Source organism: Lathyrus oleraceus, chromosome 3, assembly GCF_024323335.1.
Source record: "Lathyrus oleraceus cultivar Zhongwan6 chromosome 3, CAAS_Psat_ZW6_1.0, whole genome shotgun sequence".
Lineage (NCBI taxonomy): Eukaryota > Viridiplantae > Streptophyta > Magnoliopsida > Fabales > Fabaceae > Lathyrus > Lathyrus oleraceus.
The window spans coordinates 501,915,387-501,987,475 of record NC_066581.1 but is presented as its reverse complement, the minus strand read 5'-3'; the positions used below and the strand labels follow the sequence as shown (position 1 = coordinate 501,987,475).

Genomic DNA, 72,089 nt, shown 5'->3' with positions numbered 1-72,089 from the left:
ACTACCATTCAGGAATTTACCTGTCCGAAGGTAGCACCTGAGCAAGGGAAGTAGCCGTATACCAGACTACCATTCAGGAATGTACCTGTCCGAAGGTAGCACCTGAGCAAGGGAGTAGCCGTATACTAGACTACCATTCAGGAATGTACCTGTCCGAAGGTAGCACCTGAGAAAGGGAGTAGCCGTATACCAGACTACCATTCAGGAATGTACCTGTCCGAAGGTAGCACCTGAGAAAGGGAGTAGCCGTATACCAGACTACCATTCAGGAATGTACCTGTCCGAAGGTAGCACCTGAGAAAGGGAGTAGTCGTATCCTAGACTACCATTCAGGAATGTACCTGTCCGAAGGTAGCACCTGAGAAAGGGAGTAGCCGTATACTAGACTACCATTCAGGAATGTACCTGTCCGAAGGTAGCACCTGAGAAAGGGAGTAGCCGTATACTAGACTACCATTCAGGAATGTACCTGTCCGAAGGTAGCACCTGAGAAAGGGAGTAGCCGTATACCAGACTACCATTCAGGAATGTACCTGTCCGAAGGTAGCACCTGAGAAAGGGAGTAGCCGTATACTAGACTACCATTCAGGAATGTACCTGTCCGAAGGTAGCACCTGAGAAAGGGAGTAGCCGTATACTAGACTACCATTCAGGAATGTACCTGTCCGAAGGTAGCACCTGAGAAAGGGAGTAGCCGTATACCAGACTACCATTCAGGAATGTACCTGTCCGAAGGTAGCACCTGAGCAAGGGAGTAGCCGTATACCAGACCACCATTCAGGAATGTACCTGTCCGAAGGTAGCACCTGAGCAAGGGAGTAGCCGTATACCAGACCACCATTCAGGAATGTACCTGTCCGAAGGTAGCACCTGAGCAAGGGAGTAGCCGTATACTAGACTACCATTCAGAAATGTACCTGTCCGAAGGTAGCATCTGAGTAAGGGAGTAGCCGTATACCAGACTACCATTCAGGAATGTACCTGTCCGAAGGTAGCACCTGAGCAAGGGAAGTAGCCGTATACCAGACTACCATTCAGGAATGTACCTGTCCGAAGGTAGCACCTGAGCAAGGGATGAGGGTCTAACTTGGTCGTACATTAGACTGTATCTGGGCAGAATCCGAGGACTTGACGGTCTAACTTGGTCGTACATTAGACTGTATTTGATGACTGGAAGGTCTAACTTGGTCGTACATTAGACTGTATTTGCAGAATCTGACTTGAAGGTCTAACTTGGTCGTACATTAGACTGTATTTGCAGAATCTGACTTGAAGGTCTAACTTGGTCGTACATTAGACTGTATTTGCAGAATCTGACTTGAAGGTCTAACTTGGTCGTACATTAGACTGTATTTGCAGAATCTGACTTGAAGGTCTAACTTGGTCGTACATTAGACTGTATTTGAGTGGTATTTGAAGATTTGAAGGTCTAACTTGGTCGTACATTAGACTGTATCTGAGTTATTGAAGGTCAGAATGGATCGTACGCTAGATCGTATCTGAGTTGAAGGAGTCATGTGTTGAGATGAATCAGGATGGACCGTATGCTAGGCAGTACCTGAGAAGTGAAGGTCCAACTGGGTCGTACATTAGACCGTGTTGGGATAGTTGAAGATCAGAATGGATCGTCCGTTAGATCGTATCTGAGTGGAAGGAGTCATATGTTGGGCTGAATCAGAAAGAACCGTACGGTAGGCCATATCTGATAGTATTTGTGTATGCTGTATTTGCAACGAATATTTGGGATGGGCTTATAGATGCCATCGTTAGGAGGATGTCAGAATGAATGTTGACATGGAGTATATCTGAAAGATGTATCTGAAGAAGAAAGTAGTCGTACGCTAGACTACACCTCGGAATATACCATACGCTAGGCAGTATCTGAGGGATATAGTTAAATCTTGAATGTAATTGATAAGGATGTCCGTCTGAATGGACCTTTGTTTTGACTATGTCAGGAGGATAATTGACCTGAAAAATAAAGTTAGCTTCATGCCATGTCATGATGCATGAGATGCAGATGTTGTATGCTGTGAAATGATGTAATGAGTGAATTATGCGTCTGGAATGAATGAGAGCATTGTATACATGTATATGTTATGAAATGATGTAATGTATATGATGCGGAACGAAAATTGTATGTAGGTATGTGATGTGAAATGATGTAATGAATGCACTATGTGTCTGAAACGTTCTTCCAGGGAACACTACTGGGGAAATAAATCTCAGTCTTCTGGTCGGAGATATTTGTATTGATGACCCTTCCTTAGCTAGGGGTATTTGACCTTTATCTGATGGCAGAGATATTCAACAGAGCCTGGCTGGGGTAGAAGAGATGACCAGTATGTCTGGTGATGCCGACCTCTGCTGGGCAATAGTTGGTTCTTGTTGGGGAATAGAATTAGCAACGGATTCATTGGGAAGCATGATTAGACCTTCTCCTCGATCCTGAAGTCGTGTAGTAATTGCTATTACTATTCTAGGCATGTATTTTTGGTAAACATTGATCATATTCAAATGCATATATCAATTCAAGTTAAATCAATGGACGTTTATGCAAACAAAATAGAGAAAGTAAAACAAAAGCATTTTTTTTTTGAAACAGAATTGTATTGATTTAGAAAGAGGGCCTATAAACAGGCAATTTGTGTACAAGGAGACAGAAATCCTAGTAAGAGGAAATCGTCAAGAAACGAAGACAAAGCTATGCAGAAAAAGTCCTGTTGATTTTAATTCCACTACTGTCATTATGTCTTCAAGCCTCTCATCTCCTGCTGTCGGATGAAAGTGATTGGCTTGTTCAGTCCCTTGAACTTGGTTGGAGCAGACAGAGAACGGGGCATAGTCATACGCTTTAATCCCTAATTTTTGCCTGGACCGCCTTTTCAGGTTTTCAGTCCACCAGGATACCCATTTTTGCCCAAGCCGCCTTTTCAGGTTTTCGACTTGCCGGGTGTACGTCTTTATATGTTTATCCCTAATTTTTGCCCGAACCCTTTTGGTTCGCCGGGATGCCCTTACTTTTGCCTAGGTACGTCGACCTAGCGGGTCTCTTTTATGCGTAGTATTTTTTAACTATGTCAGCGTTCACAGGATGCGGGAACTCTTCGCCATCCATTGTAGCAAGCATCATGGCTCCACCAGAGAACACCTTCTTAACTACAAATGGCCCTTCGTGTGTGGGAGTCCATTTGCCTCTGGGATCACCTTGTGGTAGAGTGATACGCTTGATCACCAAGTCGCCAACTTGATACACTTGTCTCTTGACTCTTTTGTTAAATGATTGGGTCATGCGCTTCTGGTATATCTGCCCGTGACAAACAGCCGCAAGTCTCTTCTCATCAATCAAGTTTATTTGGTCGAGCCGAGTCTGAATCCATTCATCCTCATCTAAGCCTGCATCTTTCGCAATTCTTAGAGAGGGAATCTGAACTTCCACTGGTAAAACGGCTTCCATTCCATAGACTAAAGAGAAAGGGGTTGCCCCTGTCGAAGTGCGGTAACCATGAAGAGCAAAAGGTAACATCTCCTGCCGGTCTTTGTATGTTACTGTTATATTCTTGATATTGTTAGCAGCCTCCACGGCGCCGTTCGTCTTTGGCCGGTACGGAGAAGAGTTATGGTGCTTTATTTTGAACTGCGTGTAGAGTTCAGTTTAGTACCATTATCAGTGATAACTCTCTCGGGAGACAGCAGGTTTCTCAAGTAGATATTTGATAGAATCCATCTTAGAAATCAATAAAGTGGTATGATTCAACATATACTGTCTTAGTCGGCGAGCAGCCTGGGCCAAAGCGCAGCAAGCTTTCTCGAGCTGTGAGTATCTTGTTTCACAGTCGGTACCTTTTGCTAAGGCAGTATATGGCATGCTCTTTTCGACCAGACTCGTCATGTTGCCCCAACACACACCTCATTGAATTTTCTAACACGGTCAAATACATAGTTAGAGGTCTTCCTTCAACTGGTAGCATCAGAATTGGAGGTTCTTGGAGATATTTCCTGATTTTGTTATTCATCATTCCATACCATCTCTTGATTTTTCCTTTTTAGTAATTTGAAGATGGGTTTGCAGGTAGCAGTCAAGTGTGGAACGAATCGGGCAATGTAATTCGAGTGCCCCAAGAAACTTCTGACTTCTCTCTTGTTTATTTCAGTACCCAGATTTACAATTTCAATTGATTCCTCATGCGGCTGTATAGTCTTTTGTAGTACCAGTCTGGCAAGTTCTCTAGGGACTTCACAATCTTCCTCACTTCCATCCTCGGCTTGGTAGATCGGATTTTTAAAGTCATAATGAACAGTAGCAGAGTCATTACCAACAGGATCCAGAGTGGATATGGATCGGCAAATTGTTACGTGAGTGTGTGCAAGAAAACATAGCTTGTTTGAAAAATGACAGGAAAGATAAAGAGCGCAATATTTGAATGCAAAAAGTCCATTGATTTATTGAATATGAATATGCTTATGAAAATGACAAACCCTTAAAATTAGCTATTATGCCCCGGGTATAGACATAATGCTTTTGAAATACTAAAATAGCAATAACAATTACTCTCGACTAAAGGAAATCGGGATAGTGTCTTCAGCCTTCCAATTGTCGAGTCCGTCACCAATTGTTGGGGAAAATCCAGCTATCCAAGTCGTAATCGTCATCAGTATCTTCCACAGCATTGACAGTCTCATCTTGATTAGGCAGAGGGGCAGTGATGACATTAGGAGTCTCAGGCGGATCAAATTCGAATTCTCCGGCGTCGATCATATCCTGAATTTTGTTCTTCAACGACCAACAATTGTTTGTATCATGCCCGGGGCTATCGGAGTGATATGCACACCTGGCATTGGGATTATAACGAGGAGAAGTAGTGTTGGGTTTTGCAGGAGGATCTCAGAGGGTAATTATATTTGCTTTTAGCATACCCTGCAGTGCCTGTGCTAAAGTCATATTGATCTTCGTAAACTGCCTTCTTCCCGGGTTAGTGTGCCTCACAGATTTCTTGTCTTTTTTCTTCTCGAGCAAGAGAGCCTTCAGTTCCTTCTGCCCCCTGGATAAGTTCAAGATTATCTTCTGGAGTTGAGCATTCTGAGCCTGGAGGTCTTTGACAATTTGTTCGAGGTCCATTTTTCTGTTTGGAGGAAAACCGTGAGAACATTGATCCCTTTAGAGTACCTGTTATGCTATGTTATGCTATGCAATGCATGAAATGTTTTCAAGGACTTTTGGACCTTAACTTTGCATAAACTACCAAAAAAGGAAACTTTTTTTTTTTTGTTTTTTTTTGTTTTTTTATTTTTATTTTTTTATTTTTATACAAAACAGAGCAAACTTAAATCCCTAAGTCCTTGAAATGGTTAGTACAATGTTATGATGTCATGATGTTATGCAAGCACAAGCATGTCACACAACAATTATTCCTAGGTTTTAAGGCTTGCATGAGTTCCATAGGTAAGTACCCTCCCCACTGAAGTTTGGTTGGTTCAACCTGTCCTAGAATAGTAACCGGGTTCTAGAAGGATCTCAGATCATCGACCTTTCTTTAAGTCCACTTCAGTGCAACGCCAAGTGGTTGACCGAAGCTTCCCTAAAGTCCAATCTCAAAGAGTGTAGTATCGAGTATCAACCAACCTCAGTCGGAACCGAAGCCAGTTATCTCACTACTTTCTAATGGCTAGGATGAGTCAATTAGGGTTCTAAAGGTCTGGTTAATGCTTTGATGACACCACGCGGAAGCCAAATTTTTCCTCAAGTAACATGAGGAACATCAAGACAACCAAAGTGTCACATTAACCGTAGCCATCATTTTAACCATTCCAGTATACGCCGGATAGTCGCGATGATCTATTGCTACTTACCTAGGGTACACTAGATCCGGGTGTAGGATCTTTCACTCAAACAATCCCTTAAACGAAGGAACAATTTAAAACATAAATGATTTTTTTTTTTAAGATGGACCTCTCTTTAATACTCCCCAGCAGAGTCGCCAGTTCTGTCATACGGTGAACTGGACTTTATTGGATTTTTAATCGCAATGTCGCGGTTAGCAAGAGTCGCCACCGACTTTTCTTTTATCCCATAAGGAAAGGCGGAAAAGAACAGGAAAGACCTTAATTTAGATTCTTAGGTTCGGGAGGTACTTTATACAAAGGGAAGGGGTAAGCACCCTTTGTATCCATGGTTATCCATGGGCTCTTAATTGCTCAATCATTTATGTTTTTTTAGTTTGAAAAAGGTGGTTGAAAAGTGTATAAAAAGGTTTTGCAAAATGAGAATTTAACTTTGTAATGATTCTTGCATGAATGTGTACAAAGTGGTTATCTCGTTTTAATTTAGAAAATAGTTTAGAAAAATATAACTCGGCAATGATCCTAGTGCGGATGTATGCTAAGTGGTGATTTTCCAAAAAGATGTTTGAAAGGTGTGAGGTGAAAAGTATATTTTTTGGTTATGAATGAGCAATTAAGGTTATACCTGTCCGAGGTCTTTCCGGGCGTTTCCTATCCTTATGAGGGTAAAACTGTCCTTACTATTGAGAAGTAAGTAGTTTTATCCTTGGGATGTAGAAGGGTCATCGTAGGGTCATTGATAGGTCATTGAAGGCAACAGTAGTGAGGATACCTTAGCATTCGAAGGGACGATCATCATTTAACCGTAGGCTACACCGAAGGGTCATCGAGGGACAAAATCGTATTTTCGAAGGCAACATCCGAGGGACTATGATGATTTAACCGAAGGGTCTTTGCTAAGGATATCCCCATATTCGCGGGACATGACCGTATTACGTAATCGTGGGGTAATAAAGAGAGGTCCGATATCATTTATTTAAAGTCCGGATTTTAACAATTAATTAAATAGCCGTAATCAGTTAGGTAATTAGGTCCACAGGAAATCAATGAAATCAATACATTAAAAATCAAGCTTGGTGATTCAAGATGAATCTCCATATTAAACTTAGGTCATCCAAAAGCCATCTCCTCAAGAATGTCCACACCTAAAGCGGCATGCCTAGCCGGTTATTTCTTTGGAAGTATGCTAGCCTTTACATCATGCAACACACGGATTAGAGCATTGAGGCAAAATACAATTGGAAATTGCCCCATAAAATAAATATAACAGTCAGAAATTTAAGCCAAATAATGCAGAATCATCATCAGGTAAACATGAAATGGGCAGCAAAAAGGCAAAGCAGCCCCTGGTCCGGTCGCCTCTGCTTCGCCTAGCGAAGGCTCAGCGAAGGCTCGCTGCGGGCTCGCCTAGCGATGAGCTAGCGAGCGGCCACGGGTTTGAAATTTGAGAACATTATGACCTCAACCTGCAGCATGGCTTATGGCATCCAACACATAATTATATGGTTCAGTTTCACAATATTCAAGCACATTTAAATTCTCATGCAAAACTTCAAATACGTTTATGAATTCAATTATAATATCATCCACAAGTTAAGAACATGAAGCGGTACCACATGCCAAATGAGAACACAAAGCGATATCACATGCAACTTAAGAGCCTAAAGAGGTACCACATGCAAAATAAGAACATAAAGTGATAATCACATGCAGATTAAGAACCTAAAACGGTACCACATGCAAAATAAGAACATAAAGCGATATCACATGCAAATTAAGAAAATAACGCGATAATAGTGATGCAAACCTGTTTGCAATCGAATTGCAACCTTGAATTGGCGAGCCGGATTGAGTTGGGCGGCGGTAGCTTCGGAGCGGGTGAGCGGCCTTCAGGGTTTCCGCCTTCAGAACTCTTTGGATCAGCAGGGTTTCGGTGCTAGGGTTTCCGTCCTTTTCCGTCCGTCTTCGTCCGTCTGTGTGTCTGTGTGTGTCCTTTTTCGTGGCAGAGGAGCTGGTATTTATAGTGGTAGTGGTGGTGACCTAATGGGCTTAAAATGAGGTCCAAAACTTCCAATTTTCGCGAGCTTCGCTAGGCGAAGGAATTGCTCGCCTAGCGAGCAAACTAGGTCTGGGCTTTTTCCTGGGTCCAACTCTTCGCTGGGCGAGTGGCATGAGGCAATGTTCGCTAGGCGAAGGAGCTGCTCGCCTAGCGAGCCAGTTATTTTGGGCCGCCTGTGGATTGGGCCTGTTGTGAGTGGGCTTTTGTCCATTTGATATCAGTGCCTTGCAGATCAAGTCAGAGGGTCTTGAGAAATGCTTTGTAGTATCAATGGGCAAATTTTGGGGTATGACAGGGCCTATTAATTAAATTAGAGGTATCATGTTTTAGGCACGAATAAAATACTAGTATATAAGAGGTGAGGAGAGTGAGAATTAGGATTCATTTGATCATTTGACGGCAATAGAGAAAGAGAAAAGGAAGAGTAAGGAGAAGAGCGAAAGAATAAGAGAGGAGCTAGGGTTTCCAAAAAATTGAAGAGGTAAGGGGGGAATCCTTATTATTATGGGTTAGTATGATTGGGTCAATGGGTAGAAGTATGTTTAGATTAAAATCCCTAATTTTGTATGGTTGTTTGAAATTGTTAGGTTTTGATTAGTATTCTTGATTTATGGTGATTTGATTGTGTTAAACTGCAAATTAACGTTATATACTTAGAGTATTGTATGAGTTATAATTTTCTGAACGTTTTCCTTTTTACGGAATCGAAATCGGAGGTCCGAAAGTCCTCCAACGATGAAAAACGCAGAAAATTCTGCATTCTGTTTTGTGTTAACGCAGGAATAACATTCTGTTTTTGCGTTAACCAAAGGCGTTAACCGGTTAACACTCTTGAAAATCTGTTAGGAATTGCATTCTGTTATGCGTTAACCGGTTAACCAAAGGCGTTAACCGGTTAACACTGTTGAAATCTGCCAGGAAGTGTATTCTGTTTTGCGTTAACCGATTAACCAAAAGCGTTAACCGGTTAACACTGTTTGAAAAGTGAAAAATTGAGATTTTAAATGTTGTATTCGTTTTGGAATGAAATCTAAGTGTGCGTATTTGATAATTAGCCTATATTTGTGAATGATAGATTGTTATGAATGTGTATATGTATCATTGGTGGATAATTCATAGAGTTGAATTATGGTGATATGTGAAATATTAAGATGGTAGAGATGATCTTAATTACATATGTGTTGGTATTTGTACATTCATTCATGGCATGGTCGGCTTCATGGTGGAAGCGGTGAAACTGTGGGTTCACATAGACGTTGATCCTTAATTGGAAATAGGCGTAGCATACGTTGATCCTTAATTGGAAATAGGCGTAGTAGTGGCTTGGATTCTAGATATTGAATCGGAAAGTGGTGAAACTGTGGGTTCATATAGACGTTGATCCTTAATTGGAAATAGGCGTAGCATACGTTGATCCTTAATTGGAAATAGGCGTAGTAGTGGCTTGGATTCTAGATATTGAATCGGAAAGCGGTGAAACGGTGGGTTCACATAGACGTTGATCCTTAATTGGAAATAGGTGTAGCATACGTTGATCCTTAATTGGAAATAGGCGTAGTAGTGGCTTGGATTCTAGATATTGAATCGGAAAGCGGTGAAACTGTGGGTTCACATAGACGTTGATCCTTAATTGGAAATAGGCGTAGCATACGTTGATTTTTAATTGGAAATAGGCGTAGTAGTGGCTTTGATCTTGTCTGGATCGGAAGCGTGGCTTGGGTTATTTTCCGCTGCGAACGCATATTCGTGAATATTCATGAGAACTGAAATGGGTTATTTTAAATGACCAGGTGTATTGTATATTGATGATGAATGATGTTGGTTTTCGAAAGCTTCTAGTTTTTGAAAACGTCGATGTGACGCCCTTTTGTTTATATGCGTGCTCATTTACTCTGATTATATGTTAAGTATTTTGGGGTAGAAAAGGGGTGTTACATTATGCATGTATATGCTTGATTTGTATATGATTAATGCTGACAAACAGACATATCTAACACAAACAAGTTCGAGAATCACGAGCAAACACTCGGCAAATATCTCAACAAGAAGGGCGACGCCTATTAGAGAACTCAGCTTGGGAACAACCCGAGAAGGATGAAAATAAATCATCGGGGATATCAAACCCTATCCCAAAGCTACACTCACTGAGGATACAAAGAAGATGTATTCAGGAGCAGCGAAGGAAGAGAATCAGACAGAGAACCCAACTCCAATGGGGATCATCTCTGGAACAAGGGAAGACTTTAGCCACAACTGGGAATAAGCAAAGTCAAAGCTTCCAACTGCAGGAGATAACACTCCGCACAAGAGAAATCTTCCAGGAGCAAACAATCCTGACAAAAGGAAATACGCAAAAGAATCTATCGGGGAGTTTCCATCAACTCTCTCGGGAACAGGTGGTTAATAAGATCTGCCAGAGAAGAAACTCTACTAGGGAAGCTTATCAAGGGATGATGTAAAACTCTATGGGGAACAACCACCAACTAGATGTACACCAATCAAAACACTCCATTCTATCTGCTGGAGAGGAAACTCTGCAAAGGGAAAAATAGCATTTTACTCCAACGGGGAAGGAAAGAGACATCTTCACCACCAGCTCTCAATGCTAGAATAAATCTTCAGGCTCGGAGGAGATACAAACATCACACTCTGATCTGGAAACCCTACTGGGGGCAAGCTGCAAATGCTCTTGAAGAAACCACCCTGGCTAGAGAAACTGGAAATGGATCTATCCTCAATAAGCGACATACCGGGGATACTTCTTTTCAAAATGAAATGTGAAATAAACCCTTCATCAACTGGAGACTTCACTGGGGAAACAATCATCACATGCTTACCCCCCCCCCCCTGGAGATTCCTACTCAGGCTGGGGAAAGACAATCTTCCTCATGAGTACACAGTCAGGATAATAAGAAAAGGAATATTCTCCACTTAAAGCATATCAACTTTTATCAATCTATAAGGGATTTTAGGTCAGCCCACACAAGGGATGACAACCATATGATTAATAAAACACAAATGCTAGCACCAGACTATCTAGGAAGCTGATGATGTATCATTCTTTCTGCGCTCACTGGGGAGACAATTGAAAGCTGATGAAGAGGATATAAAAATGCCAGAAAATGAAAAAATGTCTTACCCTTTGATGATCATACTATCCTTGGGAAAGCACTGAGAACATCCCACTTATCCTTTCAGTCATTGTGAATGTTCACTTTGTTTAAAACAATTTATTTATGAAAACTTTATTTGTTTAAAACAATGATATTTATCAATTAAAACATGCAAACATTTGTTAAATAGAAACAAATAAGAGTGCAAAGAATTGGTTGAAGGCTCAAATTTATTTAAGAGAATGGTAGTCCGCAAATGGCGAGACTCCATGGATCTTTACAAATTTGAAGCTGGTGATATACATCGAAAAGGGCTACACTGAACATAATGATCGTTTCTCCACCAACTTTGAATCCACTGTATTCAAAACTTCAGTTGACGATGACTGAGCGAGAATCTTTGACGGATGACAGTTGTAGAACAAAGTCTTGTCAGAATGCAGTTACTTGCCAAATCCCTAATTTTTGCATAGATTTCCCCAGGGTGAGGTACTCAATCTAGCGGGATATATATATATTCATTATTTTTTCATGTCTCTAACTTTTTCCTGGATCGCCCTTTCGGGTTTTCAATCCACCGAGACGCTCATTTTTGCCTAAGCCACCCTTTCGGGTTTTCAACTTAGCGAGCTATTCTGTTTTTATTTTTAGGCGAAGTATTTCTTGACTACATCTGAATTCACAGGACGAGTGAAATCCTCCCCATCCGTAGTTGTGAGCAATAGAGCACCGCCTAAAAAGGCTCTCTTAACAACGTATGAACCTTCATAGTTTAGAGTCCATTTTCCCCTGGAATCGGGCGCAAAAGACAAGACTTTCTTGAGCACGAGGTCACATTCTCGGAACACACGGGGCTTGACCTTCTTATCAAAGGCTTTCTTCATCCTCTGTTGATACAACTGACCATGGCACATGATAGTTAATCTCTTTTCTTCAATCAAATTCAGCTGGTCATAACGACTCTGAACCCATTCAGCCTCAGTCAACTTGGCTTCCATCAAGACTCTCATTGATGGGATCTCGACCTCCACGGGGAGCACTGCCTCCATGCCATATACAAGGGAGAAAGGGGTTGCCCCTGTTGAAGTGTGGACGGATGTACGATAGCCATGCAAAGCAAATGGCAGCATCTCATGCCAATCTTTGTACGTAACAACCATCTTCTGAATAATCTTCTTGATGTTCTTGTTAGCAGCTTCAACAACCCCATTCATCTTGGGTCTATAAGGAGAAGAATTATGATATGTGATCTTGAACTCGCTACACAGCTCTTTCATGATCTTATTGTTCAAGTTAGATCCATTATCAGTAATGATCTTGTCTGGCACACCATATTGGCATATGAGTTGATTCTTGATAAAACTCACAACCACCTGCCTGGTCACATTTGCATACGATGTTGCTTCAACCCACTTGGTGAAGTAATCAATGGCTACGAGAATAAAACGGTGATCGTTCGATGCCTTCGGTTCAATCATGCCAATCATGTCAATTCCCCACATGGAGAAAGACCATGGTGAGGAAATAACATTCAAAAGTGTCGGGGGAACATGAATCTTATCCGCATAAATCTGACACTTGTGGCATTTCTTTACGTACTTGTAGCAGTCAGACTCCATTGTCAGTCAATAGTAGCCTACTCTCAACATCTTTTTCGCCATGGCATATCCATTGAAATGAGTACCAAATGAACCCTCATGGATTTCAGTCATCAACAGGTCTGCTTCGTGTCTATCCACGCATCTGAGCAGAACCATGTCAAAATTCCTCTTGTAAAGCACATCACCATTAAGGTAGAAACTGCCAGATAGTCTCCTCAAAGTCTTCTTATCCTTAACAGATGCCCCAGGCGGGTAAGTCTGACTTTGGAGAAAACACTTGATATCATAATACCACGGCTTATCATCTTTCACCTCCTCAACTGCAAACACGTGAGCTGGTCTATCCAAGTGCATCACGGTAATATTTGGGACTTCATTCCAATAATTGACAGCAATCATTAAAGCAAGCGTAGCGAGAGCATCCGCCATCCGATTCTCCTCTCGAGGAATATGATGAAAGTCAACTTTAGTAAAGAAAGTTGAAATCCTCCTCGCATAATCTCTATATGGGATGAGGCCAGGATGATTCGTCTCCCATTCACCCTTAATCTGATTAACAGCAAGGGCCAAATCGCCATAAACATCAAGATGTTTGATCCTAAGTGTAGCACCTCCCATTGTACATACATTTTCATCATTAGGTCATTAACATAACATGGTCCATTGCATAGCATTGCATAGCCATTTGCCCAAGTGCAAGCCATTTAGAAGAATTAGGTCAAACTGGTCAGGAGAATCAGTCAAACAAGCAAACATGTGCCATTGTCACTGGGACAAAGCCCTAGGGTTGATTTATCAAGTTCATATGGTCTAAGGATCATTTTGAAGTGGTTTGGCCCAATATTGGATGATCAAAGCTCATCAGTCAAGCTGAATTTCAGCTGAAACCATAGAAAGTCAACTGTGGTCAACTGTGGTCAACTGTGCCTGATTTTATGGATTGGAAGGTGTGAGATGGTTTGAAAGGCTTCATTCATGTCCATACAAGTCTCATTTGACATACCAAAGACCAAGGTTGAAGAATTGGAGGTCAGACAAGAAGTTTCCTAAAATGGCAGGTGACCTGTAATTTCAGCTGCCCAAAATGGAAAGTTTTTCTCCCCAAAATTACTTCATCATACAAGCTTCAAATGGAATTTTGTACAACATGAAAGTTGAAGATCTTGACTTCACCATTCCAAAAAGTCCAAGAACTTGAATTTCCCATGTGTGGTTAGCAAGATATGGTCCAGTCATTTTCCAAAAATGTCCAAATTCAAAGTGGCATAACTTTCACATGGAATGGCCAAATTGGATGGTTTTTCTTTGAGCAAACCACATTTGATATGTACTTTCATAATCCATCATCACATTTTGCCAAAAGCCTTCACATAAAAAGGTCAATTTTCAAGTGCACTAATTAAAAACCAAGGGCAAAATGGTCCAACTTGCAAAGTACATAGAATTTTGACATGGGACCAATTCCAATAGCTTCCAAATGAGATTTGTGACTTGTTCAAATTGAAAAATCACTGTTACATTGGTTCTAGTCATCCAAGGGAAAATAGGCCAAAATGCACTACAAGCTACATTTTGCTAATTACCATTTTTTGCTAATCATGATTAAAGCTGGGATTAAGAGCACATATAAAAGCTTAATTCTAACAGAAACTCAGGGTCCATAATCACTTTTTCAGATTCATCACAAAAAAATTCTAGAATTCTCTCACTTTCTCCATTTTCACATCTTCACTTTTTCATCAATTTTCCAAGATTTCATCATTGCTTTTGCCTTGTTTTCCATTGATTCTTCATGTGCAGGTGGTATTGAATTTCTGTCGAAGCATTTGGAGGTGTAAATCGAGCAAAAACTCCGGCTGCTACAAGCTTCATCTTCCATGGCAGCTGCGAAAATCCATTGGTTCGTGCACCTTTGAGCTAAGAGTTCATCACCATACACCTTCTTGAGCTTACTACATCATCTGTTTCATCGAATCGGAGCAAAATACGCAAGGATTTCACACTGTGCTTCAAGAAGGTGAGTTTTTCGAATCTTCCAATTCTTGCAATTGCCATATGGATTCAGTAGATCTTTGAACGTAGAACGTATTGGTGCTTGAATCGTCTAATTTCATCCACTAATTATCAAGATATTTGAGATCAAAGTTTATGCGTCAAAACTTCTTTCGATTGGATCTTCGTGTACATTGATCTTTATACATTTTCGTTGCCATAACTGTGATCTACGTTGTGAGACGGAGAGAACGGTATAAAGCTCGTGTCGTTTAGTGAAGAAAATCTCGTAACCGCATCCGGCAATGATGAACATGTTGAAGCTCGCGAAGAACAGCTTAAGTTCCTGTGAATTTTCGCATTTCAATCTTACTGATGCACGTTTCCGCTTAAATTCTTGTTTGGTGCGGACTTCAACCAGTAAAGCGCTGACAACACATTAAAATGCTACAGTGCGATTTGGCTTGGCAGCGGGAATTACGTTACTGCCATTCGCTATTAATTAATTCATTTAATCCTTAAATAATTATTTCACATAATTAACAAATCTTATAAAAATCATAGAAAATCCAATTTTAGTCCAAATTTAGTGGGAGTTTTTTTGTTAGATTCATAATTTTGTCTAGAATTTTATAGGCATGTGTCGCATCGCGCGAAAAACCGGCGGGAAAAGAAAGAACAACAGAGCCGCCACCGTGCGTTATTTATCCCAAAAGAGGGAAAGGAAACGCTCAGAGTAAACCTGGGAAAGAACATGGTCTCGCGACCAAAGAGAATGGGTTCGGGAGTCGGTTATGCGAAGGGAAGGTATTAGCACCCCTACGCATCCGTAGTACTCTACGGGATCCACGCACACTAGAAAGGAAATTGGTTGCTAAACACTGCTCAAATATTCACACACACTGGCTGAAAGAAACGAAAGAGACTGACTGAAACTAAACTCGGCAGGATGTCGCATCCTGGGCCTACTTAGTCTATCAGGCAATAGACATCAGAGTCGAAGTAGTTCGGACTGGGGAAACGACACATGCTCGCTAGGATATCGCATCCTATGCATACGTATCTTCTCGGACGAGAGAAGAATCAGAGCATTCGTAGCTCGGCTGACACGCACACAAACAAACAAGACACAGGCAAACGTGGAGCCCGACTGCCAATCACTGGACTTATGTCAGCATCCGAACCTAAACACACACAAAGAGGCAAACGTGGAGCCCAAATGCCAATCACTGGACTTACATTGACATCCGAACCTAAACAACACAACAGATAGATAGGGAGTCGGGGACTCAGCCTATAATTGTCAAACGCACACAAACAGACAGCAAATGCTAAGGAGTACGGGGACTCGAGCCTAGCAAAGGTCAGACAACACACACAAAAAGAAAAAGGGCGCCCGGAGAGATCAGCTCAATCTCCTGCCTACATACTTCATCTGGTATGAAGATCAGGGCGATGTAGTTCCCCTACAGAGGGATAAAGGACTAGCCTAACCAGATAACAGAGGGAGACACAACTAGGGAGACTACGACTCGAGCCTAGATGTTGTCATGCAAAATCAACCCTAAGTTATGGTTTCTAGCTAAATGGCACGAGGGCCAACCTATCCTAAGTATGGCTCACACAGGAAGCAAGCCACACACACACTTAACTCGCACAGGAAGCGAGCCAAGCAAAACCTAACTTGCACAGGAAGCAAGTCTAAACTAATCCTAACTTGCACAGGAAGCAAGTCAAACTATCCTAACTTGCACAGGAAGCAAGTCAAACTATCCTAACTTGCACAGGAAGCAAGTCAAACTATCCTAACTTGCACAGGAAGCAAGTCAAACTATCCTACAAGCACAGATAGCACACGCTATACACAAACAAGTGGCTCAAACAAGGGTTAGGTTTTAGTCAAGGGGTCATATCAACCTCAACAAACAAACCTCTGGAACTGGGTGAATGTTGCTCTTAACCTTGCCATTGAGGGGCTAAGGTGAAGCAGATGAAAGGATGAAGTGAGGATGAGACCTCACAGCTCTTATCCCTGGCCTGGGAGAGCTCAAGACAAGAATGTGTGGGTTCAGAAAGTGGGAACCCTTCTACACATTTAAGACTGACTCAACTGTACAGTTGTACAAGATCTTGGGTTTGTATCTGCAATGCATCAACTCAGTGGTGTGAGCAAAGCAGATGACACACTGAATAGTGGGGGATAGATTGCATATCCCTACCTTCCACCAACTGCCTCTTCACTTAGGAGGTCTTTGACTCTATGCAAGGACAAAATTAAACAATCACAAACATTGCCTCTTAAGGAGGGCTTCAGACAGTTGCCTGGCCAAGTAACAGACCAGGTCTTCCAGACTACATGAAGTAAAAGAGACATACCTCAATGCAACTTGCTTATACAAGCAAAGCAAAGCAAAAAGTTCACATGGAACTAAGCAACTAAAGCACCTGAAACAGTCAAGCAGATGTTAGTATGCAACTTCAAACGAAACAAACAGAAACAGACAACAACTGTCCATTAGAGGCACATGGATGTGCAATGCACAAGGCTTAGGGCATGTGAGCCAAGCCACCTACAAAACAAAGATGTTAGACAACAATATTTAACCAAGCCCAGTCAAAAGGATTGGTCTCAATGGCCATTTGATGGTCAACCTGAAAACACAAACTCAAGGGTGAGTAGCAGGACCACTAGGGCAAGCCTAGGGTCAAAAGTGAAAGAAAAAGTCAAGGCAGCAAGGAAAAGTAAACTCAAAGTCAAAGTCAACCAATTAGAAAGCAATTACAATTGGACCCACATTTATATCATGCATCATGGTCATTTCATAAGCCAAAGAAGTCAAAATATGGCAAAGAAAGCATACAACAGGTCAACAGCAAGACTTCATTCAAAAGTCAACTCAAGCAATCTCAAAAATCATGAAATAAATCACACTCAATCCTAACATCTAACATGGTAGACATGTAAAATTTCATGGCATTTGGATGAGAGGAAGGCAGTCAACTAAAATCATGAAGTCAGACCAAATTTAAGTAAGCACAATGAAAGTCAACAAGCATGGGTCAACTTCAAAAAATCATATCAAATTGAAAACAGAAGAGAAATGAATGAGATTAACACCAATGCAAATCTTGAGATGTCTAGTTATCACATATCAAATTTCATGTCCATCTAATAAAGTATGAGAATTTCACAAATGAAATGGGAACATGTGTCACACAAAGTCAACATTTGACTAGGCAGGGAAGAAAAATCTCAAACAAATGGAGAATAGCTCAAATAAATCCAAGAAAATTCACATGTAAACTAGACATACAAGAGTAGGCTCATGCAAAATTTGGGGTCATTTGGATGTAAGGAAGCATGGTAATGAAAATCATGAAGTTGGACATCAATGGTGTGACACAAGTTGTCACACCCTAATTCAAAAAATCATATCTCACAAACCACAAATGATAAATCCACAAACTTTATACCAAAATTACCATGAATGTGTCTAGTTTAAGCACAAAAAATTTGGGAGCCATTGGATACATTCTCATCATTTCACAATTGGTTTGGCAAAGTGTACAAAATTTGGTCACATGTCACAAACCCTAAGGCCATTTAAAAACCACCCACCCAAAAATTCTGGAAAAATAATGATAAAAAAGTAGAGATCATGATGAACACAACACAAAAAATCCCATTGAATTTGGATTAAAATTGAAGCTTTTATGAATTTTGGAAGATTGGTAATTAAAATGTGAAATTAATTGAATTAACATTTGAGAAAATGGCATTTTGGTAATTTCCTGATTCACTTAACTAAACGCAGCCGTTTTTGGCCCAGAATGAAATGTTTTCATTGGCCAGTGGGGAATGACACAGTACACGTGAGGAAAGAAGAAAAATTCTGGGAAAATACACATTGGAATCTAGGGTTCATGTTCATCCATCCCCAAATTCGAATTTCTCAATTTTCTCCCAAAAAATCAAAATTGATTACACCCAAATGACCAGCAAACAATGACAAGCACGAATCTAACCATGGTTTTCACTAAGACCTCTCACAATTCAAGATTCAAACACAATAAATAAATGTCATCAAACTTCCAAATGGCATAGCTTCATGAATAAGCATTCATTTCAAAAAGTAAACATATCATGATAACCAGCATAGAAAGGCCTTCACTAAGCATGTATCAATTTGAAAAATCATGGAGCTCGAAGACTTACCAATTTGGAGGGACAGTGGTGATTCAGTTGGTTTTTTAATGACTTTGACTCCAAACAGGTACACTTTAAGCTTTCCAATGATGGATGATGGTGATGGTATAGCTCAAGACATCTTGGAAATGCTTAGATCATGGACTGTCATGGCTGTATGCTTCTTTAGGACAGTGCTGAGAAAGGTGTCTTCAGGTGTGGAAAGGTGATTCCAAAGGGTCCACAATGATGCTTGGATGATGTTTAGGCAAGGCAAGGTTTAGCCTCTTTGGAGTCTCTTGACTGTTGTTTGAGAAATAGCCAAAAGTGGTTTTTTAGGAATGAGATGAGTCAATGCTTTTTACTGTGTGTGATAGTGGTTAGTCGTGCCTGAAGAAATGTTGTCTCAATCAAAGCAAAGTTTTTTGGTTCCTTTTGTGAGTTTGGACTGGTTTTTTGAAAGTGCAAGATATGAAATTTTTAGTGAATGTATGAGCAAGGGTTGGTCTTTGATTGTGGTGGATGTTACTGCAGTTTTGACTGTGACATCCCAAGCCAGGCTTTTGTTCTTTGTGTGTTTAGAAGTGGTGAGAAGCAATGGCAAGTTTAAGTTCTTTGTTGGCTAGCAGGGTTCTTTAGCACAAAATGCAAAGCTCAGGTTTTTGTTCATTGGAGGTTTGGGAATGATTTTGGTTCATGCTTGTTGTGGTTAGAGGCTGCTGCAGGTTTGGGAAACTTTTTTATGCCAACTGACAAGGTGAGGTTTTGAGGATATGAACCAATGGCTTTTTGCTGCTACTACTGTTCTCCCCATGGCAGAAAAATTCATGAATTCTGCTGCAGCATGGTGGTAGTAGTTTTTTAGAGGAATGTCAAGAGTGTTTGGTCTTTTTTCTTGCTGCAGGATGTATAGTGTGATGACAAAAAATAGGAATGCAAGTAAGGTGAGTTTTGGGAGGGTGTATGAGGTTTGGTTCTTCTGTTTGGACAGGTGATGCTAAGTGCCAAGGGTGTGTGCCAATGCTGTGTGTGTATGACAGAAAATGGTGCAAATGGCAAGGTTTGGTGCTGCTTGAGTTTGGATAGGCAAGGTTCAAATGCCAGTAGCAAGGTCAGTTGAGAGGACCAATGCCTATGTTGTCCTGTGTTTTATGCTGCTGCAGGTTTTGTTTAATGGGAGTTTTGACAGGTTTTTCTTGGCAAATGCAAGTGGCCAAGTTATGACACACAAGGCAAGGCAAAAGTTGAAAATGAGGGAGTGAGTGAAGGTTGTTTTGGTGTGCTGCTAGGGTTTTTAAGGTGTGGCAGAAAAATACCAAGCAAGGCAAGGTTTTAGTTGGAAGCTTTTGTTTATGGCAGAAGAAGCAAGGTGAGGGCAAGTTGGTTGGGGTGGACAAGTTTTTTTTTGCAGAAAAATGCACAAGCAAGGTGAGGTTTGAGAATTAGTGAAAGTGTTGTTAAATGGTTCTTTTTCTATTGGATGTTTGGAATGATTTTGTAGATGCAAGTGAGAGGGATTTGTTTTAGGATGAAAGAAACATGCTTCTACTGTTGGATGGATGCTTTTGGTTTTAAGCTTTGATAGCAAATTTGAAAATGCAAGAAAGTGGATTTGAATGAATGAAGCTCCATTGGTTTTTTTTCTGCTATGCTGCTGCTATATGTTTTTCTGCTGTTTTGTTGTTAGTTCTGCAATGTGTTTTGTTCCTTTGAGCTTTACAGGTTTTTTTGAGATGCACTGCAGGGATGTCTCTAGAATATGAGAACCATTTTTCTAAGTGCTGTTGGTTTTGTGATGACAGGGAGAAAAAATGATGGAAATGGTGAGGGAAAAAAAATGCTGTCCAGCCAAACTTAGTTTTGTTATGTTTTGACAGCAAAAACAGCAAGGCGAGTGCAAGGTTTCTTGAAGATGTCAAGTTGGTTGTGGTTGGAATGAATGAGATTGGTTTTGGTTTTTTGGTTAGGTTGTTGCTCATGACAGCAAGAGGGCAAGGTGTGTGCAGGTTTTCTGAAATCAAAATCAAAATGAAATGCTGTTGTTGGTTTTATGACAGGGTTCCCAGGCTTTGTTCTCTTGGACAGAAGAAATGGGAATGCAAGGCAAAGGCAGTTAGCAGTTTTTTTGAGGAATGACCAAGGATCCTCTTCCACAAAGTGAAGTTTTTCTTTTGTGTTATGCAGTCAAAGAAATCAAGAATGACAGAAAGTTTTCCATAAAATCTGCTATGTCATATGGTACAAGCATGGTTCATGGTTTTGGTTGTTGAAACAATGTCCTTTTTGCCAATGTTCAAGTAAGCTAGTAAGGCCATATGTACTTGCTGGTGTATGGCTGCACAATGAGGCTCACCATGACAGAAAAAATGGTCAAGAATGCTGCATAATGATGCTGGTACAAAGCATGGTGATGGAAAGCAAGGACAAGCATGGTGCAATGGTACTTTTCTTGTAATTCAAGCAACCAAACAAGATTCACATGTTCTGCATAATTTGGCTTTGCAAACACACTTAAAATGATATTTATGAGCTGTTCCAATTGGCCAAATGTTGAAAAAAAGCTTGAGTCAAAAAGTCAACTCTTGGTCAAACTTTGAATTTAAATGAAAAAGGTCCAAAAATGCCATTTTGATTGGTAAGGTTTTAGGTCATGAAATTTATATTTTTGGAAAGAGGATGAAAAATGTGGTTTGTAGGAAAAAACCCCACCAAATTTGGCCAAACGGTTTGGGAGATATGGCCCTCTGAAGTTCAAGATTTTCTGAAATCGATTCGATCATAACTTGCCAACCACACATGGGAATTGAGAGTTCTAGGACTTTTTGGAAATGGGAGAACAAGATCTTCAACTTTCATGTTGGGCAAAAATTCATTTGAGGCTTGTATCAAAATGTAAGTTTGAGGATCAAGACTTTCCATTTATGGCAGTTTTCAGTTACAGGCCCAGTTTCCGTTTTGGGAAATTTTTGATCTGGCTTCAAATTCTTCCATGATGGTGTTTGGCATGATATATGATGACTATTTGGACATGAATGAACTCTCACAAACCAATTCCAATCATCCAATCACTGATTAAACAGACAGTTGACCAACAGTTGACTTTTAGGTTTTTTGTCTGATTATGCATTGACTGATGAATTCCAAACCCTGATTCCTTGAGAACTTGACTTCAAATGATGTCCCAAGTTGTTTGAACTCTTGATTATTGACCATGGTGCCTAAATTCCACAAGAATGACCACCAACCATTGCCTTGACTGGCAGTTGACTTTTTCAGGTTTTTTGACTGTCTGTGCATGAACTGATGACCTCTGAGCCTTCAACCCTTGACATGAACTCTTCAACTAGACCTCCAAGTCATGTGAACTTGTTGGACAAACCCCAAGGCCTTGATTCAATGAGAAATTCCTTTGCTTGCTTGGTTGACTGATCAGGAGATTAGTTTGACCTAATTCTGATTGCTTGCACTTGAGGCAACTGAGGGACAATGCAAATGCTATGCAATGGATCATGATGTGCTATGACCTAATATGAAAATGTATGTACAATGATAGGTGCAAATTTGAGGTGCTACAGCATGGTAGTCCAAGTTGTGCTTGGTGAATTTTTGGACTTGCCTATTGATCTTTGACATGTGTATATTTTTTGTATGTTTTGCCATTTAATTCACAAAATACTCATACCTTATCCAAATTGAATGAAATTTCACATGCTAATTCTTGAGTCCTTGCTGGTTATTTTGATGTATAGTTTGTGAATTTTGGATCTCTGGTTTGGTAGATATGATGTGTGCAAGTTGAGTGTGACAATGTGTGTCACACTAGGTTAGGTCAACTTCATGATTTTCTTTGATATGCCTCTGCTTTTCCAATTGACCTCAAATTTTGCATGTGATCTCCTCTGTATGTCTAGTTTTGCCATGAATTTTTGTAGGAATTGTTGAGCCATTTCCTATTTGATTGAGATTTTTGCTTGCTGTTTAGACATTTTAGGGTTTTGCTCGAGTGATTGACTTCTATGCCTTGTGAAATGCTCATACCATATCATATGAATGTGAAATTTGATGGAGTGATTCATAACATGTTCATTGTTACTTTGGCTTTGGTCCCATTCATTTCTTAATTGTTCTCACTGTTTTGCATTGGATTTAAGTTGATGCTCATTTTGCAACCATGTGTTGGTTTGTTTGGATTTCTGCTGACTTTATGATTTTCATTGACCTACTTCCTCTTGTCCAAATGGCATGAAAATTGACATGTAGCTCATTGAATGTGTCCTGTTTAGAATAGAATTTTTGTGGAATTTATTGAGCCGTTTAGATATTTGTTTGAGTGAGATCATTCTGTTTGCTCATATATGATTCACATTTGCCTAGCTTGACTTAAATTGTGCATGAAATAAATTTAGTGCATAGTTTAGATGTGAGACCAATTGGATTCTCTTTGTAATTGACTTATCTTGATTTTGGTCATGTTTCACTTGCTGTTTTGACTTTTTCGCTTCCTTTTGACCCTAGGCTTGTCCTAGTGGTCTTGTATCTCATGTTTGAACGTGATTTTCAGGTTAAGAAGCAAAATACCTTAAGGAGGTGGATTCACATTTGATTGAGTTGTCTCATTTGATCTTGTAGACTAACTTGTGTTGTTTTGTAGGGTGCTTGGCTCCTTTGAGTTGACTTGCACTTTGGTGCATTGGATTATGTTTGTCTGTGTATAGCTAATTGTGAACCATTTGTTGTTTAGTACTGTAATTGGTATACTGATGATATTTGATTGATTTCAGGTACATTAGTTGCTAGTATTGCTTTGCTTTGCTTGATAAGCAATTTGCACTGAGGTATAACATTCTTGTCTCCATGTAGTCTGGAAGACCTGGCCTGTTACTTGGCCAGGCACCTGTCTGAAGTCCTCCTTAAGAGGCAATGTTTGTGATTATTTACTTTTGTCCCCAAGCAGGTAAAGACCTCAATGAGGCAATTGGCGGATATAAGAGATATGCAATCTATCTCCCGCTATTCTGTTGAGTCGTCCCTCTGCTCACACCACTGTGTTGATGCATTGGGACACAAACCCAAGATCTTGTACAATGTACAGTTGTGTCAGAGTCTTGAGTGTAGAAGGGTTCCCACATTCTGAACCCACGCTCCTTTGTCTGAAGCTCTCCCTGACCAGGGATAAGAGCTGTGAAGTCCTATCTTCACTCACCTTTCATCAGCTTCACCTTAGCCCCTCAATGGCAAGGTTAAGAGCTAACCATACCTCTGTACAGATGACTTGCTCTTGCAGTCTTACCCTTTGATTGAGCCCCATTTGTGTGCATATAGTGTGTGCTACTTGTGAATGCTTGATTTACTGCTTGTGTTGAATAGGATAGGCTTGCTTCCTGTGCAAGTTAGCTAGAAACCTTGACTTAGGGACAATCTTTGCATGATAACAGCTAGGCTCGAGTCGTAGTCTCCCTAGTTGTGTTTCCCTCTGTCATCTGGTTAGGCTAGTCCTGTGTCCCTCCGTAGGGGAACTACGTCGCCCTGATCCTCATACCAGATGAGGTACGTAGGCAGGAGACGAGCAGATCTCTCCGGGCGCCTGTGTCTTTGTTTCGTGTTGTTGTGTGCTTGGAAGCTGATGTAAGTCCATCGAGTGGCGTTCGGGTTCCAGTGTGCGTGTGTTTGGTTCGGATGCTGATGTAAGTCCAGTGATTGGCATTCAGGCTCCACGTTTGCCTTTTTGTGTGTGTTTTGGTTTGGATGCTGATATAAGTCCAGTGATTGGCATTCAGGCTCCACGTTTGCCTTTGCCTGTGTTTGTTTGTGTGCGTGTTAGCCGAGCTACGAATGCTCTGATTCTCCTTCGTCCAAAGGAGATACGTATGCATAGGATGCGACATCCTAGCGAGCATGTGTCGGTTCCCCAGTCCGAACTACTTTGACTCTGATGTCTATGCCTGATAGACTAAGTAGGCCCAGGACGCGAGGTCCTGCCGAGTCAGTCTTGTCTGTTTTCTTGTGTCTCTTTCAGCCTATGTAGATGTTTATTTGAGCAGTGTTTTAGCAACCATTTTCCTTCCTATTGTGCGTGGATCCCGTCGAGTACGACGGATGCGTAGGGGTGCTAATACCTTCCCTTCCCATAACCGACTCCCGATCCCATTCTCTTTGGTCGCGAGACCATGCTTTTTCCAGGTTTACTCTGAGCGTTTCCTTTCCCTCTTTCGGGATAAATAACGCACGGTGGCGGCTCTGTTGTTCTTGTTTTCCCGCCGGTTTTTCGCGTAATGCGACAGCTGGCGACTCTGCTGGGGAAAGAAGAGAAGTTGACCTGTGCTGGTCCATCTTCCCTAAGCGAGTCTCTCCTAGCGCTCTCTAGGTTAGGGTTTTGGTTGCTATTTGCTGTTAATTATTGTATGCATGATTATTATGTTGTATATATGTGCATATCTGTTTGCATGCATCATACTGCCATTAAGCTGTCCTCTATGCAGGTGGTTCCTCTGTTTGGGGTGGGTGTTCTGAGTGGGGCTAAAACCCAGGCCCGGGTATACACCTACGATTAGTGTGGTCTCACGTCCCTCACATGCCGGTTGGGCATGCTGTTGCGACGTGTCACCACAGCTGGACGAGGTTCATTTGAGGAAGTCCTTCCGTTTGGAGTTATTCCACTCAGGTTGGATGATCTCATCTGAGCTGTTGACTTCGGTGACCGTTCTTTCCCGGATCTTTGATTGAGACGATCTTAAGAGAGCTGCAACGGCACACCCGAAAGGGAAAACCCGTTGAGTATCTTTGCCCGATTGTCGAGATCACTGTCCGCCTTAGGATGACCTGATTAGAATTTACCTGTGAGGGGAGGGTTGATTCTTACAGATGCATGTTCTGATGGTGACTTTGATGGTGACTATTGGTTCCGTTGATCAGAGCCCTATTTATAAGTCGGATTTATGGACATTTATTTCCGAGACGCCGGAATTCTATCCGCGGTATTTATCAGTGGGGATCCGTTTATTTCAGGATTCCCTGGGCCGATTCAGAGATTGTTGTGGTTATCTGTTCAGAGAGCCTCTGGTGACGATAGTGATGTAATCTCCAGTTCCGTTTATTTCGGAACTCCCCAAGTCGGATTTATGGTGACTCAGTTGACTGTGACTGGTTCAGAGAATGGGTCTTCAGATGACTTGGTGGCCCAGTGACCTGCATTCATGCATTTGCATCATCCCATTTTGCATTCATCTGCATTCAACCCATGTCGATCCGTACTCAGGGTCCATTTTTTATTAAGATTCTGGTTGAGAGACATCCATATGTCAGATTGTTATTGATGAAAAATTATTTGTCTCGATGAAACCGGAATCAAAGGACAGAATATTCCTAGTACGGACAGACATTGCATGTGTGAGTCATACTAACCTGTTTACTGTTTTGTAGGTTTCAGTATTCAACCGGTGCGCATAGCTCGTCTGCTCAGATATCCTGCTAGAGGCAACAAATCCAAACTGATGGATCCTCCCAACGCCGACATCCTCGAACTGAAAGAGATGGTGAGGGATTTGTTCGGTGTTGTGCAAGGGCTTGCCTTAGGGCAGAAAGCCATGGCTGAGAGATTGGAAAGGATTGAGGGCTGGATGATCAAGGAGAAAGTTCAGGGAAAAGCTCCATCATCCGAAGTGACAAATCCCTCTGACTCTGTAGCCAAGGAACCCTCTGGCGGTGGCCTGCTCAAAAAAGAGGTTGACTCAAGTGGTGTGCCAGTAAAGAAGGAACACGGTAAGGACCGTTATCACCCTTATGCTGCCACTGTAACCACTCCTGTTGGTAATCCACCTGTACCGCAACAACCACCACCTCAACAGAAGGCACCGAGAGCTAGGAGCCAGGTGAAGAAGAAAAAGGAGGAGCGTCAGTTTGAGGAACCACCTGTGACTTACACCCTTCTGTTCAGGAGATTAAGGGATTTGGGGTTAATCCGGCCGAGGATTTTGATTCCCATAGCACAACAGAAGAGGCCTGCACGCTATGATGAGAATGCCAGGTGCGAGTTCCATTCTGAGGCACCCGGGCACAACGTTGAGGGTTGTAGGGCTTTCAAGCATGTCGTCCAGGACATGGTGGACTCCAAGACCATCAGCTTGGCACAGATCATGGATGGGGATGTCAACCCTGTACCTAGGAAGGGTCCTGTAAAGATGAAGATGGTGAAAAAGGTCAAGAAAGGAATGGAGATGACTAAGGAAGATCAGTTAAAGGTTCCAATGGCCGTGGTCCCAAAACCTCTGGTACAGGATGGAGCTTTCCCTGTTGTTGATGATTGTTGTGCTGCCATCGCCACGGAGGGATGTGTAGGAATGAAAGATACGACCCAGGGGATGAAGGAAGGGGAAGTGGACAGTGAAAAATTTGAAACACCCAGTCAAGCAATCGAAACCGTCAAGGTGGAGAATGCTGTTGTTACTGAGAAGGAGAAGAAGTTGTCCATTTCTTCTTATAAGCAAGCTCTAGAGGTGGTGAAGAACAAAGAGGCCCGAGGCTGGGGGAGGATCATTGACATAGTGGTGAAGGCAGACATGTTTGGGATCGGTTATCCAGATCAAGAGTCGTCTAGACCAAACAGAGGACGTCGTCCACCGTACATCTTCGTCAGTGCAGGAATGCTGAATTCTGATCATGCTTGTTCAGTGAGTGAAGAGATCGACCGCGACCGCGAGCTAGAGCTGTGGATAAAGTCGTGCGTACCAGGCAATTGGAAGGCCTCCAAAAGCATCACTGTCGCTCATCCGGAAGAGTAGTTTTTCTGTGTTAATTTTGTTTGCATGAAAGCCATACGTTTTGCCCGAAACGTACTGGTCCATTGTAAGGGCCACCTCATGTGTCTCATTTTGCAACATTTTGCATCAGTAATGAATGGATGTTTTTGTGATCAAAAGCGGTGTTCCCTGTTTTTCATTTTTTGCAGTTTTAAAAAATAAAAATGGCTATGTTTTTCGTTTTTCTTTTGAACTTGTCTCGTTCCAACCACAAAAGTGACCATTCTCCTGATCTCATGGATAACAATTTGGTTACCCCTCTGTATGACTTCGACACTCCGATCTATCATGTCGAAGAATAAGGCGAAGAAGATTGTGATCTGCTGGAATTAGCCAGGGCGTTGAAACAAGAGGAGAAGGTGATCCAACTGCACGAGGAGCGAGTCAAGATTGTCATCCCAAGTACCGCCGAGGTCAGAAGGGAAATGAAAGTTAAGGCCGCTTCAGAGGCGAGTCGAGAACAGAATGGTAGCCCTGTTGAAAGAGCAGGTTGATATCTTCACCTGGTTGCATCAAGATACACCAGGGTGGAATACCCATGTTGTGGGGCACGAGCTGCCATGGAGAGAAGACTGTCCTCCAGTGAAGCGGAAACCGGTGCTAAAAGATGAGAATGTGTGTGGACTATCGAGACGTGAATAGAGCTAGTTCGAGAGATGAATTCCTGGTACTTCACATTGATGTATTGGTTGATAGTACAGCTCAATTCTCAGTGTTTACCTTCATGGACGGCTTTCTTGGCCAAGACCAGATTGAATTGCTGCCAGATGATATGAAGTAAACCATGTCCATCACACAGGGAGTACAGTACCTTCTTGTTATAAGGTGAAGAAGAATGTCGGTGCCCCGTATCAAAGGTCAATAGTGACTTTTGTTTCATGATATGATTCATTGTGGAATCACATGCCATGTTGATGACATGATGGCAAAGTCCCAAGCATAAGAGGGGCATCCGATGGACTTGATCCAGTTGTTTGACAGGTAGAGATAACTCATACCGTTGAGTTCGAATCAGTGCACTTATGGAGTGCTGTCCGGTAAGCTGCCGAGGCTTATTACGAGCGGATAAGAGGAATCGAGGTCGATCCTGCAAAAAAAAATGCAAGAAACGCCTGAACCAAAAACAAAAAAAAAAGGAAGGAAAGAAATCAAATGGTCAGGTGGGATGATGACTGCCAAGGGGCATGGAAAAATGAAAAAAAGAATAAGTTGCAGGAACCTCCGATTCTGATACCTTCCTTGGAAGAAACAACTGTTAATCTGGTACTTGACAGCCTTTAAGGGGTCTATGAGGCGTATTGGGTCAGCATGACGAGTCTTGTCGAAAAGAGCATGCAATTTACCTAAGCAAAAAGTTTATCGACTGTGAAACAATACATTCACTACTTGAGAAAACTTGATGTACTTTGGCATAGGCTGCTCGCCGACTGAGACAGCATGCTGGTTCATACCGCTTTGTGGATGTCCAAGATGGATCTGATCGAGTATGTGCTTGATAAGTCAGCATGGACCGGACGGGTTGCGAGAGCACAAATGGTGTCGACTGAATCCGATATTCAGTACACCTCCCAGAAAGCAATCAAGAAGAGGGTATTGTATGGTTATCTCGCCCAACAACCCATCGATGATTCTCAACCAAGGAAGTTTGAAGTCCCTGATGAGGACATCTCGAGGTACTCAAATCGAAAGATTGAGAGTGACCGATCCCGGAGGAGGGGCCTGACCCTGAATCCGAACGGATTTTGATGTCTGATGGGGAGAGTTTAAAGTGAATGAGTTAGTGCCTCCCCCATAAATGTTGAATGCACCAACGATGGTGGCTGAGTATGAAGTCGGTATCCTGAGTGTCGTACTTCGGTGCGTGCATCTATTGGGGCAACGCCTTTCTCACTCAGGTATGGGAGAAGAGTTGTACTACCATTTGAGACCCAGGTTTCGTCGTGGAAAGTCTTGGTGAGCATAGAATTGAAAAAGGCTGAGCGGATAAGGACTCGGTACGACGCATGGAGCCTGGCTGAGGAAGAGAGTTCGACAATTACTTGTCATGGGGCAGTTGTACCCAATAAATGAAGCGTGTTGTTAACCGAGAAGTGCGACCTCGTGGGTAGCATGGAAGAGATGTGGTGTTGAAAAGGATCCTTCCTCCTCAACGATCGTAGGGGCAAGTGGACACCCAATCATGAATCCCCAGCATGGTCAAGAAGGCTTTCTCCGACAAAGCCTTGTTGCTGACGACCATGAGTGGCGAGGATTTTCCGTCCCCTACGGATGCGGACGCAGTTAGAAAATACTTCGTGAAAAATTGACCCGCTGGACAAAAAAGGAAAAGAGTTCAGGCAAAAAGGGGCATCCCGGCGAACCGAAAAAGAAAAAAGAAAAAGGTTCGGGCAAAAGTTAGGGATAATAAAAGAAAAGAACTGTACACCCGGCAAGTCGAAAACCCCACAAGGGCGGCTTAGGCAAAAAAGGGTATCCCGGTGGACTGAAACTCGAAAGGGTGGTCCAGGCAAAAGAGAGATTGAAACGAACAACTACGTCTAGCATGATCGTTTGAGCTTTAGATGACTCGGCTAATCTCCGACAGAAATCGATCGGAAGCGTCTGGTTCAGAAAGCCGAAAGTGCGGAAAGTCTTGAGGACATATGGGGTGTAACCGAGTTGGAACCCGATGAGATCACGGTTTCACATTGCCATTAGGATAGATTTTTCCTTTTGTGCGCAATCACCTCTTTCCAGGGTTTGCTTCCTGTGTGTTGCTCGATCCTGAGCCACCCTTTTTCGGTCAATAAAGTGTGTGTTCAGTCAAATAAATTTTGTTTTTGTTTTCATTACCGCTTTGATTACGAAAACAATTGTTCATTTTTTATAAGAATATTTGCATTTTGAAACATGGAGATCCCTTCCGATGCATGCTTACAAGGTTGAAAGCGTGAAATCTTATTCGGAAGTTTGAGTGATATGGGTGTTGAAGTGTTGGCACGCCTGGGGCACGCTTTTATCTAACAATCTCTTGTGCAGGTGCTGTTAGATATCTTCATTCGCTGACAGGTGGTGATATGGAGCCTTTTGAAAAAAGAGAAATCCCCACAGAGTCCAACCAGGGGCAAGGGATAGACGAACAATGAAAGGATGACGAAAGAAAGACGACGATCCTAGAAAGTAATCAAGAAGACTCTTCAAAGTCTAAGGACTGGAAAGTTTGTATGAATCCCAGGAATTTGATCTTCGTGGGATGAATCAGAAAAGTCCAGGCGAGTCGGGGAGTTCTCAAAAGTGGAAAGTCAACACTGTGGTAGGATGGTGAACACCAGTGTTCGACAAATCGAAGGGCGGCCCGTGTCCGATAGGCCGTATATCCCCAATGGGTTTGAGAGTGTCATCTCCCTAGCAGATTCGAGATCGGTGCCTCCTCAGCAAGCCTGAAGGTTACCGTATCCTCAGCGGAGTTGTGATTGTTTTCCAAGTCTGAAGTTGTCTTCCCAGCAGAGTTTGTGTTGATGGTTTTCCCTCAGAGAGGTCCTCAAGCGGATTGGGTTCGGAGAAAATCATCCCCAGTAGAGACAAGCATGGGTTGCCTCCCCTAGCAGGGTAATCGCCAAGCAGTTCGGGTTCGATGGAGTTCATCCCCAGCGAGGTTGTCTTTCCCCAGCAGGGTGGAAATGGACGTGGAAATGGAAGCTTCAGCGTAGTGCTTGGAGCTCCCCGGCGTTGTCTCTGGAGGAGACGTGTGTTTATGCATTCATCATTTAGATAAGCATAGCATATTGCATCATTAGTGCGTAGCATTTCCATGATCATGGGGCATTGCGCTAAAAAAAAACTCTCATGCATCTGCATTGCAAGCATATCCATTAGCCCTTAGCCGTGGTAGCCGAGATTGGGTTGTTGGAAAGAGTTTAGCATCGCGCCATTGGATCGGCTTCAGAGTTGGGTTCCCCAACATGGTTGAGAGGTTGGTGTTTTCTCAGCAAGCGACTCCTTAGTCGAGCGGGTATCCCCAGCAGTACAATTCCCCTAGCAGATGTGGGTGTGTCTGATCTCTCCATGTAGAGTCTACCCCTTAAGCAGAAAGTGTCTACCATTTCCTTCTGTGTTCCCCCACTGAGTTAGATCCTCGTGGATGACGGTTGTTTTCGTTCCCTCCCTCACGGGACGGGTTTCCCTATTGAGTTCTTTCCTCATTAGGATGAGTCTTGTTTCAGTCTGCCTTTTGGGATTGATCCTAAATTGGCTCCCCGTTGACTGTTTGTTGACTTCTACCTACAAACCGGTAGCTGTAAGTCCTATCGTCGTGGTTTTCTACCTACAAGCCGGTAGTTGTAAAATCCCACTTTCATCCCCTAGCAGAGGTAACCTTTGTGGTTCATTCTGTTTGTTGGCCTCTACCTGCAAACCGGTAGTTGTAAGTCCTATCTTTGTGGTTTTCTACCTACTAGCTGGTAGTTGTAAAATCCCACGTTCTCTCCTTGTTGTGGAGTTAACCCTCTGTGCTCATCCTAGTTGATGACGGTTTCTGTTCCCGTGGTTTTCTGCCTACAAACCGGTAGATGTAATCCCCTCTTTGTAGTTATCAGTGCCCGGTTTGCGGTATTGATAGTCTTGTCCCCTCTGGATACTTGCCTTGATCAAGCAGTATTGTCCCCAATGGGTCTTCCCCTTCCTTTCGGATATTTGCTCCGAGTAAGCAACTTCATCCCCTTTTGATTGGTCATCTTTGCATGCCTATTCCTGGTACCCTGATGCCTTTCTTTTCGGTCGATCTATCCATCTAACAACCCACCCGGTTATGGATAACCTTCCATGCGAGTATGTTATCTACGTTTCGACGACTATAGATAATGTATCTCATGCGCTCTTGGGTCGAAGTCGTCCTCCCCAGTTGAGTAAGATTCGTATTCCTTTGTTCGGAATCGAATGTCCATCCTTTAACAAGTTTGCCTTTGCTCTCTTCAGGATGATGTCGGTCGATTTATCCATCTAACAACCTGCAACCCGGTTATGGATAATCTTCCATGCGAGTCTATTATCTACGTTCCGACGGCTATAGATAATATATCTCATGCACTCTCTGGTCAGTCTTTTGATTGTTTTCTCCAGCAGAGTAAGATTCGTATTCCTTGTGGAATCGAATATCCATCCTTTAACAAGTTTGCCTTTGCTCTCTTCAGGATGATGTCGGTCGATTTATCCATCTAACAACCTGCAACCCGGTTATGGATAATCTTCCATGCGAGTCTATTATCTACGTTTCGACGGCTATAGATAATGTATCGCATGCGCTCTTGGGTCGAAGTCGTCCTCCCCAGTTGAGTAAGATTCGTATTCCTTTGTTCGGAATCGAATGTCCATCCTTTAACAAGTTTGCCTTTGCTCTCTTCAGGATGATGTCGGTCGATTTATCCATCTAACAACCAATCCGGTTATGGATAATCTTCCATGCGAGTATGTTATCTACGTTTTGACGGCTATAGATAATATATCTCATGCGCTCTTGGGTCGAAGTCGTCCTCCCCAGTTGAGTAAGATTCGTATTCCTTTGTTCGGAATCGAATGTCCATCCTTTAACAAGTTTGCCTTTGCTCTCTTCAGGATGATGTCGGTCGTTTATCCATTTTACAACCAATCCGGTTATGGATAATCTTCCATGCGAGTATGTTATCTACGTTTTGACGGCTATAGATGATATATCTCATGCGCTCTTTGGTCAATATTTTGATTGTTTTCACCAACAGAGTAAGATTCGTATTCCCTATGGAATCGAATGTCCATCCTTTAACAAGATCGCTTTTCTAGCCCTCTTCAGGATGTTGAGTGTTTTGGAACACAAACCAATTCACGTTTGGTCGGTCACCCGTTTCATACCTACAACCCGGTATCCGTGGTGTTCCTTCCTGTTTGCTCACTGTCGTGACCTTGTTCCCCAGTGAGACCCCCTGCAAGTGCGTAGCCTTGCCCAGGCATGTAGATGTCAGTATCCTGTCAGCACCCGCGTGTGTTGCTTCTTTGGTGTCGGTAAACACCATCTTTCCGTGATTTCCAGTCATGCGTAGTGTCTGGTCTTCTTTGGTGTCGGTAAACACCATCTTTCGGTGATTTCCAGTCATGCGTAGTGTCTGGTCTTCTTTGGTGTCGGTAAACATCATCTTTCGATGTGTGTAACGTCGTCCCTTCCCTAGTGAAGTTTCCTCCTCTCCGTTGGTGTCGATAAACGTCGAGTTTTTCCTATGCGTCCGTTGGCGTATAGTTGTTATCTTTCCCCACAGGGTCGTCCCCAGAAGATTCCTCCTCTCCGTTGGTGTCGATAAACGTCGAGTTTTTCCTATGCGTCCGATGACGTATAGTTGCTTATTCCCCGCAGATCATTTGGTAATGCCAGATGATTCCCCTCAGAGATTCCTCCTCTCCGTTGGTGTCGATAAACGTCGAGTTTTTCCTATTCGTCCTATGACGTCTAGCTGTACCCTTCCCCATGCGGATTTACCTCTCCGTTGGTTTCGATAAACGCTGAGTTTTTCTCATTCGTCCGATGACGTCTGATTGTATACCCTGTTCCCAGTCATTCATTAATGTCTGGTTGATTCCCAGCCAGAATCCCCAGTAGACGTCCTATTTGGTTTCTGATTGTGGTGTCTTTCCCTCGTGAAGTGGCTTTCTCCTTCTCCGTTGGTGTCGATAAACGTCGAGCTTCTCCCTTTCGTCCGATGACGTCTGGTCGAGTCTTCCCATTCATCCGATGATGTCTGGTCTCCTTCTCCGTTGGTGTCGATAAACGTCGAGCTTCTCCCTTTCGTCCTATGACGTCTGGTCGAGTCTTCCCATTCATCCGATGATGTCTGGTCTCCTTCTCCGTTGGTGTCGATAAACGTCGAGCTTCTCCCTTTCGTCCTATGACGTCTGGTCGAGTCTTCCCATTCATCCGATGATGTCTGGTCTCCTTCTCCGTTGGTGTCGATAAACGTCGAGCTTCTCCCTTTCGTCCTATGACGTCTGGTCGAGTCTTCCCATTCATTCGATGATGTCTGGCTACCTCTCTGTTGGTTTTGGTAAACGTCGAGTTTTTCCTGGTTGTCCCAGCTGATTTACCTCTCCGTTGGTCTTGGTAAACGTTGAGTTTTTCCCATTACGTCCGCTGACGTATGGTTGTATCCTTTCCTGGTCATCCCCAGTAGAGTTGATTTACCTCTCCGTTGGTCTTGGTAAACGTTGAGTTTTTCCTAGTTGTCCGTTGGCATCTAGTTGAGATTTCGGATCCTGGTCATTGTCGTCCGATTGTCTGGATGTGCTTGTGCTTTTGAAGAGAAGACAGAAAAAACAATAACAAAAACAAGAAAAGAAATTCCCAGCATTGTGCAAATTCTACGGTTCTTGGTATTCAATCCCTGTTTACCCTGAAAGTCTGACAGCCGTTGCTCTCATCCGTTCAGGTTCCCAGTTGATTGAATAGGGGCAGCTGTAGCACCTCAAATTTGAACCTCCCATTGTACATACATTTTCATCATTAGGTCATTAACATAACATGGTCCATTGCATAGCATTGCATAGCCATTTGCCCAAGTGCAAGCCATTTAGAAGAATTAGGTCAAACTGGTCAGGAGAATCAGTCAAACAAGCAAACATGTGCCATTGTCATTGGGACAAAGCCCTAGGGTTGATTTATCAAGTTCATATGGTCTAAGGATCATTTTGAAGTGGTTTGGCCCAATATTGGATGATCAAAGCTCATCAGTCAAGCTGAATTTCAGCTGAAACCATAGAAAGTCAACTGTGGTCAACTGTGGTCAACTGTGCCTGATTTTATGGATTGGAAGGTGTGAGATGGTTTGAAAGGCTTCATTCATGTCCATACAAGTCTAATTTGACATACCAAAGACCAAGGTTGAAGAATTGGAGGTCAGACAAGAAGTTTCCTAAAATGGCAGGTGACCTGTAATTTCAGCTGCCCAAAATGGAAAGTTTTTCTCCCCAAAATTACTTCATCATACAAGCTTCAAATGGAATTTTGTACAACATGAAAGTTGAAGATCTTGACTTCACCATTCCAAAAAGTTCAAGAACTTGAATTTCCCATGTGTGGTTAGCAAGATATGGTCCAGTCATTTTCCAAAAATGTCCAAATTCAAAGTGGCATAACTTTCACATGGAATGGCCAAATTGGATGGTTTTTCTTTGAGCAAACCACATTTGATATGTACTTTCATAATCCATCATCACATTTTGCCAAAAGCCTTCACATAAAAAGGTCAATTTTCAAGTGCACTAATTAAAACCAAGGGCAAAATGGTCCAACTTGCAAAGTACATAGAATTTTGACATGGGACCAATTCCAATAGCTTCCAAATGAGATTTGTGACTTGTTCAAATTGAAAAATCACTGTTACATTGGTTCTAGTCATCCAAGGGCAAATAGGCCAAAATGCACTACAAGCTACATTTTGCTAATTACCATTTTTTGCTAATCATGATTAAAGCTGGGATTAAGAGCACATATAAAAGCTTAATTCTAACAGAAACTCAGGGTCCATAATCACTTTTTCAGATTCATCACAAAAAAATTCTAGAATTCTCTCACTTTCTACATTTTCACATCTTCACTTTTTCATCAATTTTCCAAGATTTCATCATTGCTTTTGCCTTGTTTTCCATTGATTCTTCATGTGCAGGTGGTATTGAATTTCTGTCGAAGCATTTGGAGGTGTAAATCGAGCAAAAACTCCGACTGCTACAAGCTTCATCTTCCATGGCAGCTGCGAAAATCCATTGGTTCGTGCACCTTTGAGCTAAGAGTTCATCACCATACACCTTCTTGAGCTTACTACATCATCTGTTTCATCGAATCGGAGCAAAATACGCAAGGATTTCACACTGTGCTTCAAGAAGGTGAGTTTTTCGAATCTTCCAATTCTTGCAATTGCCATATGGATTCAGTAGATCTTTGAACGTAGAACGTATTGGTGCTTGAATCGTCTAATTTCATCCACTAATTATCAAGATATTTGAGATCAAAGTTTATGCGTCAAAACTTCTTTCGATTGGATCTTCGTGTACATTGATCTTTATACATTTTCGTTGCCATAACTGTGATCTACGTTGTGTGAGACGGAGAGAACGGTATAAAGCTCGTGTCGTTTAGTGAAGAGAAAATCTCGTAACCGCATCCGGCAATGATGAACATGTTGAAGCTCGCGAAGAACAGCTTAAGTTCCTGTGAATTTTCGCATTTCAATCTTACTGATGCACGTTTCCGCTTAAATTCTTGTTTGGTGCGGACTTCAACCAGTAAAGCGCTGACAACACATTAAAATGCTACAGTGCGATTTGGCTTGGCAGCGGGAATTACGTTACTGCCATTCGCTATTAATTAATTCATTTAATCCTTAAATAATTATTTCACATAATTAACAAATCTTATAAAAATCATAGAAAATCCAACTTTAGTCCAAATTTAGTGGGAGTTTTTTTGTTAGATTCATAATTTTGTCTAGAATTTTATAGGCATGGTAGTCCAAGTTGTGCTTGGTGAATTTTTGGACTTGCCTATTGATCTTTGACATGTGTATATTTTTTGTATGTTTTGCCATTTAATTCACAAAATACTCATACCTTATCCAAATTGAATGAAATTTCACATGCTAATTCTTGAGTCCTTTCTGGTTATTTTGATGTATAGTTTGTGAATTTTGGATCTCTGGTTTGGTAGATATGATGTGTGCAAGTTGAGTGTGACAATGTGTGTCACACTAGGTTAGGTCAACTTCATGATTTTCTTTGATATGCCTCTGCTTTTCCAATTGACCTCAAATTTTGCATGTGATCTCCTCTGTATGTCTAGTTTTGCCATGAATTTTTGTAGGAATTGTTGAGCCATTTCCTATTTGATTGAGATTTTTGCTTGCTGTTTAGACATTTTAGGGTTTTGCTCGAGTGATTGACTTCTATGCCTTGTGAAATGCTCATACCATATCATATGAATGTGAAATTTGATGGAGTGATTCATAACATGTTCATTGTTACTTTGGCTTTGGTCCCATTCATTTCTTAATTGTTCTCACTGTTTTGCATTGGATTTAAGTTGATGCTCATTTTGCAACCATGTGTTGGTTTGTTTGGATTTCTGCTGACTTTATGATTTTCATTGACCTACTTCCTCTTGTCCAAATGGCATGAAAATTGACATGTAGCTCATTGAATGTGTCCTGTTTAGAATAGAATTTTTGTGGAATTTATTGAGCCGTTTAGATATTTGTTTGAGTGAGATCATTCTGTTTGCTCATATATGATTCACATTTGCCTAGCTTGACTTAAATTGTGCATGAAATCAATTTAGTGCATAGTTTAGATGTGAGACCAATTGGATTCTCTTTGTAATTGACTTATCTTGATTTTGGTCATGTTTCACTTGCTGTTTTGACTTTTTCGCTTCCTTTTGACCCTAGGCTTGTCCTAGTGGTCTTGTATCTCATGTTTGAACGTGATTTTCAGGTTAAGAAGCAAAATACCTTAAGGAGGTGGATTCACATTTGATTGAGTTGTCTCATTTGATCTTGTAGACTAACTTGTGTTGTTTTGTAGGGTGCTTGGCTCCTTTGAGTTGACTTGCACTTTGGTGCATTGGATTGTGTTTGTCTGTGTATAGCTAATTGTGAACCATTTGCTGTTTAGTACTGTGATTGGTATACTGATGATATTTGATTGATTTCAGGTACATTAGTTGCTAGTATTGCTTTGCTTTGCTTGATAAGCAATTTGCACTGAGGTATAACATTCTTGTCTCCATGTAGTCTGGAAGACCTGGCCTGTTACTTGGCCAGGCACCTGTCTGAAGTCCTCCTTAAGAGGCAATGTTTGTGATTGTTTACTTTTGTCCCCAAGCAGGTAAAGACCTCAATGAGGCAATTGGCGGATATAAGAGATATGCAATCTATCTCCCGCTATTCTGTTGAGTCGTCCCTCTGCTCACACCACTGTGTTGATGCATTGGGACACAAACCCAAGATCTTGTACAATGTACAGTTGTGTCAGAGTCTTGAGTGTAGAAGGGTTCCCACATTCTGAACCCACGCTCCTTTGTCTGAAGCTCTCCCTGACCAGGGATAAGAGCTGTGAAGTCCTATCTTCACTCACCTTTCATCAGCTTCACCTTAGCCCCTCAATGGCAAGGTTAAGAGCTAACCATACCTCTGTACAGATGACTTGCTCTTGCAGTCTTACCCTTTGATTGAGCCCCATTTGTATGCATATAGTGTGTGCTACTTGTGAATGCTTGATTTACTGCTTGTGTTGAATAGGATAGGCTTGCTTCCTGTGCAAGTTAGCTAGAAACCTTGACTTAGGGACAATCTTTGCATGATAACAGCTAGGCTCGAGTCGTAGTCTCCCTAGTTGTGTTTCCCTCTGTCATCTGGTTAGGCTAGTCCTGTGTCCCTCCGTAGGGGAACTACGTCGCCCTGATCCTCATACCAGATGAGGTACGTAGGCAGGAGACGAGCATATCTCTCCGGGCGCCTGTGTCTTTGTTTCGTGTTGTTGTGTGCTTGGAAGCTGATGTAAGTCCATCGAGTGGCGTTCGGGTTCCAGTCTGCGTGTGTTTGGTTCGGATGTTGATGTAAGTCCAGTGATTGGCATTCAGGCTCCACGTTTGCCTTTTTGTGTGTGTTTTGGTTTGGATGCTGATATAAGTCCAGTGATTGGCATTCAGGCTCCACGTTTGCCTTTGCCTGTGTTTGTTTGTGTGCGTGTTAGCCGAGCTACGAATGCTCTAATTCTCCTTCATCTAAAGGAGATACATATGCATAGGATGCGACATCCTAGCGAGCATGTGTCGGTTCCCCAGTCCGAACTACTTTGACTCTGATGTCTATGCCTGATAGACTAAGTAGGCCCAGGACGCGAGGTCCTGCCGAGTCAGTCTTGTCTGTTTTCTTGTGTCTCTTTCAGCCTGTGTAGATGTTTATTTGAGCAGTGTTTTAGCAACCATTTTCCTTCCTATTGTGCATGGATCCCGTCGAGTACGACGGATGCGTAGGGGTGCTAATACCTTCCCTTCGCATAACCGACTCCCGATCCCATTCTCTTTGGTCACGAGACCATGCTTTTTCCAGGTTTACTCTGAGCGTTTCCTTTCCCTCTTTCGGGATAAATAACGCACGGTGGCGGCTCTGTTGTTCTTGTTTTCCCGCCGGTTTTTCGCGTAATGCGACACTAAGATCAATACATTCTTCCAAACCCATAATACAAGCCTCATACTCAGCCATATTATTCGTGCATTTGAAAGTTAGCCTTGCTGTAAAAGGAAAATGTGTGCCTTGAGGAGTAATAATCATTGCCCCAATACCATTTCCATACTGATTGACAGTGCCATCGAACACCATACCCCATCAGGAACCAGGCTCTGGCCCTTCATCGAGCGTAGGCTCATCGCAATATTTCATCTTCAAATACAGAATCTCCTCATCAGGGAAGTCGTATTGCACAGACTGATAATCTTCAATTGGTTGATGTACCAAATGGTCTTCCAAGATACTACCTTTAATAGCTTTTTGAGCTCTATACTCAATATCTTACTCAGATAATAGCATCTGCCAATGGGAAATTCTCCCAGTTAGAGCAGGCTTCTCAAAAATATACTTGATCGGATCCATTTTGGATATCAACCAAGTTGTATGATTCAACATATACTGGCGTAAACTCTTAGTAGCCCAAGCCAAAGCATAACATGTCTTCTCAAGCGTTGAGTACCGAGACTCATAGTCAGTGAACTTCTTACTCAAGTAGTATATTGCATATTCTTTCTTTCCTGATTCATCTTGCTGACCAAGGACAAAACCCATGGAATCATCAAGCACAGTCAAGTACATAATCAATGGTCTCCCTACATAATCAATGAATCTCGAAATGTAATTCAAGCGGCCAAGAAAACCTCGGACTTACTTCTCAGTTTTGGGGGCAGGCATCTCTTGTATTGTTTTGACCTTGGTAGGATCAACTTCAATACCTCTCTCGCTAACAATAAAGCCCAATAACTTGCCGGAACGGACTCCAAATGTACACTTGTTCGGATTTAAGCGGAGTTTGTACTTCCTTAAATGCTGGAAAAGCTTCAACAAGTGTTCTACATGTTCAACTTCCGTTTTCAACTTTGCAATCATATCATCGACATATACCTCGATCTCTTTGTGCATCATGTCATGAAACAAGGTAGTCATAGCGCGTTGATACGTGGCTCCGGCGTTCTTCAAACCGAAGGGCATCACTCAATAACAGAATATTCCCCAAGGTGTGATGAATGTTGTGTTCTCCATATTCTCGGCTGCCATTTTAATCTGATTATAACCGGAAAATCCGTCCATAAATGAAAAGACTTTGAATTTAGCCGTATTGTCTACCAACATATCAATGTGTGGTAGAGGAAAATCATCTTTTGGACTATCTTTATTCAAGTCACGGTAATCCACACACATTCAGACTTTTCCATCTTTCTTAGGTACAGGCACAATATTGGCCACCCATTGAGGATATGTAGAAGTCACCAGAAATCTCGCATCAATTTGCTTCTGAACTTCTTCTTTAATCTTCACTGCCATATCAGGATGAGTTCTTCTGAGCTTTTGCTTCACAGGCACACACTCAGGCTTCAACGGCAAGAAATGTTGCACGATATCAGTATCTAGACCAGGCATGTCTTCATACGACCAGGAAAAGACGTCGACATATTCTCGTAGCAACTCAATCAAACCCTTCTTAACAGATTCTTCAAGGAGTGCCCCAATCTTCACTTCACGAATGCAGTCTTCAGACCCCAAGTTGACTGTTTCCAAATTCTCAAGATGTGGCCGAATGATCTTCTCTTCGTGCTCAAGCAGACGGGTAATCTCATCAGGAATCTCTTCAACATCATCTTCTTCTGCCTCAAATACAGAGAACTCAAAGTTAGGAGATGGTGTTGGATCATTATGTTCAATGGGTTTGATCAACATGCATAATGATTTTGAGTATAAAAGATATTTCAGAATTCAAACAAGGAAAATCATTATGCAGAGGGAAAATTGATTTTATTCTCTTTTTTAGGGTTTTATGGTGATCACCAATTTCATGCAAAAAGCAAAAATGAAAAAATAATTTGAAAAACAAATATTTAACATGCGATTATTGAATGAATATCATTGTATTAATCAATTATGCCAACAATGTCTTCACTTCTCCTTTTGGCACGGGAGAAGGGTTTTTTAAACAAAATGAACACATTACGTTGACTTATGGATAACTGTTGGAACATCAACAGCGACCCAATTATTGCAGATCCCTCTAGGTATGACAAAGTTGCCAAGGTCTTCCTCTTCATCTTCTTCAATGATGGCATCAACTTCTTGATCTTCAACGGTGTGGATGAAACCTCCACTCTGAAACAACCCTAGATCATTGGAAACACCGGAAGTATACCCTATACCAGCCTGAGACTTATTATCTTCCATCTTTATCATTTTCCTCAAACCAGTAGTTGCACCATGCTCGATGGCCAACTTCGCGTTATTATAGGAGACAAATGAAGAAAGTCCTTTCCTAGAAGGCTCAGCAATAGATAAGGCTTAGAACGGGGTTCCAACCTCATCCTCAGCATAAATGTAGGAAAAGGAAGATAAATGGCTGACAAGGAGAGCCTTCTCTCCCCCTATCACCACTAACTTTTTGTTCTTGACGAACTTCAACTTTTGGTGTAGGGTGGATGTCACGGCACCTGCCTCGTGAATCCGTGGTCTACCAAGCAAACAGTTGTATGACGGATGTATATCCATAACTTGGAAAGTGATATGGAAATCACTAGGTCCAATCTTGATTGGGAGGTCTAATTCACCAATCACAGTTTTACGCGATCCATCAAAAGCTTTTACTACCACTCCACTCTGCCTCATGGGAGGCCCCTAATATGAAAGCTTGGCGAGAGTGGACTTTGGCAATACATTAAGTGATGACCCTGTGTCCACCAACACATTGGACAAGGCATCGTCTTTACAATTCCCAGAGATATGTAAAGCCAAGTTGTGGTCTTTTCCCTCCTCGGGAAGATCATCATCATAGAAGCTCAAATTGTTGCAGGCAGTTATATTTGCAACAATACTATCAAACTGCTCAATCGTGACATTGTGATCCACGTATGCCACGTCCAACACCCTTTGCAACGATTCAAAGTGCGGCTCTGAATTCATCAGCAAAGATAGGACATATATCTTTGATGGAGTTTGAAGAAAATGCTCCACAACATTGTACTAACTCCTCTTGATGAGCCTCAACATCTCATCACCATCCTCTCTCAACATGCCAGACTGGCCAACCAGGATAGGAGCCTTAACAGATTTGACAACAACAGGGTCAACACCCTTCACAACAGGAACATAATGATTCGAAGAAGTCCCCACGGGACCGGCAGGATTGACAACATCCTTCTTCATGACGTCTTCATGGGATTTCGGCTGAGCCGAGAAAACACGACCACTACAGGTCACTCCACTAACGTCAGAAATGCTTACATTAGAGGTTGAGGGCAATGACACCTCCTTCCCATCTTCCAGCATAACAGCATTATAACGGTACGAGACCGCTTTATTTGACACATACAGGACAGGGCCCGCTAGCTTAATCACAAGAGTTGGCACCACCTTCTTCTTGCTGCCATCATACTTAATGAGAACAGGATCAGGAATTTTGAACACTAGGGTGATAACATCAACTTCATCCTTATTATGATTCTGAAGTATCTCAATCATCCCCTGGTCTATCATCTCTTGGATGTCCTTTCTTATCTTGCGGCATCCTCTTTCATTGACAGTGCATTCATGGCATCTATCATGATCATGCTCATAATGACTGTGCTCACACAACAACTTATGCATCTCTACTAAGTATTGCCTTATGTAATTCAAATAAAGGACTTTGTATTTGCCAGGGCAACCTTGAACCATATTGACAACCGCCTTCCCATGCTCGAGCAATGGGTTCTTCTTGACATTCAGGCCTACATCCTCAAAGAATAGTATCCCGCTCCTCACAAGGTCTTGCACCTTGGTCTTCAAAGGAAAACAATTCTCCACGTCATGTCCGGGCGCACCGAAATGATACATACAGTGAAGTTCAGGATTGTACCACCATTGGGCATTGGCTGGCACAACAGGAGGATCTCGTGGAGTTATCAACTTCCTATCAATTAAGGAAGGATATAATTCAGCATAGGTCATAAGAATCGGGTCAAAAGTCACCCTCTTCCTCTCATAGTTGCTGGTGTTGGTGTTGTTATTGTTGCGAGGCTGGTAAGCCTGTTGTTGTTGACGTTGTTGTTGTGGTTGTTGAGCTTCTCTGAAAGCAGATGCTATATGAGCCACCTGGTGTTGGCTAACAGTTGGTCGGACTTCTTTCCTCCTCACAGAGGGTCTTCTCTTAATATGGGAAGAAACAGCATGAGTCTCCCCTTCTTTCTTCCTGGCAAATCCTCCATATTTCTTTACCGAATTATCCTCATGGGACACACGTCCTTCTCGGACTCCCTCTTCTAGCCTCATCCCCATATTTACAATTTCGGTAAAGTCCGAGGGAGCACTAGCAATCATGCGCTCATAATAGAAAGAGCTCAAAGTCTTGAGGAAGATCTTTGTCACCTCCTTCTCCTCCAAGGGTGGCACTATCTGAGCTGCCAATTCCCGCCACCTCTGGGCATGTTCCTTGAAGGTCTCTTTGTCCTTCTGGGACATTGCCCTCAGCTGATCTCTGTCTGGAGCCATATCCACGTTGTATTTATACTGTTTCACGAAATTCTCTCCTAGATCGTTGAAAGTGCGGATGCTTGCACTCTCTAGCCCCATATACCAACGAAGCGCAACATCTATCAGGCTATCCTGAAAATAGTGAATCAGCAATTGATCATTATCTGTCTAGGTCGACATCTTGCGGGCATACATCACAAGATAACTGAGCGGACACATGTTTTCCTTGTACTTCTCAAAGTCAGGCACTTTGAATTTAACTAGGATCTTTACGTTGGGCACTAAGCACAGTTCAACAGCACTCTTCCCAATCAGATCTTTGCCTCTCAGCGTTTTTAGTTCCTTGCACAACTCAAGGAATTGATCCTTCATCTCGTCCATCTTCTCATAAACGTCCGGGCCCTCAGATGGCTCGGAATGATAGATGGTGTCTTCAACACGCGGCAAAGTGTGTACAACGGGAGGTGGTACAGACATGATCGGGCTAGATGTCGGCATAGAAGCAAGAGTGGGAGAGAAACCCTCTGGTACAAAGTTAGGTGGCATTCCCCAAGGGAATCCAGCAGGTATATTAGGAGCGAAGTGGGCGGTGGCAGCAGGCACTGTTGAGGTAACCACTTCGAAAATGACTGTTCTCCCGGGAGGAGTTGCAGGAGTTGGAGAAGCTTGACTCTGTGCAGCAAGAACTGACTCCATCATGGCAGTCAGCCTGGCAATCTCCTCTTTCAGATCTCTGTTCTCTTGCTCGAGGTGTTCCATGATCTTCTGATGATTTGCTCGGGTGTTGTACCGGTGCGTCAGCTTGTCTTCAAATAAATGAAGAGCAAAGAGTTAGACCATTGTATCAAGAGCTCGGAACCAAAACCTGCTTATGCATATGATGCATGCAATGCTCGTGCATATGATTTGTTTTTTTATCAGAGGAACTTTATAAAGATCTATTTGCAAATGTTCTGAAAATATTGAACTTTTTAAGACATATGTGGAATACTCATAGCAATATAATATTTGGAAACTTTTTACACCAAAGAAGTAGTACAGTCTCGGTAACCAAATACAATACAAGAGAAAATGAGAATAAACATCCTATGGAGCCCTAGAAGTAATCGTCCAAAGCCTTCGAGATCGGGAGATACGTCGCACGAAGCCTCTTCACCTCTCTCTCGTAAGTTGCTTCCATGTCGGCCTTCTCCTTGGCGAGTTGATCATATCTCTTCTTCCAAAACCTAGACGAGTAGGAAGGAGATAAGTAACCACATCATCGGGCTCATCAATGACTTGATGCTCTAGAAACTCTATCATTGCATCCTTATCCTTGAGCTGCCGAAGAAACTCATCACGCTCACGAACCCAAGCACGTGAACAGTCCTCGTCTCTCAACTCCTCTACTCCTTGATTAGGGAGGGTTGAAGGCCCAACCATAACCATAGGGGTAGGTCTCGGATACTCGTACGACATGCGGTACTCAAGAGCTCTCTTCCTTACCCAAGAGGTGTAAGGCTCCAAAGCAACACAATTCTTTGGACCAAGCTCATTCCTCCCTTTCTTATGAACCTTGCGCCAGGCGCGGACATCATATCCTTCAAGTTTTGGGGATCTTTACCCTCTTTAAAGAATAATCCTTCCAACGAAATGTTGTTAGGTTTATCCTTTAAGGGGAACCCAAGCTGACGGCGAGCCAAAGCGGGGTTGTAGTTAATTCCACCACCTGTACCAAGAAGAGGTACACTGGAGAACTCACCACAAGAGTCAATAATCTGAACGCCATCATAAACACGATTATACCAAGAGATATCATCATTAGTGAGAGACATAAGTCTCGCGGACCACCGTAGACATCCCTTGTTCTCCTTGAAGGCAAGCGTTTGAGGCAAGTGTGAAATAAACCACTTGTACAACAGAGGCCGACAGCGCACAATGGAACCACCACCCTTTTCATTCCTCATATGCAAAGAGAAATAAGTGTCACCCAACAGAGTTGGAACGGGATTAAGAGAAGAGAAAATCCTAATAGCATTCACATCCACGAAGTTGTCGATGTTAGGAAATAACACTAGCCCATAGATGAGGAGTACAAATATAGCTTCAAAAGCTTCCTTACTCATGGCCTTCCCAAACAAAGTAGCTTTGGCAATTAGAAAATCAGATGGGAGACCTTGAATTCCACCCTTGGCAGTCATATTGGCAACAATGTCAGATACCTCCACGTGAAGCATATCAGCAATCTCTTGAGAGGCCAGAATCTTCTCTAAACCACTGAACTACAACCGGTCAAGAATAGGTGTACCCACATGATAAGCATACTCCTCCAATGTAGGCAAAAGCTGGAAATCCGGAAAAAGTGAAGCACCGATACAGAGGATCGTAGAACTGCACCAACACACTCATCAGACCCTCATCCACCTTGGTAGAAAGAATAGCCAGAAGCTTCCCATGTCGCGTTGTGAATTCCAAGGGTTCTAATAAATAAGATGCCAAACTCCTTAACTCTTTCAAGTCGGGTTGTCTGAAATTGTACTTCTTCGTATTCCTTCTTTGCTTATCCATGTCTGAAAAATTGCAAATAGACCTTTAAGTTCCTTGTAAAATCTTATTGTTGATGACATGAATGCGGATGAATGCATGGATGCATGGATGCAACAAACAAACTCAAGGATCAAGCAAGTCACGCCACACAAAGGTCACGGGATGGCCCAAGTCATCGCCAATATCAATCATCCATTTTGGTGGATTATGGTTTACACCTTATCAACACCCAAGTTCCATTGATATTAAGGATATACGAGAACGGATCGACTGTGAATCACGGGTTTGTTGTAAGTCACGAGCATGGAGTCTCGGTTAAGAACCACCCAACAGGAGTGTACTATGGTTAAACCTAACGATCATGTTCTAAAAAGGTACCCATAGTCATCATCCCATCTTTCGGATATTATCGGATGAAACGACTACCCGTCTTCCAAAAATATTCTCAAGAGAGACTCTTATGAGTGTAGTATCGCGTAACAATCGTCTCAAGTCTCACACTTGAACGACCTTCGCACTACGTCCTAAAATAGGCCAAGATGGGCTAGGTATCTAAGTTCCTTGGCTTCTAGGGTTCCTATTGGAAAGAGTAATGCCTAACCACGACTACTAGTGTGACATTAGTGATCCCAATAAAAACCTCCACCAAGTGAATGGACTTGTAAGTTAACTTGTTAAGGAATAACTCCACACAAGTCAACACGACTATGCCATTCTCCTATCATAAGTGCACTCGAGTTCGGGTATAGAACTCATCTCACAAGAAACCACCAAGCATACAAGCAATTAATATATCAAGCAATTCATACATTACAAACAATACATTCATCCCAAATTTTGCATAAAAATATACCACATACAACACATACAAGCAAAAAGTAGGCAAAACCCACGGGGCTAGTGTCCCTAACAGAGTCGCCACTTTCCTGTAGCAGGGTTTTCGTTACTTTTAGGTTTATTGACTAAACCAAAAGTCAACATACTATTCGAGTCACCACCGCACTTTTATTTGTCCAAAGGAAAGGCTAAAAAGCGAACAAAAGCCAAGTAAGGAGTTTTTCAAATCAAAAACTAATAAAAATGTCAGAGATCTAGGTAAGGGGGTTGGTTATGAAATGGGAAGGTTTTACGCACCCAAAACATCCTTAGTACTCTAAGGGAACCCTTTTTGCAAATATATGTTATAGGTTGGTGTTTGTGAAAAGATTTGTGCAAAAGATTGGAGGGATGAGAAGAGAATAGATTATATTTACAAATTTGTTGTTTGAATGGATGAACCCATTGCCTACGTACCATCACAGAGGAGGATCAAAACCTTGTAGTTCGGGGTAAAAATTTCAAAGATTGGTGAATTGATTTTAATCAAAAGCCTTAAGGTCTTTTGTTATCAAAGGGAGAAAATCAACCTAAACCAACAATCCACCATGTAAGGAGGGCTTCAACATGTTAGCGAGGGGTTAACCCTATAATAATCATGGAAGACTTATAATCCAACACTAAGGATGAAATGAGATTTACATCAACCACTATGATAACTCAAACCTATGATTAATGTTTATGAAAAGGTTTTAACAAGGTGGCCATTGGAACCACAAAAACAACTTGAAATGAGTTATATTTACAAGTTAAAGTTATTTACAAAATGAGGTCAAAGTTGGATTAACATTTATTCACAATGAGTATTGATGAAAAGAGTTTTGAAAAGTCAAAGGCCTAAGGCCTAGGTTTCTAATTTGAAACAAAGTCAAAGTTTTGAAAATGATTTGTTGGCTTGGTTAGAGTAGGGAGAAGAAGAGATGGGCTATTCCTAAAGCATACAAAGATAATAGGGAAAAGAAAAACCCTTGGAGTTCCTTTTCTTGGAGTCATAGAGATGACTAAAGATGCTCCTTTCCTTTGGACTTAGCACACAAACAAGCAATCAATAATTTGAATTCAAGCTCCTAGGCTCTTAACTTGGCTACTCATGACAATGGTCCTCTTTTCACAATCCTAAGATGGGATCCCTATCACACAAAAGCAAACATCAAAAAGTTCACAACACAATAAAGGGAATGGACAAAGAATAAGTTTGAGGAGAAGTCCTTTGAGGTCAACTTTGAGTTTTAGCATTCTAAAGGCATGAGGCATAATTGCTCTTCAACAAGTTTTGCATTCTAAAGGCATGAGGCCTAGTTGCTCTTGAATTCCTTTAAGCATGGGTAAGTCCTAATTCTAAGTCTTTTCTCCTTTTGCATTTGGTCCACACAAAACAAACACAAAGCAACACAAAATAGTAATATATATACACAATAATGGGCTCAAATGAGCAAAAGAAAAATGACATAAACATAAAAAAATAAACAAATAAGGTTGACCCTCAAATTCAATTCAAATCAACTTCAAAAAGTCCAATTAAATTCTCATTGGTTCAACATAGTCAAATAAGCTTTGACTAATTTTCTCACAAATTTTTGAAATCAGAAAGTAATTAAAATCAATTAAAAACAATTAAAAATAGCACAATATGAATTAAAATTTCAAATAACCTCAAAACAATCAAGAAATTGTTGAGACTATTTTTCATTGACTAATCATGATCCATAGATGCTATGAAAATATTTTTGGATTTTTTAAAAGTCAGAAAGTATTTTAAAATGAATTAAAACCAATAAAAACAAGTAATTCATAAAAAAATATCAAATGAAGTCACAAAAATAATTAAAAATCAAAATATGAAACTTGATTTTTCAAGAATTTTTTTGGAATTGGTCTCATATTTTTCTGACTTCAAATGAATTTTTAATGAATTTTTGAAAATAAAAGGAATTAACAAAAAATAAATGGAAAATGAAAATAAGTGAAAAAGCCACAACCATCAGATGCAAATTCATTAGTTGACGTGGCATCTGGCACGATTCAGATCTGATGGCGCACGATATATCCAAGTCAAACGCGCCACATCTAGCATTAAATGAAGTATTTAACATGAACGTGTGAGATTAGATCGTGGCAAGGTGATCCAATGGCTACAAGTGACAGACGTGGTGATGGTGGTGGAAACCACCATCTTCTCCGGTGAAACAACAACTTCCGACCACCAGTTGCAGAGAAATAAATTTTAATGAAAATTAAAAACAAGGACATGGAAATGAAGCTCGTGTGATGGAGATCATCATTATACCAATGGATCTCCCTCACTCTTCCTATATTGAGAGAAATGTGAAGGAGAAGATCATGGTGTTCACACTAAAAGTTCATGAAATGAGGAGTTGAAAGCACCAATGGCTTGCCTCAAGTGTGAGGACTTCAGAAAACCACAAAAACACAAGGATACTACATTGAATTAGGAGATTCAGATCCAAAAAGTTTAAGACTATACCTCTGAATTGATGAACTTCTGGCCACGAATTCTCCAAGATCCTTGCGCCTTCTTGACCCTTGAGTGTAATGGAAGTGATAGGCTAAGGAATTTGGCTTTAAAACTCAGCTAATGATGCTGAATTTCAAGCTCGAAAAATTGAAGAAAAGTGATTAATTCCTTTGGTAATGGCTATGGTTTCAATTCTGCAGCACTTGGGATCTCTAAAAGGTTAGCAAATGAAGCTCATGAAGGTGTTATTTATAGCTGAATGTGGTTGTGCATCACACTTTGTTCATGTGCATGAGAATTTGAATTTGGATGCATGGGCCTGTGTAAGCGTGTGGAAGGCCCAATGATGAATGCAGAAGCTTGCTGAGATCATGTCAAGGGCAATTGGTCGTGCACTTTGAATGGAGAAAGCTTGCATTTCAAGTTTTAGCACACAATACCAAAATTGCACATACATGAAAAGAAATTCGAAACTCACAAATGGTAGATCCAAATGAGTATTGTGAGTAATGGTTGGAAAGCCCTTGAAATAAGGAACAAAAGTCATGTTGGGCAAAAAATCATTTTGCATGTGCAAATTGATGAAAACTGGTTGTGAAAATTCAAGTACAAAACATGTTCAAATCACTTTGAAAAATTTCACTCAAAAGAAAGCTTAATCAAACCCCTCTGTCCTTATGATACAAGCTTCAAATGGAAAAACCTCAAACATAAAAGTTGTATATCCTTTCAAGATAGTCAATCTAGACTCAACTTTTGCATCATTTGGATTTTCTATGACAAAGTTATGGGCATTTGAAGTTGGGTATTTTTTCAAATTTAATGAATTAGGTCCAAGTTGACCTATAATGTTTTGCATTATCACATGTATTTATTTTAGGATTATGAAATTTTTTCCAACATAACATTTTAAGTATACATCTCAAGATTTCTAATGCATTTGGTCTCACCTAAAAATCATAAAAATTAGGGAAGTTATGTCCTTAGTAAGTTGACCCAAAATTAGGGTTTCAGTCAAAATGACCTATAATGTTTTGAAATGAATGTTGACCTTCCAAATTTCAAATGGATTTTTGATGAACATGAAAGTTGTTCATATGATTCTTAGAAACATCGTTTGTCTTGGGGTCATCTTCATTTGACAAACACATAAAAAGTTATATCTCATTGGACCTTAGTTTAGTCAGATGACTTGGCTGGTCAACTTTTCAAGGCCAAACTTCCAATCTTGATGAATAAATGATTGAGGGGCCTCAAATGGGTTCATATATGCATAAAATGATGAATGAAATAACTTACCTTGATTAAATTTGATCAGAGGTTGAGGTTGCTTCATGGGCAATGCACAGTCAAAGCATAATGAAATTAGGGTTTCCTTAGGAAACAATCTTCAAGCCCTTGGGTTATATTGATCAAATTGGAAAATTGAGATACTTGGGAGACATATATGATGATTAGGAACTTTATGGACCATTGTCATGTTTTTGTTTCATCTTCATATAGCCATTTCATTGGACTTAGGAGCCTCCTAGGAGCATTGTGAGCACATGATCACTTGAGCTTCAAAACAAAAAGAGTTAGTGACATATTCTTGTGCTTTTGATTAGTAATCAAATAAGAAAAGCAATAATATACAATACAAGCATACTTGGTGATTTCAAAACACTCAAACAAGTCCCCACCCTAGGGTTAAGGAGTCAAACATGCTATGATCCTTGAGGCAATGTACTTGTGCAATAACATGATGCCATGTGGGATCTTAGGGTCAAAATTAGGGTCTTACAGTTAGCCTTAAACGAGAATACTTGTCATCGGATTAAGACTGTATTTGTTTTTTTAAAAAATGAATTATTTGCCAACCTTAATAATTAATCTCCTATTTAATTATAATATTCTAACGAAATAAACAAAGATATGAATTAAAATAAATAATAATCAATAATCAAACTGAATAATATTTCTACTATTATTATCTAATCATATACATCTTGATTTTTTTATTAAAACATCCAAAGTAATTCATAAAAAATATTCAGGTTGGGGTGTTTGGGAAACAGCAAGGAGGTGAAGTCCCAACACTCTAACTACAAAAGCCCATATGAGACTCTACAGTGGCCAATAATCCAAAATGAAGGAAGTAAAAAAAAGACAAAATGGGCCTTAAGCCCAACCCCTTTTAAGCTCCACCCGGAAGCAAAGGGATGGAACGGAATCTGAAGGGGCAGCTGTACAGCTCCCCTGCGCATGTGGCTTTGTAAGTCCTCAATATCATCCACGTAGCCGCCTGGCTTTTGAGAAGACGTGTGGCTTTTTTTAATATTCAACAGCCACTCATTGCATTAATTAACACACTAAACTGTAATTAACTCCTATTTAAATTATTCATTGCATCTTAAAATCAATTAACCCCTCCCATTCTACGTATTCCACTATGGTCATACATCATATTAGCAAAGGAAAACCAGCAGAAAAAAAACGAAATAATAAATCTTCAGAAAGAAAATTCACGAATCCACTCAAAACACCATGACGGTCATGTAAAAATTGAATCTATATTGAAAACAGTCTTGAACATACACAAGGCAGAAAAAAACAACATCAAGAAAACAAACAAAAGATCACGACTATCAAAGGTCATGAATTTGGTCATATATGGAGATAACGATCACTGCATATGTAGCGGTTGCGACTTATGAACAAAAGACGAGAAACATTACCAACTTTGAAGTTCTGAAGATCTTCAAGTCCGCCGTGACCTTCTGTATTTCGGCAAGGGTTTTATCCCGCGAGCGATCTTGTCGATGAGGTGAGCTGCTTTCCGTCTACTCGTCTATAACTCCTCGAATCTCATGGGTTTTTTGGACGATTTCTCGTCATGATAAGGTTGGAGCTTGAGGTCTCCTGTCTCAATGTTTCAATTGGTGAACCTTGAACGAGTTTTTTTCATAGAGCTTTAACGAGTGCCTCTGACTTCTTTTCTGCAAAATAACGGTCTGATTCTGACTTTCCTCTCTATTTGCTCGCCGTTTCCGTTCGCACGTGGTTGAGGAGTCGAGCTCTTCAAACTCTGATTCTCAGTGTGAAAATCAGAGTCGAAGTACAGTTTTTAGTGGAGCTTTTTGGTGCAAGGTTCATGTGGGGATTCCAGCAGCGTGACGGTACCCCTTTTTTTTCTTTTCAATGATTGAACACCCTTTTTATAGAGGGGTGTGTGTGGTCCTTTTGATTGTGAGTTGGCAGGGACTACAGGATAAATTTCTGTTAGACTTGAATCTCCCTCAGATTTGGTAAATCTTGCGAGTTTGTTAGGAGTGAATGGATTTCTTTTTGTCTGTAGTGAATGAGACTTTCGGATCCTCTGAATTTTGGTGGTCCCTGTTTTGCTACACCATTATCTGAACTTAGTTTTTTTGTGTGTGTATTTTTGTGGACTTATTTTGATGTATCGATTTTGTCTCAATGCCCAAATGCATGATGATCTTATTGAATGATATAGAAGGGTGGCTCTGTTAACTGATATGTCTTGGTTGCTTCCTGCAGGTTGTACGCATGTTGGCTTGGCAATGTGATTAGAGAGCGATTTGAAAACCCGGGAATGGCTTCAACGCCGACATGATATCACTCCGCACATACTACGGAATCACTATTACGGTGAACGGTCGACACTACGTTTTGGAAAGAAACTCAATGCCGTTACAACTGACTAGGATGCTGCAAAGAGAGGCATGGTCTGCTGAATGAGCCAAAATGGGGTCACTCGAAAAATCTACAGGCTGCTTTAAGGCCACGTGAGCTAGCTCTAGTGGTTGCTGACTCACCAACATATATAAAACCTGGTCGAAAGCCGGAGGCGCATGTATACCAAGCAGATGTTCATACCGAAGGTTTTAACTTGTCTATGCCTCAAGCTTCCAACAAATGCTCAACGTTCCTTGCCAACATTGATGAATATGAAGCAGCAACTGTGACCTTTCATGGTCAAACATACATTATACCACCATGGTTTGTGAGCCTATTGCCAGATTGTAGGAGTATGGTTTTCAATACTGCTAAGGTTAAAGCATAAACTTCAATCAAAATTGTAGGATCTGATTTGCTGCCATCTGCATTTATTTTGTTGCCAGCCTAACAATCGGTACACCGCGATGGCATCTCCACCATCTCAAAGTCTTGGATGACCAGGGAAGAGCCAAATGAATATATGGAGTAAGAGCATTTTCACTGTAGATGATATATGGAAGCACTTAAATGTAACAAAAGATCAGTCTGACGATCTTTGGTACTCAACCAGAATATATGTTTCAGATGGTGATGTCCTTTGTTAGTCATTGGGTCAAAGTAGTCCGGACTCTTTGATTACAACCGGGCTACAAATTAACACTGTTAACTCAATTAGTATGTTTGCGCTAAGTCAAAGTGATTAGCTTTCATTTGTCTGAGCTCCAAACATTTGTATTTCTTTTGAGCTCAATTTCAAACTATCATAACTGGATTAGAAACTTGAATGCTACATGTAATTTTCTTTTTTATTGCATGTTTCAATTATTCGTCTTGTGATTTTGCTGTACTTTGAATCAGTCCCTAATCTAATGGAGTACTTATTGAAACAATTATGCACTTCACTGGTAATAGTTTGTAGCTGGTCCTGGTTATCGTATCACAATTGTTTATCAGTGTTGGTGTCTTGGAGTTTTCTTGGTAAATCTGTTAGAAATCACGATAACATGGTTAACTTCTGTGTGCTATTACAACAGTATGCACGCCTGACTGGGTTCCACAGTAATTTTGTCATGAGCGACGGGTGAGGATCTATATCAACGCCTTTTGTATGCTGCATGCCTTAAGTGGCAGGCTCGCAGTTTTGTGATAAGCAGTACTATATTTGCTAGTTTGAAGTGGGATTCGTTATTCTGCCGAAAGTATTTCTTCATTGGCCTGTGCTAATCCCCATCATTATCTCACGTTTGAAATGGGCTGATGGCAAGTGAAGCAAATGATTTTTGTAATTCATAACTGAAAAATGCCATTTGACATGTGAATATGTTTTGAACATGACTTGCACTTATGGTTTCAATCATGAATCTCAAAGAGAAAAGAGTGGGTTATGGAGGAATAATAAGATGAACGAGGGTACTAGCTAATGTATCATGATTAAGTTGACTTTGGTCAGAGTTGACTAAAAAGTCAATCTTTGACCAAAGTCAACCTTTGGCCTAAACTCAATTTTTGGTGTCCTTTTCATGCATGGACCCTTGCGAATAAATGACATTGGTATCTTGAACGAAACGAGCTATGCATGGCATATTCTACGAATGAATGGCTTTGGTATCAATGAATTTTTCCTTTTGTGAATTTGACATTTGAAATGGCGTGGAATAAATGATGAATGAATATATCTTTTAACATAGGCCACATTAAGACTTGACATTTGGGTGATTTATTAGCACGACTCAAAGGACACAACCATAACTTGAATAGGTTCGAAGCAAAGATCTTGATAAGGACCGAGTGGCATACTGAACTAGGACCTGACTAGACATTAATAGGTCAAGAGCCAATGGTAATGACAATGACCCGGAGTGAGTTTTGAATAACCCTGACCAAATGAAACTAGGTAGAGCAATGGACCATGTATTTTGAAAAAACCAAATCAAGCCACTCAACATGTACTTAGGCCCAATCCAAGGGACACAATCATAGGATGCACATGTGGGAGCACGAAACCCTTTAAACACAACAATGGGGTCCACAAACACGGACTATGCATAATGGGTCGGGGGGAAACCTGACTTGGTTATAACACTAGGTCACAATGTCATGAAGGATGGAATATAGGTTTATGGGCCTTTTTGATCGAGCGGGGATCTCCCTACGGGAACTTACACATCATAACCTCTGGTTGTGAATGTTAATGCAGGTTTTCTTTTTGAAACCACCTGGACAAAATTGGGGTGTGACAATGACGAGTTTCCTTCTCTTTGCGGTCTTTTACCCAGTAACCGGTAGTTGTAAATCCTGCTTTTGTCCCCTTCGCAGAGTTAATCCTTGATATGTTCACCCTAACAAGTGACGGGTTTTCTCCTTACTAGTATTCTATCTAGTAACTGATAAATGTAATTCCTATTTTCTCCCCTCTCAGAGTCTATCCTTGATATGTTCATCTTAACTAGTGACAAATTTTCTCTCTGATGGTTTTCTATCCATCATTCGATAGATGTAATTCCTACTTTTTGTCCAGTTGGTTTATCCTTGATATTTTCATCTTAACCGATGACGGGTATCCTCCTTGACATTTTCCAAGCAAGACTATCCTTGATATGTTCATCTTAACCGATGACAGATTTTCTTCCCTGTTGAGTTTATCCTTGATATGTTCATCCTAACCGATGACAAATACTCTCACCTTTGGTCTTCTGCCCAGTAAATGGTAGTTGTAAATCCTATTTTTACAGTTTTCCCCAACAAGGTTTTTCTTATCCAGTAACCGGTGATGAATATTCCCTTCTGTTGGTTCCCAACGAGTCATCCTTGATATGTTCATCCTAACCGATGACGGATGTTCTCTCTGTCAGATCTTTATTATCTCCTCACCCAGTAACAGGTAGTAGATAATAGATTTCTGCTCCTCCTGTGTTGAAGTTTATTTCTTCCCCAGTTGAGTTGAGTGCACATTTCCTTAGTGAAATCGCTTTCCTGCATGATTCAAGTACTTCAATTTTATCCTGACTTACCCGTATCCCCTGCAGAAGTTGTTGTTTCCCCGGCCGAGTCTTTCCATTTTGTATGGAATTCCTCGAGTCCCCCAGCAGTTTTAAGTCGTAGCCTGGCCTACGCATAACTCCTTTATCCCCCAGAGTCTTTGTCTCCCCAGTGAGTTTTCCTTACAAAATAAATTATACTCCTGCGGACTTTCGGTCTCTCTGATTTCTTTTCCTTTGTGGCAATATTTCCCCACAAAGAATTTACTTTGCATTCATATCATATGCATCATGAGGTCTCTTAGGGACCAAAATTTGTTTCTATATGTTGTTATTTAATCCCATTCTACTGAGTCGACATGAAGATTTTAACATTCGCCTCATCAGTTAAAATGTCCTTAAATAGGGGCAGCTGTAAGACCCCAATTTTGACCCTAAGATCCCTCATGCAATTTCATCATAAGCATTAGCATTGGGATCATACCTTGGCATCCTCCTTATCCCTTTTGCATTGGGTTTGTTTTAGGAGAGATCACCAAGCACCATGTGATTGTATCATGCTTATATATTATCATTTTTACTAACCAAAATGCCAAAAATATGTCTTTTGCATTTTCCTAACTCTTTTGTAGGTAGGGCATGATCTCCATTGATATACCAAGTCCATATCTAGGGTTTGAAACCCTCATGAAAAAGAGCACAACCATGAATTGATCCAAGAATGGTTATGGGCGTCATATATGAGTTCCAATGAGTCCTACATGTTATATTGATCAAGTTTTCTTCAAGAGTTTGGAGGTGATTTGCCTTGGAAACCCTAGTTTGACTAGGTATCTTGAGTAACTTCTCTAACAAGCTATCTCACCAATTGATCAAATTTCTCAAGGGAAACTTCAAAATTCATCATCTTATTCATATATGATCTACCATGAGCCAAGAAAGTCAAAAGAATTGAGTGTTATCAAGTTGGTTGATGGTGGTTGGCCAGATAAATTCATCTGATCAAAACTGGGTCTCCCTAGACCCTATCTCCTGCAATTTTCACCATATGAAAATTATTCCAAGAGAAACGTTACTCTAAATGACATTCCAAACAACTTTCATGTTGAGACCTAGATCTAGTTTTGCTTGGAAAATCATTTTCTATGTTGAAACATTATAGGTCATTTTATCTAAACCCTAATTTGAAAGTCAACTTCTCAAAGCCATAACTTGCTCAATTTTTATGATATGGAAGATTTCCAAGTTGCACAATAAAATTCAAGATGTCTACTTCAACCTTTATGTTTGGAGTGTGAGCTAATTCAACATTTATGAACATGTGATATGAGGTTACATTATAGGTCATTTTTGACCTATACCATTGAACAAGTGATTTTTCCAAACTTCAAAAATGCATAACTCTATCATTCCAAATCCAAATGACATGAAATTTGTGACCATTTTGAAGGTGTTTGAAATAGATACAACTTTGATAAAGACACTGTTTTTATTTGAAGCTCACATAAAAAGTTAAGCAAGGTGGAATATTGAGATATATGGCTTGACACTTAGAAAAAATTTCAACATGTTGAAATTTCCAAACTTGCACCTCAAAATTCTCCATGTTCCAAGCTCCGAATGAAAAAATGTTGAACATCAAACTTGTTCCCCTTGATCCAAGCTTTCCAAAGAACCCAAGTTCATGCATTTTGGATGAGGTTTGCTAGGTCAGCGCATGGCTTTAACAGGGCTGCATAATTGGAAAGAATCAAACTTCAAAACTTCAATTCACTTTGCCTTGCCAATCAAGCTTCCATTCAGACTTCATTTGGAATGATTTTGGACCTTTTTGCATTGCATCATGGGCCTGCACATGCTTATGCACTCGTGCCATCTACATTGCTAAAATTGGACAAAATTTGAAGTGTGCAAATGTCATTCATTCATGCTATAAATACATGATCTCTTTGCTTATTTGAATCACCCCTTGCGCGCCAGCTTTCCCCCCATTGAAACCCTCACATTCCAAAGGAAAACCTGATAAATTTTAATTTGAAATTTGAGTTTGAATCTCAACTGTTGGAGATTCAAGAACTCCAGGATCCAAAGCCTTGCAACCTCTCTAATCACTTCCTGCTAGCTTCTCAAGTGTGATCAGATCGTGTTTGGAGCAAGCAAAATCAAGAACTGCATAGCATTGAAGGTGATTTTCAGAAAGCTTAATCTCTTGGATTCTCTCTCAATTCTACTCCATTCTCTTGGATCTTTGGTTGTCTGAAGTCCTACCAATTGGATTCTCTCTCAATTCTACTCAATTCTCTTGGATCTCTTCGATTCTCTCTCAATTTCTTTTTCATATTCTGAATTAAAATTATTTTTTAGATCATTATTAATATTTTTCATGATTTAATTGATTTTGTAATTATTTTTAATTGTTTAAAAATACGTTTAAATCTTTAAAAATTCTGAAATTTTTTCTCTAAGGTCCTTTGACCTTGTTTGACCTATGATAAATCTCATGGCCATTTATTTGTTGTTTTGATGAGGTTTTAGGAATTTCGCAAACCATATTTAATTTAAATATATTATTTTAGTATTTTTAATTTGAATAAATGCCAAATAATTTTGTTGACCATTTGTAATGACTTGTTTGAGTTTGACTCTTGTTGTTGGGCCTTGGTCAAGGTTGATTTGACTTTGTCAAGTTAATATCATTGGATTTAGGGGATTGATGGAATGTACATTCCATCTCCCAAAATGAATGGATGATATTAATTTGGTAAAAGTCCTCCTTTGGCCAATTTGAGTTTCGATCCATTCTCCTCCCTCTTCATCTCATTCCCCTTCTTTATGCATTCATCTCATTTGGCCTATGATATCTCAAAGTCCTAAACCTAGTTGATTTAAAAATTAACATGAGTAGGGATGAGATTCGACCACCTCTTTTGCATATTCTTTTTGTGTGTGGTATGTTTCATGAGAATAGTCCATTATACTATGTCTCTAACATGCATTAACACCAAAATTCCATTTCCCGGCCTCAAATAGTTGTGACTTTTGCATAAGTCCAATTACGATTGCTTAACATAGCGCTAAATTTGTGACACAAAAGGCATATCATTCTAGTTAGTGAGATTTTAAGTCTCCCCTCTTTCATGGTATTGTACAGAAACTTGGCCTTTTTTCCTTCTGTAAGACCCTAATTTTGACCCTAAGATCCCTCATGCAATTTCATCATAAGCATTAACATTGGGATCATACCTTGGCATCCTCCTTACCCCTCTTTCATTGGGTTTGCTTTAGGAGATATCACCAAGCACTTTGTGATTGTATCATACTTGTATATTATAATTTTACTAACCAAAATAGAAAAATATGTCTTTGCATTTGCCTAACTCTTTTGTAGGTAGGGCATGATCACCATTGATCTATCAAGTTCATATCTATGGTTTAAGACCCTCGTGACAAAGAGCACAACCATGAATTGATCCAAGAATGATTATGAGCATCATATATGAGTTACATTGATTCCTATATGTTATATTGATCAAATATTCTTCAAGAGTTTGGAGGTGATTTGCCTTAGAAACCCTAGTTTGACTGGGTATCTTGAGTAACTTCTCCAACAAGCTATCTCACCAATTGATCAAATTTCTCAAGGGACACTTCAAAATTCATCATCTAATGCATATATTATCTACCATGAGCTAATAAAGTCCAAAGAATTGAAGGTTAGCAAGCTGGTTGATGGTGGTTGACCAGATGAATTCATCTAATCAAAACTGGGTCTCCCTAGACCCTATCTCCTACAATGTTCACCATATGAAAATGATTCCAAGAGTAACGTTACTCTAAATGACATTCCAAGTAACTTTCATGTTTAGACCTATAGCTAGTTTTTTTTAGAAAATCATTTTCTATGTTGAAACATTATAGGTCATTTTGTCTAAACCCTAATTTAAAAGTCAACTTCCCAAGGCCATAAGTTGCTCAATTTTTATGAGATGAATGATTTCCATGTTGCACAATCAAATTAAATATGTCTAGTTCAACTTTTATGTTTGGAGTGAGAGCTAATTCAACTTTTATGAGCATGTGATATGAGGTTACATTATAGGTCACTTTTGACCTATACCATTGAACGAGTGATTTTTCCAAACTTCAAAAATGCATAACTCTATAATTTCAAATCCAAATGACAAGAAAATGGTGACTATTTTGAATGTCTTTGAAAGAGCTACAACTTTTATGAATACTCGTTTCTCATTTGAATCTCACATAAAAAGTTAAGCAAGGTGGAATATTGAGATATATGGCTTGACACTTAGAACATTTTTCAACATGTGGAAATTTCCAAACTTCCACCTCAAAATTCATCATGGTAAAAGCTTCAAATAGAAAAGTGTTGAACATGAAAGTTGTTCCTCTTGGTCTAGCCTTTCCAAAAAGTCTAATTTCATCCATTTTGGACAAGAATTGCTAGGGATGCGCATGGCATGAACGTTGCATTATCAATTGGCAAAGATCAAACTTCAAGTCTTCACATACAATTTCCTTGCATCCCAAGTCGATTTCAGACTCTTTTACACTCAATTGTGGATCAAATGGAATGATTTCATGGGCCTGTACGCACCCATGCACCAATGCATCACTCATTTGGAAGGTGCAAATATCACATGATCCAACTATAAATAGAGTTCCATATGCTCAGAACTCAACCCAAATTCGCGCCAGCTTTGATCCTAAACCCCTAACCCTTCCATTTGAGAGGATAATCCTGAGAATTTTTATTGGAAATTAAGTTGAATTCTCATTGTTTTGAGATTCAAAACTCCAGGGACCCAAGACCTTTTGTGCATTCTAATCTACTCCTACAAGCATCCTGAGCAAGATCAAGCACAAGCCAAAGCAATAACAGTTGAATCCAGACCTACATTGAAGGTATTTTCCAAAAAAAATCAACTCTTCGATTCTCTCTTAAATCCACTTAATTCTCTTGGATCTTTGGTTGTCTAAAGTCCTACCAATGTAGGCAAGAAGATTGAGTTGCTTAGAGGTCAAATCGAAGCAACTCAGTTGACACACCTCAAAATTCAACTCCTCATATCTTTCTATATATGTGGAGTTATTTAAAATTGAGGTCAGATTCGTGCTTTACGCCATTTTTTATTTCAGATCATGTCCTCCTTTTTCATTTTTTTGATGGTGATGAGTGAACCAGTCCGGCCAGGGTAACCGGAGAAGATGACAGGCCCTTGGATGCCGGTGATGTGTTGGCATGGTTCAGAGCCATTGATCATTTTCAAATTATTTTAATCTCATGCGTTGCTTTTAAATACCAAGCATGTGCCGCGTTGACTAAAGTCCACCATGGAACGCGCGCTGGTGGCCACTTGATCTGCCACCTCAATTAATGAGGGAGATCAAGTGGTCCACGTTTTTTCTGATTATTTGAATTTCATTTTAATTGCTTTATTTTCATTAATTCATATTAGTTTTAATAAAGTCTTTAAAAATTCTGAAATTTTTTCTCCAATGTCCTTTGACCTTGTTTGACCTAAAATAAATCTCATGGCAATTTATTTGGTGTTTTGATGAGGTTTAAGGAATTTGACAAACCATATTTAATTTAAATGTATTAGTTTATTATTTATAATTTTAATAAATGCCAAATAATTTTGTTGACCAATTGTGATGACTTGTTTGTGTTTGACTCTTGTTGTTGGGCCTTGGTCAAGGTTGATTTCACTTTGTCAAGTTAATATCATTGGATTTAGGGGATTGATGGAATGTACATTCCATCTCCCAAAATGAATGGATGATATTAATTTGGTAAAAGTACTCCTTTGATCGATTTGAGTTTTCATCTATTCCCCTCCCTATTCATCTCATTCCCCTTCTTTATGTATTAATTTCATTTGGCCTATGATATCTCAAAGTCCTAAACGTAGTTGATTGAAAAATTAACATGAGTATGGATGAGATTAGGCCACACCTTTTGCATATTCTTTTTGTGTTTGGTATGTTTCATGAGCATAGTCCATAATACTATGTCTCTAACATGCATTAACACCAAAATTCTTTTGCCCGACCTCAAATAGTTATGACTTCTACATAAGTCCAATTACGATTGCTTAGCATATCGCTAAATTTGTGACAAAAAAGGCATATCATTCTAGTTAGTGAGATTGTAAGTCTCCCCTCTTTCATGGTATTATGTGGTAACTTGGCCTTTTTTCCTTCCTTTGGAAGATGTCTTGGTTCAAGGATCCATGCTTGTGATAAGTGGGTTGAGTGTTCTCCCAAGAATGTCTTAAAATGAAAAGCAAAAGCAAACAATACTAACTCCTAATTCATTAACAACTAACTTTTAATTTCAAGCCATTTACTTTAATGTCATATAATCCTTGCTTTTAATTCATTTGCCATTGTTCATATCATTTTAATTGTTTATGTTAATCCAATTTTCACTTTGTCCACTTGGACCATATTGTGTGATACTTCTTGTTTGTATATACTTTGCTTATTTGTGTGGTCTTTGACCATTAATGTACATAATAACAACAAAAACCCTAAAACACTTTTGTGTGGACTGTTGGCTTGATCTTGGACAAATGGACTTAGAACTTAGGCAACATTCATATGCTAAAGGACTTGGCCAATGCCAACTTGTTGAGAAACCAAGTGTTTGAAATTTGAAACTTCATCTGATACATCATTCAAGATCCCTTTGAGTTCATCTGCAACATGATTATTATAAAGCTGTTATTTTGAACCTCTGACTTGTGGAATTAATCTGTTACATGAGCTATTTGAAGAAGATCATGGAGTGGCTAAAGCTTGGATGTGGCTATCTTTATTTGATGCCTTTGTTCTTCAAGATAATATAATTGTGCATTTGTGTGTTTTCTTGATTCTAGAAAGTCCAAGGGATTTCTGGGTTTCTATTGACAGTCTTGTCTATTGGATTGCTACCCATTTGGTCAGATCTTTTCAACTCTAAACTTTTAATTTTGTGCATAGGATTAGTCTCTTCATCTTCTCCCCATTTATTTAATTTCAAAATCTCTCCCTCCCTTTTCAAAATCTTCTTTGCTCGAATTTATTTTGTTCTGAACTTAGACCACTTTGAAAAAAGATAGAAACATTGGCCTTATGCCATTGCATTTTGAAATGTCTTTTCTTAAATCAAACTTGTAAATAAACTTAACTATACTTGATTTGAACTTTCAAAAAGCCAAAAAGAACTAACTCATTCAAACCACTTTCAGGCCTTTGTGCCTTTCAAACTTAATTTTTGTTAAAACCAATGCATCCACTTTGAAATTTGTATCACGAACTACGAGGTTTTGATCTCTCCTTTTTATGTTGGTACGTAGGCACAAGACCGAAGGTCTTGCCAAACAAAAAATATAATTAATGAATTCTTATCTCATCCCCCCATTCTATTTGTTTGTAAACATCATTTTGTACCAAGTACATATGCACACAAAAAGGGTTCCCTAGGAGTACCTAGGACACTTTGGGTGCTAACACCTTCCCTCTGTGTAACCAACCCCCTTACATGTTATCTCTGACATTTTATTAGTTTTGATTTGAAAACTTCTTACTTTTGGGTTTTGTTCGTACTTTTTCCCTTTTCCGTTGGAAACAATAAAAGCGTGGTGGCGACTCTTGTTATTTGATCTCTAGCTTATCCATAGCTTGATGATCATGAATTTACCGCTACACCTTCCTTTGGAAGATATCTTGGCTCAAGGATCCATGCTTGTGATAAGTGGGTTGAGTGTTCTCCAAAGAATGACTTAAAAATGAAAAGCAAAAGCAAAATAGTACTAACTTCTAACTTATTAACAACTAACTTTTAATTTCAAGCCATTTACTTTAATGTCATTTAATTTTAGTATTTATTCATTTGCCATTATTCATACCATTCTAATTGTTTACGTTAATGCGATTTTCACTTTGTCCATTTGGACCATATTGTGTGATATATCTTATTTGTATATACTTTGCTTGTTTGTGTGGTCTTTGACCATTAATGTACTTAATAACAACAAAGACCCTAGAAAACTTTTGTGTGGACTGTTGGTTTGATCTTGGACAAATGGACTTAGATATTAGGAAACATTCCTATGCTAAGGGACTTGGCCAATGCCAACTTTTTGTGAAACCAAGTGCTTGCAATTTGAAACTTCATCTGATACATCATTCAAGATCCCTCTGAGTTCATCTGTAACATGATCATGCTGAAGCTGTTATTTTGAACCTGTGACTTGTGGAATTCATTTGTTTCATGGGCTAATTTGAAGGAGATCGTGGAGTGGCTAAAGCTTGGATGTGGCTATCTTTAATTGATGCCTTTGCTCTTCAAGAAAATATAATTGTGCATTTGTATGTTGCTTGATTCTAAAATGTCTAAGGGAATTCTGGGTTTCTATTGACATTCTTGTTTATTGGATTGCTACCCATTGGTAAGATCTTTTCAACTCTTAACTTTTAATTTTGTGCATAGGATTAGTCTCTTCATCTTCTCCCCATTTCTTTAATTTCAAAATCTCACCCTCCCTTTTCAAAATCTTCTTTGTTTGAACTTATTTTTTTCTGAACTTAGACCAATTTATTTGGTGTTTTGATGAGGTTCTAGGAATTTGACAAACCATATTTAATTTAAATGTATTATTTTATTATTTTTAATTTTAATAAATGCCAAAAAAATTTGTTGACCAATTGTGATGACTTGTTTGTGTTTGACTCTTGTTGTTGGGCCTTGGTCAAGGTTGATTTGACTTTGTCAAGTTAATATAATTGGATTTAGGGGATTGATGGAATGTACATTCCATCTCCCAAAATGAATGGATGATATTAATTTGGTAAAAGTCCTCCTTTGATCAATTTGAGTTTTCATCTATTCCCCTCCCTTTTCGTCTCATTCCCCTTCTTTATGCATTAATTTCATTTGGCCTATGATATCTCAAAGTCCTAAAGCTAGTTAATTGAAAAATTAACATGATGGATGAGATTAGGCAACACCTTTTGCATATTCTTTTTGTGTGTGGTATGTTTCATGAGCAAAGTCCATAATACGATGTCTCTAACATGCATTAACACCAAAATTCTATTGCCCGACCTCAAATAGTTGTGACTTCTACATAAGTCCAATTACGATTGCTTAACATAGAGCTAAATTTGTGACAAGAAAGGCATAGCATTATAGTTAGTGAGATTGTAAGTCTCCCCTCTTTCATGGTATTGTGTGGTAACTTGGCCTTTTTTCCTTCCTTTGGAAGATGTCTTGGTTCAAGGATCCATGCTTGTGATAAGTGGGTTAAGTGTTCTCCAAAGAATGTATTAAAATGAAAAGCAAAAGAAAACAATACTAACTCCTAATTCATTAACAACTAACTTTTAATTTCAAGCCATTTACTTTAATGTCATTTAATTCTTGCTTTTAATTCATTTGCCATTGTTCATATCATTCTAATTGTTTATGTTAATCCAATTTTCACTTTGTCCACTTGGACCATATTGTGTGATATTTCTTGTTTGTATATACTTTGCTTGTTTGTGTGGTCTTTGACCATTAATGTACATAATAACAACAAAAACCCTAAAAAACTTTTGTGTGGACTGTTGGCTTGATCTTGGACAAATGGACTTAGAACTTAGGCAACATTCATATGCTAAAGGACTTGGCCAATGCCAACTTGTTGAGAAACCAAGTGTTTGAAATTTGAAACTTCATCTGATACATCATTCAAGATCCCTTTGAGTTCATCTGCAACATGATCATTGTGAAGCTGTTATTTTGAACCTCTGACTTGTGGAATTCATCTGTTACATGAGCTATTTGAAGAAGATCATGGAGTGGCTAAAGCTTGGGTGTGGCTATCTTTATTTGATGCCTTTGTTCTTCAAGATAATATAATTGTGCATTTGTGTGTTTTCTTGATTCTAGAAAGTCCAAGGGAATTCTGGGTTTCTATTGACACTCTTGTCTATTGGATTGCTACCCATTTGGTCAGATCTTTTCAACTCTTAACTTTTAATTTTGTGCATAGGATTAGTCTCTTCTTCTTCTCCCCATTTCTTTAATTTCAAAATCTCTCCCTCCCTTTTCAAAATCTTCTTTGTTTTAACTTGCTTTGTTCTAAACTTTGTCCATAAAGATAGAAACTTTGGCCTTATGCCATTGCATTTTCAAATGTCTTTTCTTAAATCAAACTTGTAAATAAATTAACTATACTTGATTTAAACTTTCAAAAAGCCAAAAAGAACTAACTCATTCAAACCATTTTCAGGCCTTTGTGTCTTTCAAACTTAATTTTTGTTAAAAGCAATGCATCCACTTTGAAACTTGTATCACAAACTACGAGGTTTTGATCCCTTATTTTTATGTTGGTACGTAGGCACAAGACCGAAGGTTTTGCCAAACACAAAAATATAATTAATTAATTCTCTTCTCATCCCCCCATTCTATTTGTTTGTAAACATCATTTTGTACCAAATACATATGCACACAAAAAGGGTTCCCTAGGAGTACGTAGGACACTTTGGGTGCTAACACCTTCCCTCTGTGTAACCAACCCCCTTACATGTTATCTCTGACATTTTATTAGTTTTGATTTGAAAACTTCTTACTTTTGGGTTTTGTTCGTACTTTTTCCCTTTTCCGTTGGAAACAATAAAAGCGCGGTGGCGACTCTTGTTATTTGATCTCTAGCTTATCCATAGCTTGATGATCATGAATTTACCGCTACACCTTCCTTTGGAAGATATCTTGGCTCAAGGATCCATGCTTGTGATAAGTGGGTTGAGTGTTCTCCAAAGAATGACTTAAAAATGAAAAGCAAAAGCAAAATAGTACTAACTTCTAACTTATTAACAACTAACTTTTAATTTCAAGCCATTTAATTTAATGTCATTTAATTTTAGTATTTATTCATTTGCCATTATTCATACCATTCTAATTGTTTACGTTAATGCGATTTTCACTTTGTCCATTTGGACCATATTGTGTGATATATCTTATTTGTATATACTTTGCTTGTTTGTGTGGTCTTTGACCATTAATGTACTTAATAACAACAAAGACCCTAGAAAACTTTTGTGTGGACTGTTGGTTTGATCTTGGACAAATGGACTTAGATATTAGGAAACATTCCTATGCTAAGGGACTTGGCCAATGCCAACTTTTTGTGAAACCAAGTGCTTGCAATTTGAAACTTCATCTGATACATCATTCAAGATCCCTCTGAGTTCATCTGTAACATGATCATGCTGAAGCTGTTATTTTGAACCTGTGACTTGTGGAATTCATTTGTTTCATGGGCTAATTTGAAGGAGATCGTGGAGTGGCTAAAGCTTGGATGTGGCTATCTTTATTTGATGCCTTTGCTCTTCAAGAAAATATAATTGTGCATTTGTATGTTGCTTGATTCTAAAATGTCTAAGGGAATTCTGGGTTTCTATTGACATTCTTGTTTATTGGATTGCTACCCATTGGTAAGATCTTTTCAACTCTTAACTTTTAATTTTGTGCATAGGATTAGTCTCTTCATCTTCTCCCCATTTCTTTAATTTCAAAATCTCACCCTCCCTTTTCAAAATCTTCTTTGTTTGAACTTATTTTTTTCTGAACTTAGACCAATTTATTTGGTGTTTTGATAAGGTTCTAGGAATTTGACAAACCATATTTAATTTAAATGTATTATTTTATTATTTTTAATTTTAATAAATGCCAAAAAAATTTGTTGACCAATTGTGATGACTTGTTTGTGTTTGACTCTTGTTGTTGGGCCTTGGTCAAGGTTGATTTGACTTTGTCAAGTTAATATAATTGGATTTAGGGGATTGATGGAATGTACATTCCATCTCCCAAAATGAATGGATGATATTAATTTGGTAAAAGTCCTCCTTTGATCAATTTGAGTTTTCATCTATTCCCCTCCCTTTTCGTCTCATTCCCCTTCTTTATGCATTAATTTCATTTGGCCTATGATATCTCAAAGTCCTAAAGCTAGTTAATTGAAAAATTAACATGATGGATGAGATTAGGCAACACCTTTTGCATATTCTTTTTGTGTGTGGTATGTTTCATGAGCAAAGTCCATAATACGATGTCTCTAACATGCATTAACACCAAAATTCTATTGCCCGACCTCAAATAGTTGTGACTTCTACATAAGTCCAATTACGATTGCTTAACATAGAGCTAAATTTGTGACAAGAAAGGCATAGCATTATAATTAGTGAGATTGTAAGTCTCCCCTCTTTCATGGTATTGTGTGGTAACTTGGCCTTTTTTCCTTCCTTTGGAAGATGTCTTGGTTCAAGGATCCATGCTTGTGATAAGTGGGTTAAGTGTTCTCCAAAGAATGTATTAAAATGAAAAGCAAAAGAAAACAATACTAACTCCTAATTCATTAACAACTAACTTTTAATTTCAAGCCATTTACTTTAATGTCATTTAATTCTTGCTTTTAATTCATTTGCCATTGTTCATATCATTCTAATTGTTTATGTTAATCCAATTTTCACTTTGTCCACTTGGACCATATTGTGTGATATTTCTTGTTTGTATATACTTTGCTTGTTTGTGTGGTCTTTGACCATTAATGTACATAATAACAACAAAAACCCTAAAAAACTTTTGTGTGGACTGTTGGCTTGATCTTGGACAAATGGACTTAGAACTTAGGCAACATTCATATGCTAAAGGACTTGGCCAATGCCAACTTGTTGAGAAACCAAGTGTTTGAAATTTGAAACTTCATCTGATACATCATTCAAGATCCCTTTGAGTTCATCTGCAACATGATCATTGTGAAGCTGTTATTTTGAACCTCTGACTTGTGGAATTCATCTGTTACATGAGCTATTTGAAGAAGATCATGGAGTGGCTAAAGCTTGGGTGTGGCTATCTTTATTTGATGCCTTTGTTCTTCAAGATAATATAATTGTGCATTTGTGTGTTTTCTTGATTCTAGAAAGTCCAAGGGAATTCTGGGTTTCTATTGACACTCTTGTCTATTGGATTGCTACCCATTTGGTCAGATCTTTTCAACTCTTAACTTTTAATTTTGTGCATAGGATTAGTCTCTTCTTCTTCTCCCCATTTCTTTAATTTCAAAATCTCTCCCTCCCTTTTCAAAATCTTCTTTGTTTTAACTTGCTTTGTTCTAAACTTTGTCCATAAAGATAGAAACTTTGGCCTTATGCCATTGCATTTTCAAATGTCTTTTCTTAAATCAAACTTGTAAATAAATTAACTATACTTGATTTAAACTTTCAAAAAGCCAAAAAGAACTAACTCATTCAAACCATTTTCAGGCCTTTGTGTCTTTCAAACTTAATTTTTGTTAAAAGCAATGCATCCACTTTGAAACTTGTATCACAAACTACGAGGTTTTGATCCCTTATTTTTATGTTGGTACGTAGGCACAAGACCGAAGGTCTTGCCAAACACAAAAATATAATTAATTAATTCTCTTCTCATCCCCCCATTCTATTTGTTTGTAAACATCATTTTGTACCAAATACATATGCACACAAAAAGGGTTCCCTAGGAGTACGTAGGACACTTTGGGTGCTAACACCTTCCCTCTGTGTAACCAACCCCCTTACCTGTAATCTTTGACATTTTATTAATTTTGTTTTAAAAACTTCTTACTTTTGGGTTTTGTTCATACTTTTTCCCTTTTCCCTTGGAAACAATAAAAGCGCGGTGGCGACTCTTGTTATTTGATCTCTAGCTTATCCATAGCTTGATGATCATGAGTTTACCGCTACACCTTCCGTTGGAAGATGTCTTGGCTCAAGGATCCATGCTTGTGATAAGTGGGTTGAGTGTTCTCCAAATAATGACTTAAAAATGAAAAGCAAAAGCAAACAATACTAACTTCTAACTCATTAACAACTAACTTTAATTTCAAGCCATTTACTTTAATGTCATTTAATTTTAGTATTTATTCATTTGCCATTATTCATACCATTCTAATTGCTTACGTTAATGCGATTTTCACTTTGTCCATTTGGACCATATTGTGTGATATATCTTATTTGTATATACTTTGCTTGTTTGTGTGGTCTTTGACCATTAATGTACTTAATAACAACAAAGACCCTAGAAAACTTTTGTGTGGACTGTTGGTTTGATCTTGGACAAATGGACTTAGATATTAGGAAACATTCCTATGCTAAGGGACTTGGCCAATGCCAACTTTTTGTGAAACCAAGTGCTTGCAATTTGAAACTTCATCTGATACATCATTCAAGATCCCTCTGAGTTCATCTGTAACATGATCATGCTGAAGCTGTTATTTTGAACCTGTGACTTGTGGAATTCATCTGTTTCATGGGCTAATTTGAAGGAGATCATGGAGTGGCTAAAGCTTGGACGTGGCTATCTTTATTTGATGCATTTGCTCTTCAAGATAATATAATTATGCATTTGTATGCTGCTTGATTCAAAAATGTTCAAGGGAATTCTGGGTTTCTATTGACATTCTTGTGTATTGGATTGCTACCCATTGGTCAGATCTTTTCAACTCTTAACTTTTAATTTTGTGCATAGGATTAGTCTCTTCATCTTCTCCCCATTTCTTTAATTTCAAAATCTCTCCCCCCTTTTCAAAATCTTCTTTGTTTGAACTTATTTTTTTCTGAACTTAGACCACTTTGTAAAAAGATAGAAACTTTGGCCTTATGCCATTGCATTTTCACACTTCTTCTCTTAAATCCAATTTGTAAATAAACTTAACTATACTTGACTTAAACTTTCAAAGAAGCCAAAAAGAACTAACCCATTCAAACCATCTTTAGGCATTCGTGCCTTTCAAATTTAACTTTTGATAAAAGCAATGCATCCACTTTGAAATTTGTATCACGAACTACAAGGTTTTGATCGCTCATTTTTATGTTGGTACGTAGGCACAAGTCTGAAGGTCTTGTCAAACACGAAAATATAATCAATGAATTCTTTTCTCATCCTCCAATTCTATTTGTTTGTCAAACATCATTTTTGTACCAAATACATATGTGTAAGACCCCAATTTTGGCCCTAAGATCCCTAATGGCATCATAACATTGCATTTGCAAAACCTCAAGGATCATAAGCATCTAGGTTCCCTTGACCTTTGGGTGGGACTCTTTATGAGTGGTTTGAGATCACCAAGCATGCTTGAATTGTATATTA

General features: G+C 39.9%; 1 protein-coding gene and 1 long non-coding RNA gene across 2 annotated transcripts; one reads left to right on the top strand and one right to left on the bottom strand.

Moving 5' to 3' along the window:
* Positions 1 to 41,800: 41,800 nt before the first annotated feature.
* Positions 41,801 to 51,768, bottom strand: LOC127128392 (uncharacterized). The gene is made up of 2 exons (XM_051057647.1): positions 51,513 to 51,768; positions 41,801 to 46,884 (listed from the first exon to the last, which is right to left on the bottom strand). The coding sequence occupies exon 2, from the start codon at positions 44,432 to 44,434 to the stop codon at positions 42,848 to 42,850; it is 1,587 nt and encodes a 528-aa protein (XP_050913604.1). The 5' UTR covers positions 44,435 to 46,884; positions 51,513 to 51,768; the 3' UTR covers positions 41,801 to 42,847.
* Positions 51,769 to 52,557: 789 nt separating this feature from the next.
* Positions 52,558 to 54,780, top strand: LOC127128391 (uncharacterized). Its single transcript, XR_007805881.1, has 2 exons — positions 52,558 to 53,371; positions 53,754 to 54,780. It is a non-coding gene; the product is annotated as an uncharacterized LOC127128391 (long non-coding RNA).
* Positions 54,781 to 72,089: the final 17,309 nt, after the last annotated feature.

Excerpts from the sequence above, each read along its gene's own strand:
- LOC127128392 (XM_051057647.1), bottom strand. The coding sequence starts at position 44,434 with ATGGGGCTAGAGAGTGCAAGCATCCGCACTTTCAACGATCTAGGAGAG.